This window comes from Thalassophryne amazonica, chromosome 17 (genome assembly GCF_902500255.1).
Source record: "Thalassophryne amazonica chromosome 17, fThaAma1.1, whole genome shotgun sequence".
Lineage (NCBI taxonomy): Eukaryota > Metazoa > Chordata > Actinopteri > Batrachoidiformes > Batrachoididae > Thalassophryne > Thalassophryne amazonica.
The window spans coordinates 27,091,624-27,163,712 of record NC_047119.1 but is presented as its reverse complement, the minus strand read 5'-3'; the positions used below and the strand labels follow the sequence as shown (position 1 = coordinate 27,163,712).

General features: G+C 39.9%; 3 protein-coding genes across 3 annotated transcripts; 1 reads left to right on the top strand and 2 right to left on the bottom strand.

Annotated features, from left to right (window-relative positions):
- Window positions 1-16,173: 16,173 nt before the first annotated feature.
- mtfp1 (mitochondrial fission process 1) lies at window positions 16,174-32,083 on the bottom strand. The gene is made up of 4 exons (XM_034192593.1): window positions 31,945-32,083; window positions 21,627-21,754; window positions 19,042-19,274; window positions 16,174-18,952 (listed from the first exon to the last, which is right to left on the bottom strand). The coding sequence occupies exons 1-4, from the start codon at window positions 32,012-32,014 to the stop codon at window positions 18,901-18,903; spliced, it is 483 nt and encodes a 160-aa protein (XP_034048484.1). The 5' UTR covers window positions 32,015-32,083; the 3' UTR covers window positions 16,174-18,900.
- Window positions 32,084-32,555: 472 nt separating this feature from the next.
- On the top strand, window positions 32,556-41,291 carry lman2la (lectin, mannose-binding 2-like a). The gene is made up of 9 exons (XM_034191631.1): window positions 32,556-32,748; window positions 33,020-33,138; window positions 34,293-34,410; window positions 34,518-34,600; window positions 34,869-34,901; window positions 35,167-35,328; window positions 40,112-40,226; window positions 40,943-41,065; window positions 41,148-41,291. Exons 1-9 carry the CDS (start codon window positions 32,622-32,624, stop codon window positions 41,288-41,290), a joined length of 1,023 nt encoding a protein of 340 aa, XP_034047522.1. The 5' UTR covers window positions 32,556-32,621; the 3' UTR covers window position 41,291.
- Window positions 41,292-47,059: 5,768 nt separating this feature from the next.
- wbp1 (WW domain binding protein 1) lies at window positions 47,060-62,792 on the bottom strand. The gene is made up of 4 exons (XM_034191632.1): window positions 62,581-62,792; window positions 59,322-59,424; window positions 58,586-58,753; window positions 47,060-51,832 (listed from the first exon to the last, which is right to left on the bottom strand). The coding sequence occupies exons 1-4, from the start codon at window positions 62,641-62,643 to the stop codon at window positions 51,312-51,314; spliced, it is 855 nt and encodes a 284-aa protein (XP_034047523.1). The 5' UTR covers window positions 62,644-62,792; the 3' UTR covers window positions 47,060-51,311.
- Window positions 62,793-72,089: the final 9,297 nt, after the last annotated feature.

The window sequence follows — 72,089 nt, the reverse complement described above, 5'->3', positions numbered from 1 at the left end:
TGAAGCAATTGCATCATAAAACAAGCCAGGGTTTCAAAATGTTTGAAACACAAAATGAAACAGTTACGTAAAAAACAAAGGATTCACCGAGAGTAAGTGAATCAATTACTTCATGAGTGACCTGGCACTATAGGAATAAAGTGAACTGAACTAATTGTGTCAGAATATGATTTAACTGCTTCAAAACACCAAATGAAACAATTGTTTCATAAGATAACACACGAAACATGACTTATTGTTTTCAAACACAGAAAAAAAAAATCACACAAGTAGTTCAGAAAAGCATTCACTATTTTGAAGTGCCCAAAATGCTAAATTAATTACGTCAGAATATGATTTACTGTTTCAAAATGTTAGAAACACTAAATGAAAGTGTTCTTTTGATTTACTGCTTTGAAATGCAGTAAACACACCATCCTGTAGTTCATTCAGAAAAGTATTGACTGTTTTGAAGCACTCAAAATGCTCTCTGAATTGCTTCAGAATATGATGTATTGTTTCAAAATTTTAGAAACACTTAACAAAACAGTGTTTTTGTGATTTATTACTTTGAAATGCAGTAAACACAAAATCATGCAGTTAGTTTTGAGAAAGGATTCACTGTTTTGAAGTGCTCAAACTGCTAAGTCAGTTGCTTCAAAATATGATTTACTGTTTCAAAATGTCCGAAACACTAAATGAAACAGTGTTTTGTGATTTACTGCTTTGAAATGCAGTAAACACAAAATCATGCAATAAGTTCAGAAAAATGATTCAGTGTTTTGACAAGCTCAAAGGCTGAATGAATTAATTGTTTCAAAAGATGATGCACTGTTTCAAAATGCTAGAAACACTAAATGAAACAATTACTTCAAAAAAGGATTCACTGTTTTGAAGCGCTCAAATAGTAAGTGAGTCAATTATTTCATGAAATGAATCACCACCTTAAAATGTCATCTTAAATGTAGTTCATTCAGAAAAAGCATCAACTGTTTTGATGCTGTGTCATTTCCTTCAAAAATATGCACTGTTTCAAAATTTTAGATACACTTAACAAAACAGTGCTTTTGTGATTTATTGCTTTGAAATGCAGTAAACACAAAATCATGCAAATATTTCAGAAAAAGGATTCACTATTTTGAAGTGCCCAAACTGCTAAGCCAATTGCTTCAGAATGTGATGTACTGTTTCAAAATGTTAAAAACATGAAAAGAAACAGTGTTATGTGATTTACTGCTTTGAAATGCAGTAAACACAAAAACATGCAATAAGTTCAGAAAAACGATTCACTGTTTTTACAAGCTCAAAGGCTAAATTAATGAATTGTTTCAGAAGATGATGCACTGTTTCAAAATTTTAGATACACTTAACAAAACAGTGCTTTTGTGATTTATTGCTTTGAAATGCAGTAAACACAAAATCATGCAAATATTTCAGAAAAAGGATTCACTATTTTGAAGTGCCCAAACTGCTAAGCCAATTGCTTCAGAATGTGATGTACTGTTTCAAAATGTTAAAAACATGAAAAGAAACAGTGTTATGTGATTTACTGCTTTGAAATGTAGTAAACACAAAAACATGCAATAAGTTCAGAAAAATGATTCACTGTTTTTACAAGCTCAAAGGCTAAATTAATGAATTGTTTCAGAAGATGATTCACTGTTTCAAAATGCTAGAAACACTAAGTGAAACAGTATATTTGTGACTTTAAGGAGTCAGTGTCCCTCGCTCACACTCCTTTCTTCTGCGTTATGAAATTATTCCCAACAGGAAATTAAATTAAAAATAAATTCATTAGCACAGGCCAGAAAGTTTTGTTTTCAGCAGTGTTTGTTGGGTTTTTTATTCACAGGAAGACCCCAAAAACACTCTGCTTGATTACCACAAAACTTGGCGGTTGGCTCAAGGTAACATTTTGATGTTGATCATGAGTCTAGAAACAAAAAAAAGAAACATTTAAAAAAAACTTCAGCAAAAATGTCATGTTTTTAAAGGTTTTGTTCAGCTTCTCAACCACTAATCCACCAATCTCAAAATCCAAGACACACAATGAAGAAATGAAATATAGATTAAAACATATATATATATATATATATATATATTATATATATATATATATATATATATATATATGGACAAACGTGATGTGACATCAGTCATGTTGTAAACCAGCCTTGGTGGATGTGTCAATCATTTTTATGAATATTTGCAATTCTTATTTTGTGTCATCTGACTCTATTTTTAAATCCTTTATTATATTTATTATAAATAAATGGACAAAATGCTGCATAATGTTCCATCTTCAGCCCTTGATTCATGATTCTATCATCAAATTAACATACTGCGTCAGAATTCTGTGTTCTCTGTGTCCTCGTGCTTCAGGAGCGGGTATTTCTTAGTCTAAGATTTAACAACGCCACCTGGGACGTCATTTTTTATCTCCCTTATGTCTTTTGTGGTGTGGATCCGATGTGCTGCGATTGTCTTTTGTTTCTCTTTTGCTCACAGCATAAAATCATTCATGAAAATCAATCTGAACGCAGCCTCCTCTTTGGTTTCTTAAAACGTAGCCTTCTGCTGACCTCAATAAATCCACTAGTGAGCGTTCAGTGAGTGGCCCGAAAGTGGCCTTTCCACAAACATACTTCTTTACTTAAAGAAAGAGAGAGCGAGTGTGTGTGTGTGTGTGTGTGTGTGTGTGTGTGTGTGTGTGTGTGTGTGTGTGTGTGTGTGTGTGTGTGTGTGTTGTGTGTGTGTGTGTGTGTGTGTATTGATGTGCATTCAAATGACATTCATTCATTCATTTTAAAGAGGGGCATATAGCACTGCACTTTTTTTCTTCAACACCAGCAACTCATTTGGGGTTAAAACACTCAAATATTTAAAAATGCATTCATCATTTGCAAGCAAAAGTTATTTTAATCTTAATCCAAATGTGACATATTAAGTAATTTGTGTCAAATACAAGGAGGTTCATTGTCACAACTTGCACAAAGGTCGAAGGAGTGACAATAAATTGTAACAATGAAAACAAAAGGAAGCAAAAATTCAGCCAGCACTTTAAAATTTATATTTATACTTCGATGCATTTTCCATCTTATTATTATGAATGCGCAAAATCATGTATTTTATTGAAATACATAAGAATTAAGAGCTAAATACTAGTTTCACAAAGTATTCTACAGGTTAGTTTTTGGATTCAGTCAGCAATCTGATAATTTAATCGCAGGGGGAAAACATGCATAGAATAAAATTTTATTATCAAGGCTCATCTTCAATTGAGGAGAGAACAGCCACAACAAGGTCACCTGAAAAGTGAAAACCCAAGGTGGATACAAGCAAAAAAATATATAAATAATAAAATAAAGCAAACAGAATAAAATGTGAACAAAATACTGATGAAATAAAAATCACTTACGTTATTTCAACATTCCGCTGCCCAACACAAAGTCCAAATGGTCCAAAAGTCATATATTCCTCAGCTCTGGAAAAGCCTTGACATGTACTCTGTAAACTGCAGAGTCACTGAATACTTCAACATAACCCTTCTTCTCCTTCTTTCCTCCTTCACCACAGGAGATCATCTGTCTCCATCTCACCCTGTCCTCTGTGTCTTCCTCTGTCACACCAACCACTTGCATGTCCTCCCTCAGCACATCCATACACCTCTTTGGCCTCCCTCTTTCTCCTCCTGCCTGGTGGCTCCATCATCAGCATCCTTCTCCCTATATAACCTGGGTCCCTCCTCCTCTACACATGTCCAAACCATTTCAATGTCGCCTCTCTGATTTTTTTTTTTTCTTTAAGCTGTCCTACCTGTGCTGTCCCTCTGATATGTTCATTCCTTGTCATGTTCATCCTCAACACTCCCAAAGAAAACCGCAGCATCTTGAGCTCTGCCTCCTGTCTTTTTGTGTGCGCCACTGCCTCGAAGCTGTGCAACATAGCTGGTCTTGTACTCATTCCCTTTCACTTTTGCAGATACCCTATCATAAATCACTCCTGCCACTTTTCACAACCTACTCCACCCTTCCTGTCCGCTCTTTTTCATCACTCTACCACACTCTCTATCACTTTGGTTCATTGGCCCCAAATATTTAAACTCATCTACCTTAACCACCTTTACTCCTGGTAAATGCACTATTCCAACGGGCTACCTCTCAAAATTACACACACGTACTCAGTCTTGCTTCTACTCACTTTAATTCTCCTTCCCTCCAGAGCATATCTGCACCTCTCCAAGCTCATCTCATCCTGGTCCCTACTCTCACTACAGATCACAACGTCATCTGCAAACACCATAGTCCATGGAGACTCCTGTCTGACCTTGTTCATCAAACTGCTCATCAACATTGCAAATAAGAAAAGGGCGCAGAGCTGATCTTTGATGTAATCCCACCTCTAACTTGAATTATATCTGACCTTTATTATATCTATCATTTCTACTGTGCATCTGTTCACTGTCCTTGATGACATCCTACGCCACGCTCACTCACATACAGTGCATCCAAAAAGTATTCACATCACTTTATTTTTTTTCACATTTTATGTTACAGCCTTATTCCAAAATGGGTGAAATTAATTTCTTCCTCAAAATTCAACACACAATACCCTGTAATGACAATGTAAAAAAAAAAGTTTTGTTTTTTTTTAGATTCTTGCAATTTATTAAAATATATATATTTTTTAAAAATCACACGTACATAAGTATTCACAGCCTTTGCCATGAAGCTCAAAATTGACCTCAGGTGCATCCTTTTTTTCATTAATCATCCTTCACATGTTTCTACAACTTAACTGGAGTCCACCTGCAGTAAATTCAGTTGATTGGACATGATTTGAAAGCGCACACACCTGTCTACATATAAGGTCCCACAGTTGACAGTGCATGTCAGAGCATGAACCAAGCATGAAGTCAAAGGAATTGTCTGTAGACCTCTGAGACAATATTGTCTCGAGGCACAAATCTTGGGAAGGGTACAGAAACATTTCTGCTGCTTTGAAGGTCCCAATGAGCACAGTGGCCTTCATCATCCGTAAATGGAAGAAGTTCAGATCCACCAGGACTCTTCTTAGCTGGATGCCCACCAAACTGAACAATCAGGGGAAGGGCCTTAGTCAGGGAGGTGACCAAGAATCTGATGGTCATCTGTCAGAGCTCCAATATTCTTCTGTGGAGAGAGGAAACCTTACAGAAGGACAACCATTTCTGCAGTAATCCACCAATCAGGCCGTATGTGTAGGTGGCCAGATGGAAGCCACTCTTAGTAAAGGCACATGGCAGCCCACCTGGAGTTTTGCCAAAAGGCACCTGAAGGACTTTTTCAGACCATAAGAACACATTCTGTGGTCTGATGATAGACAAAGATTGAAGTCTTGGTGTGAATGACAGGTGTCATTTTGGAGGAAACCACACACCCTCCCTACAGTGAAGCATGGTGGTGGCAGCATCATGCTGTGGGGATGTTTTGAGCAGCAGAATTCCTGGATTAAATCACATCCTGTATAAAAACCTACTCCAGAGCGCTCTTGACCTCAGACTGGGGCAGCGGTTCATCTTTCAGGTAGGACAGTGACTCTAAGCGCACAGCCAAGATATCAAAGGAGTGGCTTCAGGACAATGCTGTGAATGTCCTTGAGTGGCCCAACCACAGCTCAGACCTGAATCCGACTGAACATCTGTGGAGAGATCTAATAATGGCTATGCACCGATGCTCCCCATCCAACCTGATGGATCTTGAGAGGTGCTGCAAAGAGGAATGGGCAAAACTCCCCAAAGATAGGTGCACCAAGGATGTGCATCATCTCATGCTGTCATTATGGGGTGTTGTGAGTAGAATTAAATCAATTTTGGAATAAGGCTGTAACATAACAAAATGTGGAAAAAGTGAAGTGATGTGAACACTTTCCAGATGCCCTGCACTTCTCTGCTACTCCGGACTTCCTCATACAATACCGCAACTCTTCCATTGGCATCCTGTCACAAGTTTTCTCTAGCAGGACAGATGTGAAACAGCTGTGTGTGTATGTGTGTGTGTGTTTTGTAAAAGCACCAAATTTTGAACAGGCATTATTTGATACACCAAATAACAATTTCAGTTGGAATGGATTCAGTGCATAAAAAAGTGTTATTTTCTGTCTTTTCTTCCACACTGAATAGGGACAAGATACTGTGTGCCTCCAGTGATTTGATGCAGAATTAAAGTTTTATCTTATGTTGTAGTGCAAAAGTCTCATTCAAATAAATACAGCCATTTCAGTGTGCATGAAAGACATTTATATATTCATGAAATCTATAATTCTAGCAAACAAAAATCACTTGGATTACTTTCTTTTTATTAGTCATTTGAGTAAAAATAAGTTATTTCATGCTTGGGGTCACCACAGAAAATCTGATATTGGTCTGCATGTTGATTTGGCACAAGTTTCATGTCAGATGTCCTTCCTGACACAACTCCAGATTACATGGAGAACAGGCACAGGTGTTCTTGAACCAGGTACCTTGGTTGTTTGAAAGCAACTCGGCAACCACACAGCCAAGAGACATCACACAGTTTTGTGTTGTATGATTGACAGTTAATATAATTAGTTCATACTCTGGAAAATAATTTTAAAAAATGAAAATTTTCTATCATTCAATTATGCAATTTTTTTCTAACTGATAGTTACTGTATTTTCTGGTGTGCAAGTCTCACTAACCAACAATGCCTCTTGAAGAGAGAGAGAAAAAAAAGTCACACCTTTTTTTTCCTGTATTACCAGCGCTTTAATTTGGGATTTTTGTGCAGTCGTCATGTAGTTTTGGAAGAGGGTATGAGTACTTTGAGTCCTAGTAAAGCCCTATATAAATTATTAGATTGTCTCTTCCCTGCTCATGTGATTCATCCTAGAGAGCAGAGTCCAAACGATGGGGTCCTGAGATGCTTGTAGACGAGCTGTTAAGACTGTGAGCTGTTATGTGGAGAACAATCTTCCAGACTTCTTGGATGCTGATGTTACCAGGCATCGTCTGTGAATTTTTCCATCCTTTTCTTCATGAACCCTGTGACCACTGGTGGTGTTCCAGTCTTCTTTCATGTCACTCCTGCCCATTCTCCATGTAACGTTGAGTTGCATAAGGAAAGGCCTCAGGCGTAAAAGTTGTGCCAAATCAACATGTAGATCCATATCACATCCATTGTGGTGACCTCAAATAAGAAAATAGGAAGAAGCCAAAATAATTTACACAATTTTTAATTATATACTCGTACTAGTTGCACAGGAGGAGAAATCACAGGACCTCCCAAACTATTACAAAAAAACTTATACTCCAGACAATACTGCCCTAAATTATGTATGCATGCACAGTGGATTTGTGAAAAGCTGGTTTGAAAACACACCATCATTGTTTCACTGCCGTCCTCATGTCCATATAAATCTTGCTGAGTTCTAAACACTTTGCAGAAATGTAATAAAAGAGAGTCAACATTTCAAAACTCCATAAAGTTAAAAATGACATCCATGCTTGTCTTGAGTGAAGGATCTTTTTGCTGCATCTGGCTGCAGTTCATTGTGTTGTGGGGGTGGAAGTGTTTCAATGGCTGGGAATGTTTGGAAAAAAAAGAAGTGAGAGGAATGACAAGGAAAGAGGGAGGTCTTTTGGCCACTTGTGGCCTTCAAAACCCAAGCACAAATCATAGAGGAACATGGCAATCGGAGTGACAGATGAACAATGCTGCTGTTTTCGACTCCCTGTGAACAGGCTCATCCATCACAGGGGGAGAGATTAATTCAATTCATCAGCTTTTTGTTTCCTTGGGCCCCCTAATGCCACCTGATATTGCTCAAGGGAGACTTATAAATGTTTGTGGATTTGATCTGAGCCTGCTTGCTCGACACCAAATTAAAACATTACTCTTTGCTCTGAGCAGCGTGCTGGTTTTGCCAACAGCCTGCCTGCCAATTCTGGCACAATTCTGATGAAGATGAATTCTTATACGATGGACAAATGTTCACCAAAGGCAATGAACAAGTACATAAAGTGCAGTTTTTAAAGTGATGTTAGGCAGGTGGTGTTTACATATTGTTACAAAAAAAGTATTTTGCAGGATTTATTTAAAGGGCAACTTCACTTTTTTAAAACCAACATTGCTGATCATATTAAAACATTGTTGGCAAGTTGTGCTCACCTTTGACAGTTGCATTGTAAGATATTACTTTCCCTACCAGCTACATGAGTATGAAATGGGGCATCTGCAGCAAACCTCGAAAAGAACTCAAACCACATTTTTCCTCAATGTTTGTATAGTGTAGTTATCACAGTCTTACATTTTATTATAACAAAATAGGATGGTTGTGATATTGTTGTGATATTATTTGAGTGCAATGGGAAGAATCTTTACCATTGCATGAATTAAAAAAAAAAATTTGTTTTATATAATGCTGAAAATAGATCTGTTACTTTGACATTTTATTAGTTTGTAAACAAGAGATAAGAGACTTACATTTTGGTGATAGTGGTGTAGTTTAGCTAAAATTTCCATAATTGTTCATTTTGTGATAAAAGTATGGAATTTGGCGCACACATTCTAAATTAACTGTTTATTTTCAGATATGGAGCCATCCTGGAGCTGACTTCTAATGAGCTACAAGGGTCAACAAAGAATTACACAGGGGTCAAAATTAAAAAATGCTCCAATCATGTTGAAAACTATACCACACTATTTGTGTGATAATAGGGATCCCAAAAAGGTATAGTTTGGACCATCTATGACTGAATTTATGGAGTTATGGGGTAAAAACAACAAAAATGGTGACAAAGGTCAGTTTCAGTTTGTACAGGGGTCAAAAGTTAAAGTTGCTCCAATTCTGGTAAAAAAAAAAAAAAATGCAAGTTATTGGTTAATAGCATTCTAAAAATGATAGTTTGCGCCATCTGCTATGCTTAGTTATGTTACGGGGTAACATACGTATGTCATAGAATCCAATGGCCGTCAACCTTGCTTGACCTTTACTTTGGAGACCAAGCATTCAACACAGTTACAACTATTTCATTTATTAATCCTCTTCAGCCCAGGAAAAAAATTCTTTTTTAGCACATTTTACAAACTCATGCCTTGACAGTGGCAAGGCTCCCATTTTGACTTAAGTGGGAATTGGTTGGTAATTCATGCAGATGCAGTTTGTCCACAGTAGGTTCTGTGATCAATGATGTGCGCACAACTTAATCAGTCTTAGACGGTTTGACCGTGTAGAAAAGTACAGAAGAGCTGAGAGGACGAGGATTAATTATTTTAATTCAACCAATAATTTGCATCACTTTTTACTAAAATTGGGGCAACGTTAACTTTTGACCCCTGTACAAATTGATCTTTGTCACCATTTTTACCCCATTACTTCAGAACATATACCTTTTTGGAATTGTTATGACAATGTGCTATAGTTTAATATGATTGGAGCATTTTTAAATTTTGACCCCTGTGTAATTCTTTGACCCCTGTAGCTCAGAGGTCAGCTCCAGGATGGTTCCATATTTGAAAATAAACAATTCATTTAGAAGATGTGTGCCAAATTACATGCTTTTATCACAAAACGAACAATTGTTTTGCTACGCCGCCCCACTATGAGGTTCCAAACAGTCCAATGCAACCTTTAACGAGCAATCCAAAATTGTTCACTCAAGTTGCAAAAACAGATAGTTCAAAAACAATCGTGACGATGTAGTCTGGCGCTGATGTCATGCAGACTTCTTGGTGTACAGACTGCTATCCCCTTTCACCTGTTCAGCAAAGAAATGTTGACAAATTTGTTAAGCTCTTCATCTGACAGCGTTTCCATTTCAGCTAGAGATGTCCCAGCGAATACTGTAAATGCCTCCATACAGCTTAGGGCGTTGTGGATGTTGTGTTAGAATTAGCACCATCAAATTGTCATCTGTCACCAAAACAAACCTCGCCATGTCTGTTTAAGATAAGTGCCGTCACTGCTAGTGTGAGTGCATGGTGGCGTGCAATGGTACAAAACGTATGGATCCAAAAATCGCACAGTAAATGGAACACAATGGCAAATGGGACGAACCATCAATATCACGTGACATACAAACCACAAGGATCTATTTAGCTGTTATATGTTTGTTATTCATCAAATTTCATATGAATGTTTGAGTACAATGGTAGGAATATTTGCCCGAGTTTGCATGCTTAATGCAACATTACATCTTTCACGGAATGCACCAGCATGGCCAGGTGTACGAGTATTTGAACATACCCAGTGAAAAGTCATGTTGAGAACTTGACCAGTTCTTCATTTGACAGCTCTTCTATGGGTGCAAGAGATGTCACGAGAATACTGCATAAGCATTTAATCAGTTTATGATGTACTAGACTGAGCTGCCTCCTGTCATGGACCCATTTTTACAAAGTTAATGAAGTTCAATTGAGCGAAATGTATAGAAAATAAACCATATACGGAACCAAATTACAAAAAAAGTGTAAATAAAAACCACAAGTCATACAGTGGATTATTTTTCTACACACCGAGATGAATAAATGCCACATATATATAATCTACCAGTCAAATGACAAGGATCGGTTTAGGCATTAAAGTTTAGAAAGCAAAGAAAAAGCTGGATGCTGGCTGGTTCAACTAAATCAAGTCAGTACTAGCTCCCTTAACATATTTTACGTTGTACCTGTGTTAGTTATTCTGATTGGTTTTGGTATCATTCAGTTGTTTGCAAAATTGTGTGGCCAATATCCTATTAAAAAAAAACTTCCAAGGCAAGATCAGAGACAGTGGAAAAAAGGGGGAGTATCATTCATCACAATTTGTCATTAATGTAACTAACATTTACATCCACCGAATGTGGTACCCAGCCCCACTCATAGTTCTGCCACCCTAACCCTGTCTTGAAACAACTCTTTTCAAGGAGATTAAAAATCAAACTTTGCATGATACAAGTTTTGTTCCTGGGGTCCCACCACCAATATGTGATTAGTGGTACAACTATTGTACCATTAATCACATAGTAAGCTGCCAGTTATTTTAAGCAGATGGCTGCCCTGTTCACTTCTATTCATTCCTTCCTGAACTAGTAGCATTTTCTGAGTCATCCCCAGTTTTTCCTCAGGGTCACTACATTTAATCTAGCATACACATACCGATTTGGCACCAGTTTGACACAAGATGGCCCATGCTGATGCAACTCCAGTTAAGAGGAGAATGGGGAATGGCGGGCCTTGAACCAGTGACGTTGTGGGACAGTTTTTTTTATTATTATTAATGGGGACTTTGTGATAACTGGTCAATTATATTGGCTGCTGAAGGTGTAAGACTAACAAATTTAATTTGCATTTTGAGATTTAAGTCATGCAACATGCTGCATTTGTGGGGGCATAAAGACCAACATGAATGATTGAATTCAGAGGTCAAGTTCAGCATGTAGTCATCTTGGGGGAAGCATGATTCACAGAAGTATATAAAGCTACAGAGGCTGAGCAGGTTAACTGGTAAAGTGGTGCTGAGGACCTCTAGTGGTATACTTTTTAAAAAAACAATCAAGGTGCTGAAACGTGTTAGACATCTATTTAGAAGTTAAAATTGTATAGAAGGCTTTACATGCAATTCACTGACCAAATTAACAACCACAGAGTGCGCTCAGAGACCACACCCCCCATTTCAAAATATCAGCTGTGGAGAGAAAGTGTTATATGGGCTTTTAAAACAGTCATATCTGGGTGATTCTTAGACTACGGGCACTTATGTCCTTTTATCATACTGTATGAAAAACAGAAAAAAGGGGAAATTTCACACCTTTATAGTTATCTTTACAATGAAAGTGTGTTAAGAAGTTTGTTCTAGTAGTCTGATGACTTTTTCACCTTTTTTCAGCATCATTATATGCAAATATTGCCATTTTGTGCTTGTCCCACACCGACTTTTGATCTTCAATGATAAAAATGAATGATAAAGAAACGTTTTTTCTAATGTTTTAAAATATAAAATATCAGTAATATAATCAAAACATAATTGGGGTATTTAATGTCATACAACTGTTGTGATTTTTTTTAAATAAAATGTAGTTGTCCCACACTATTGCCGTAATTTCCACCACAACACTGTAATGTCCCTTTAAACAGTTTGTATGAAAGATTGTTTGGGTAGTTTCTATGGAGATAAACAGTGACATCAGAGCACATGTATATAGCGCCAAATCACAACAAACAGTTGCCCCAAGGCGCTTTATATTGTAAGGCAATGGTGTGGTGGAAATTACATTTACAAGGCCAATAGTGCCCATAGTCTATTGAAATATATGAACTACCATTCATAAAGTCACCTTTTTTAAAGCATGGGGAAGGATATTTGACCTTTGTCTCAAGAATCAAATTGTTTTTTCCCCCCATTCATAGACCCAATATACCTGACAAGTTAGAGAATAAACCAATCAAAGGAGTGTACACCTGTGATGTCATCAATAGTCACAATACTTTAAAAGCATCAGGTGTGTTACATTCACATTTAAGTTATTCCTTAATACTACCTTTCAAGATTCCAAAACATAAATAAGCACTCAAATTGTGTAATCCCAACTACTACAAGAAAAAAACTGGAGTCTTGACATGTTTAGCACCATTGCTACTGTACAGCCAAATTTAAAAAAAAAAAGAAAAAAGAGCACAAATTTAAGTTATTTTGATGGGCAAAATCCATTCCTTTTTATGTTACATGTTCCCAGAATCCCACAATTCCATGCATCTACAGGGAGGACAATTCTTGATTGAACCAGTGTCTCCAAATTAAACTGCAATCTTACTAAGGTATAGGTGAGATAACGTTGTGTACCAAGTTTGACATTGGCACACAAAGCCTATGCCAAGTTATCGTGTACAGAAATAACGTTAAGACTAACAGCTCATAACAGCTTGTGTCCCGCCTGTGGCAATGCAGGTAAGTCTACTGTAAACCAACTTTACACGTGAGACAGCTCGCTTTAAGATTTCCACCAAGGCTTGTTCTTCAGACACACACGCTGGAACTAATCTGCTGACTGTGGACTAGATACCACGTGGGCGTGACAGACACCCCTTTTTAAAATCCTCGGCACACAAAATAGGCCATTTGTTGGAGACCTGAAAAAGTAAACTTTAAGGATCTACAATTGGCATTTTATTTATTTTAAACATACGAGTGCACAAACTACACAATGACAAATATCCATTAGTTCACTAGTGTGAACTTAAGCTAGCTAAGGCAAACGTTAGAAGCTGCAAACATTAGCAGTCACCTGTAGATATTTGATCAAATCCACCTCAAAACTTCTGAAGGTAAGAATGTAAAGTACGAGACAAGCTGGATAGCTGCTTGTATAAACTTTAAAGAGCCATTACAATGATTACAGTGAGTCAGAGGTCCGGCTCAGGTCAAGAAAGGGTATGGTCCACTTTTAGGGTGTCTAAAGGTATACATGTGCTTTCAAACCTCCAAATTTACTTTTTTCCGGGGGGGGGTCAGAGCCCTCAGGTCCTCCATGACTTGCATTACCTTAGTCAAAAGGTGTATGGGACCTCATCACCTCCACGACATGAGGTAACATACCAACTGTACGGTTTTACTTTGACTATAAACACGAGGCCGATGTCAAACGCTGTTTTATTAACATTTAAGTGTAAACGTCTGTTTGCGGCCGATAGCGAATTCTGCCTCCCCTCTCCACACAGAGGTAATACCCAACACTCAGAAGAGACACTATAGCCACCAGTAACCCCACCGTCACCACGATCGGCTTCCATACCGAGGATCCGCCGCCTGATTCTGTGAAAACAAGAAGTGCATCAAGTTAGTATAGTCCAGAAGGCATAGTTTAACAGACGAGACTGTATCAAGTTGTAGAGGTGCACCAATCTGATATTTTGGATAGTTTGTTCAACAATTGACCAAAATTGCTGGAATTGATGTTGGAAATTCGAATAAATAAATAAACACTGCATCATTTATACACACATTAACAAACATAATCTGAAGTACATGCAGAATCACAATATTTGTTATTGCAACAATACAATGAAGATTAAACCTTATTTAGTGCATAAGAGCAATAAAAATCCATTTAATTTGCTCGTGTGTCTGCTGCAAATACAACATTCAAAATACTCTGCACAGAAGTACCAACACAAACAGCAGTTTGTTGGCAGAGTTTACTTAGATTCTACTGTTAAGCCCGTTACATCTTCACTTCTACTATTTGCAGCGTATTGACCAACAGATGTCAGTTGAAGTTTTCCAGACAGAAACCTCATGTCATAAGTACTACTGTCTGAATTTGCAGCAAACACTTTTAAAAGTTATATTGCTGCAGACTATATTTGCCAGCGTTCTGTTTGCAGTCAAACAATAAAAAGCCCATTGTTGAATTAATGCTTTTTGTGTTTGTGCTCTGTATTTATTAGTAGTGTCTTAGTTTAGGAGTGTTGCAGGCTTTCTTGTTTACTGTTTAAAATGAGAGAGGGCATTGATTGTATCAGCAGATGCTGAAACCTCCAGGCCATCTTTGTTCAAATCTACACTTCCATGCATCTTGCAGTTATAGTAATCATGTGACAAAGTTGGTGCCATCCAGCACCTGATCCAGTTAGGCCCAGGTAGCACAGAAAACATGCAGCACTAACCTTGTACCTCCGTAGTATACAGCTCTGAAGTCGTCATTGGCTGGTCCGAGGGCGTTGGTCTGTTCTCATCTGGTTGAGTGTTGGGGACTGTAGTATCCTCTACTGTTACAAACTGTCCATCAGAATAATCGTACTGTGGCTCATTAGGAAAAATCCACTGACCCCAGCTGTATCGGGAAACATCTGGAAATGTACAACTGCAGTGAGACATGCAGGACTTGGAACATTGCAGGTGAATATTGCTGCCCTTTGTTACCTAATGGACCACCTGTTGTGACCAAACCCATCAAAACCACAACCCTGAGAGCAAACATGACTGTATCCACCGCCACGGTTCCCATTCTGCTGTTTATGTGGGCTAATGCACTTCGGCAGAATTGGCATCAGCTGTGGCCTCCTGACTCAATCAAGATAAATCACTGCAACTGAACTCCCTAAATTGCCTCTTCTAATGCCCTCCTGAGTGCTTCCATTTCATTGGTTAACGCTTGCCGTGAATTCCACCTCTTCATCTGACAGTAATGGTAAGTGCAGGAAGTGGTTTTGAACAAGCAAGTTGTTTTGTTGCCATTTGAAATCACACTGTAGGGAGGTTTTCTTAGGGAGGCTTGTCACGCTGCAGACTAAAAACGCATCCCAGCTCAATATTTTTCCCCCAAATACAGCTGTCAATCACTATTATCCAAAGCTCCTGCGGCGGTTCTGTCTCAATCACTCCAAACGTTCACATCAGCTGCAGTTACTTAGGAATATAAAATGCAACGCAAATACAATTAGGAGACTCACAGTGTGCAATCCTCTGCTGCAGACCCACAGTCCCCTTTAATTAAAGCTCCAAACTAATTTCTAATTCTTGCCCCTACACAAAATAATTTTTTGTGCACCAGCTCTGGATCACTATGTGAATGAAGACCAAATTAAACCTACTGATCAAGCCTGAACACACACCTTTGATTCTGATTAGCCACCTTTTGTTTGTAATGGATCCTGATCTGATCCCTCATCTTTCATCCTGACTCCCATTCCTGATTGCTAAACTAATTGATCCTGATTATTTTTGTTTAATCCCGGTCACTCATCTCTGACCCCTATTGCTGACCTTTAACAACAAACACTGACCCTTGAACACAATTCCTTTAGATCTTGCTTGGTGAACTCTGATCTCCATCACTGGTCACTGACCTTTGATCCTAATTGTGATTGTCTTTGACTCACTAACACAGATTTCTCTTTTAGCTGCCATGTCTATCAAGGGTTGAATCACTGGGAAAAAAAATTTTAATCCCAATTACTGGATCAAAGAACTCTAGTTCATAGCTTTAAGTTCAAATGCATGATCAAGATAAAAGGACAGATCAAAGATCAGAGATCCATTCCTTGAGTTGGATCTGCACCAAAATGTAATCAAATCTTGACTCAGATTCCTACCTAGTTGAACTGAAATCGCTCCATCTTTTGAGGAAACCCTGCTGACAAACAGCAACAAAAACATATTTTGACAATGTGACATTTTATACCATGTTTCAAGGGAAGAAAAAAACATCAGACATTCTTTTACGATACAATTTATTTCACTATGGAGTCAGAAGTGAGTTGGTTTTTCAGTGCTGTAGAAGTAGTTCCAGTGTAAAATATGTGAATAAAAGCTGTCGATTACAATGAACAGAGTTACAGCCGACTTCACATTTGAAAGATATTCTATCTTGGGAACTACAGGAAAGGGAAATGGTTTTGAGGCTTCCAAGTGTGTCAAAAACATCTCACTTCTCAGCCACCTGCCACATCTGAACACGTAAAATATTCATTTAAAAAAATAAAGCTAAACATCTGCCTCAATTTGCAGCATGCATTAATAAAAAATATTTATTTCTCAAGTTGGACATAAAGATGGGACAGGATTTCGTAGGTATGTATTACTGTTGTTTTACCACCAAATGAAAAGGAAAGTTCTGCGTTTTGTAAATACAGTACTGATGTACTTCTGCTTTATTTGTTGGACCATTCAGGCATTTTAACCACTTAAAAAAGTCTTGTAAGCAGTTTTTGTTATGTATTCTTTGAATAGGTACCACTACAACACTTGTATCAGCACTCAGCATGAACAAGCAAAATTGCACATCCACACTGAAAAACTCAGTCACAACCATGTGAATTCAATGTGACATTGACACAGTACTTATACTGCTAAAAAAATTATACAATATGACAGCAAAATTGGCAATAACCAATCACAATACAGTATATTCCACACTGTAGCATGACGGCTCCAAGTTTCAAGCTACACTCCATCACATTTCCCCTTATAGTGAAACTTTTAATATTATGTAACTATGTACCTTAAATGTAAAGTACAATCCCTTTTAATATGGAAGTCCATCATATTTATACAATGACCTTCTTGCATATTTAAAAATGAGCTACAGTTTAATATCGAGCCCCACAAAGTATGAAATACCTGTAAATTTTAAGAGGACAAGTTCACAATTTAAAACCATCGGAGACATCAAAACTATTGACTTTAATCAAGCCTCTGAGTGCTGGACTCGCATTTCACAATTCTAAGAGATGAGAGAAATCACTTTTTGGAAAACTTGCTATAAAACTAAACATATCAATAAGAGACAGACAGTAGGACTCAAATTTCAGTTTACTCAGTGTAGTCCATACATTATCAATATTGCCCACACATTAGGTAGTGATATTATTGAATTTTTAGAGACAATTTTCAATATGCTGCATCAACTATAAAGGAACTGACAAACGCTAACATCTGAAAACAGCACAGGATTGTTATAAATTGGCATATTAGAATAAAACAAAAAAGTATGTTGAGCTGATCATATTTCTACACATTTGTAGAACCGCTGACATGGTGGCGTTTTATTTTTTATTAGTACACCATTAGCGTTACTTTATTGCCAACTTGTAGAGGTTTTTATCCCAAGGGTGTGCCAATCTGATATCTTGGATCAGTATCAGGTCTGATATAGGCCAAAATTATTGGATTTCACTGAGCTATGTACATTTTCCTTTAGGGGAGTATAATTTTTTTATTTGTCAGTTTGAGTGGGCTATGTAGATGGCAAGGTCAGCAAAACCACCCAGACAAAAGCATTAATTAACAGATTATTGTTTTAAGATGCGGAAAATAGTGTTGGGTTGTATAGGTATTCGCAGATACTCAAGGTTCCAGTATCGTACATGTAAAAGTGGCACGCCTCGTTGACTCAATGGACAACTTCCTAAATTTTCAAAGAAGGATTGCTTGCAAACGAACAATTGCCAAAGGTGAGTAGAGCATTGGGGCTTTTTTGGTAACAATGTCTCATATGGCTCGGTTGTTAAAGCATGAACTTATATTTTAGTTACTCTTCAGCTAGAGGTGTCACCGACCTTCAAGTATTGTGCAACAATTTTATGTGAACACCAAAAGTTCCACTAGATAATTGGCTTGAAATAACAGGAAGTATAGCGTCTAGGCAAGTTATCTCTTGATGCTACAAGAATACGATTAAAGAAGTTAATACTTGGCTGCAACCTGAAAATGAACAGATGCTGTGCAATCATCATTTGAGACTGGCTGCTAAATTACGTGATGTTACAATAAGTATTCTGAGTACCTTAACCTAGTGTATAATGTACAGTAAAGGACATCTTTGATTAACAAAATTCTCCAAGTGTAAACCAGAATGACTCCCATCACCAACACTAAGGTAGAATAGAGGAAAAAAAAGTGCAATAGCAAACCCTTTTAAAACATCAGTCCCAAGTAACAGACACATATTTTCAGGATGAAACGACAAACGATTCAAGACAAACTTTAAATAAAACTACAAATAGAGGAACACATAACAAAATTGGCTTTTTTTGCTCATTATTACAGTACCACTGATTATACAAGCACAGCAAGTGTGGATTATGTTGACGCCGTCTCTAGCTGACTGCATGTGAGCTCTGCAAGTCAGAGAAACAGTTCAGGCTCGAACCCTTTAAAGCACAATCAGTATAATGACAGCAGGAAACACACGCATGCCATGTTCCTGCTAAAAAATAAAATAAAAAAATTAAACAGCGGGATATCCCCATTTCACATCAGACATGTTCATATTTTACTACACATCCCTGACTCAAACATTTTTCTGTACTGAACATAAATCTTGCTCCCTGATACACGTCACAGTGGTGTTGAACCAGCACAACTTTATGTAGACTGGACTGGGTTTCTTCACGAGGAGGGTCAACCTGTCCTGCACCAATGCTTCTTATTTGTGCTTCTCTACCTCATCGTAGGCTTCCGAAGGCTTGAATCCAGCAGCAAATCCACTGACCTGTAGGGTAACAGAGGACAATAATGAATGAATTCAGTCAGATGTGTCGAGGGACTGATGATTGGATCAGGACTTAACCAAATGCTAACCTATCTATAGGTGTGATGATGAAGGGGATGGTGGAAAGGCCTATAGCTGTAGTGGTCCACTTGCGTACGGGCAGCGGCCACCTGGTGGCTCTGCCCATCAGGTGGAGTGAAGCAGCACACACACGGTTGATGGTGAAGCCCGGAATGATCACAGAGGCGAGGGCCTGCCACACAAACGTATCCACCACTGCCACAGCCACTCGTGCTGTCCTTCCAGGGTTTTCCCCATGAGCCTTGGGGCAAGAGGTGCAAAAATCAGTAATGGCGTAAAAACAACTAGTTGGATTTCAGGATACAGGGGTGCACAGATCTTGTATTTTAGGTCATATCGGTCCAATATTGGCCACAATTACAGGATCCACCAGTAATTTGTTGGACTCTACTGACTACACTAGTTTTAGACATGAGCATCGGGCTGCACCACTGTCCAAGGTGCTGAAAGAGTCTAGCAAAAACGCCTGCTGTGAGCCTGTGCTGCATTAATATGTGTACATCACCCCAGAGGTCACTCACGTCTGATCACATCTGCTGTCTTTATGAAGAAAACAAACAAACAAACAAAAAAAAAAAAAACATGGTGTCGTCAGTGCTTTCTTCGAGTGTCTCCAGCCTCTTCATCCTTCTGCATTTTGTTTTGAACATGCTCAAAAATTTATGCCGACCATGGCGTCCTGTGTGCTTCCACTGAGTCTTCTTTGTACTACCTAGGCATGTGCAGTGCAATCATTTACTGTCCTGTGGCATCCTTCCTAATATTCTGGTCACACAAGGGATGCAGAAGGTACTCCATCCCTATGTAAGGGGGGGTTTAGGGGAGTACAATATTTGTTTCGTAGCTAGGGTTCATGTCTTGTTCAATAGCACAGTTAGCAAAGTACATTCAGACTATTAACAGATTGGTATCAGCAGATACTGAAGGTTCCAGTATCAGTATTCGGACTATTAACCAATACCATTGCAGCATTACACTGACAATATGAAATATTTATGCACTTCTAACAATGGTTGTACCATTGGTACTAGGGAAACACAATACCACTTTTTCAGGTCTGATACAATACCAATCAGATGCATTTGTATTTTAGGTCATATCGGTCCAATATTGGCCACAATTACAGGATCCACCAGTAATTTGTTGGACTCTACTGACTACACTAGTTTGAGACATGAGCATCGGGCTGCACCACTGTCCAAGGTGCTGAAAGAGTCTAGCAAAAACGCCTGCTGTGAGCCTGTGCTGCATTAATATGTGTACATCACCCCAGAGGTCACTCACGTCTGATCACATCTGCTGTCTTTATGAAGAAAAACAAACAAACAAACAAAAAAAAACATGGTGTCAGTGCTTTCTTCGAGTGCATTTTTCGATTTTTGAGACATATTGCTTTAGTTTTCTGTAAAGATGTTGGTTGTTCACAGTCAGCTGTGTCTAAACTCTGGACCAAATACAAACAACGTGGGAAGGTTGTTAAAGGCAAACATACTGGTAGACCAAGGAAGACATCAAAGCGTCAAGACAGAACTTAAAGCAATATGTCTCAAAAATCGAAAAATGTACAACAAAACAAATGAGGAACGAATGGGAGGAAACTGGAGTCAATGTCTGTGACCAAACTGTAAGAAACCGCCTAAAGGAAATAGGATTTACATACAGAAAAGCTAAACGAAAGGCATCATTAACACCTAAACAGAAAAAAACAAGGTTACAATGGGCTAAGGAAAAGCAACTGTGGACTGTGGATGACTGGATGAAAGTCATATTCAGTGATGAATCTCGAATCTGCATTGGGCAAGGTGATGATGCTGGAACTTTTGTTTGGTGCCTTTCCAATGAGATTTATAAAGATGACTGCCTGAAGAGAACATGTATATTTTCACAGTCATTGATGATATGGGGCTGCATGTCAGGTAAAGGCACTGGGGAGATGGCTGTCATTACATCATCAATAAATGCACAAGTTTATGTTGATATTTTGGACAATTGAAAGGATGTTTGGGGATGATGAAATCATTTTTCAAGATGATAATGCATCTTGCCATAGAGCAAAAACTGCAAAAACATTCCTTGCAAAAAGACACATAGGGTCAATGTCATGGCATAGGGTCAATGTCAATGAGCAGATCTGATTTGATGCAGGTGTTAATTTGGGGGATGAAAATTTACAGGGTGCTTCCATAATTTATTCCTCAGAATTGAGTGAGTCCATATTTTTTTCCTCTGCTTGGTCTAAAAAAGTAACCGTTACTGACTGCCACAATCTCTTTTTCTTGATTTCTTATAGTGTTTCTTAAAGCCAGAAAGTTGCCATTTGAAATGACTTTAGTTTTGTGTCATGTCTGTGATCTGCTTTTTTTCTACAAAATTAAACAACTGAATGAACATCCTCTGAGGCCGGTGATTCCATAATTTTTGCCAGGGGTTGTATTTCAACATCCAATCTCGTAATTTTGGCCAATATTGGGCGGATAATGAACCAAAATATCACACCAGCACACCCCTAATTGTTCCATTCACACACAAACAAAAGATGTGTGCATGCGGGTGGGAAACAGCACAGATAACGTAGCTCTTTGAAGCATCTTACCACAGCTGCTTTCTTCCCTTTGTCCACAGCATCAGCAGTAACATACGTAGTAGCCACAATGTAACTGGTCCATACCAAACTCACCGGCACCAAGGCACGAAAAGCCTCCCCAACCTCATTAGCATAGCCTGTAGACACATGAAAAACACCATGACTTTCATACATTTTTCAACCTAGTTTTTGAATGAGAGGGAGTGCCAAGATGGCGCCGTTGTGTCTGGCTGCTCGTCTGCTGCTCTCCAGTCTGTTATTTTATTGTTTTTAATTTATGCTGTTTTTGAATCAGAGGCATTGAAGGTGTATGATCGCCAAACTCTGCTGGATCTCCCCGGTTCGTGGTGCGGTGTGGTTATCGGCGGGTGGACAGAACTTTCCGCCCCCATTTTTATCGGAGGTGCCGGCTTTTCTGTGCCGTGCTCCTGCGCTGCCTTTCGTCTGAAAGCGCAATCGTCGCCGCGGGAGACGAAGTGGACGTCTGGTGAAGCTGAAGCTCTGTTTGGCCTGCTGTTTGCCTTCTGGACGAGCTGTGCACAGAATTCTGGCAGGATCTGTGCTGCCCTGGCACCTTGTGGATCCGGTTAAAGCCTGTGTGGTGCCACTGGTCGGCTCTGAGGACTATCGGCCCGGACGTCTACGTCTTCACCGTATTGATGTGCGCCAGTGGCGCTCTCTGAACCTGGGCTTGCTTTGCCGGGTTCCGAACAGTGAGACTGTCATCCCCACTGAGGTCCTTACCCTGGGTCTCCTGAACATCAGATCACTGTCCTCAAAATCATTGTTGATTAATGATTTAATCATGGATCATCATTTAGATATGACTGGCTTGTGTGAAACCTGGCTCAAACCCACAACTCTCCTTCCTCTGAATGAGGCCTGTCCACCAGCGTACACATTTAGTCACGTGTCTTGTGGTGTGAAGCAAGGTGGGGGTGTGGCTTTTATTTACAAATCTAGGTTTTCTTTATTAGCTGTTGGGGGTCATAAACATAATTCCTTTGAGCATCTGACTCTCCGTTATGCCCATGATGCTAAGTACTGTCAGGGTCATAAAACTGGAGCTCAGCTATGTTACTTTGTCACTGTTTATACTGTCCCTGGCCCATACTCTGATTTCTTAGATGAATTTGGTGCGTTCATCTCTAGTTTGTCAACTAGTGCAGATAACATTCTGATTATTGGTGACTTTAACATTCATATAAATAAGCCCTCTGATCCCCTTAGCAAATCATTTATGCAAATTGTGGATGCTTTAGGATTCCAGCAATGCATTCAGGACCCAACACACATTAATGGAAATACCCTGGATCTGGTTCTTGCACGTGGGTTTGCTGTCACAAATATTGACATTTTGCCTCTTGCATCTATAGTCTCTGACCATTCACTTATCAGGTTTACATTTACGTTGCCGTGTTTAGTGGAACAACAACCTTGTCTACAACTGCGGCGTCCTATTAAACCCTCAACTATGACTGAACTTGAGGCCAGACTACCTGATATTTTAGCTTTGAATCTGGAGAATGCTAAATCAGTGGACAGCCTCGCGGATAGTATAAATTTAACGCTTAAAACTACACTTGATAAGATTGCACCTCCTCTTTTAAGGTCATGCCCTCCTAAGGCACAGTCACCTTGGTTCAATGATTATTTGCGTGACCTCAGGCAGAAGGCTAGAGGTTTGGAACGGAAATGGCGTTATTCCAAATTAGAGGTGTTCCGCCTTGTGTGGCGGGATGCTATTTTAGATTATAAGCATGCACTACTGGCCACGAAGCGGCCCTATTACTCTGATTTGATCAGTAAAAACAAACATAACTCAAAGTTTTTGTTTGACATGGTCGCATTTCTTATTCACGGGCAGCCAACTGTTAGTCCTTCTCCCTTTTCAGCACCGGATTACTTGGATTATTTTGAGAAGAAAATAGAAGATATTAGGCTGAGCATATCTCAGCACGCCTCAGCCCATTAAAACCTGCTATGGAGGTGGGCACTACCATTGAGGTGTTACCTAGATTGACAGAATTTAATAGTATTTCATTGGGCGTGCTGACGAAACTTGTGGTGTCTACAAAAAGCACAACCTGTTTATTTGATCCCATACCAACAAAACTGTTTAAGGACCTGTGGCCCACTCTTGGGCCGACTGTGCTGGAAATTATTAATCTGTCATTAACCTCTGGATCTGTTCCGAAATGTTTTAAATCAGCAGTGATTAAACCATTACTTAAGAAATCTAATCTTGACCCTAGTGTATTGAAAAATTACAGGCCGATATCAAATCTATCATTCTGTTCCAAAATTTTAGAAAAGGTGGTTTCACAGCAGCTCGTAGACCACCTTACTGAGAATGATCTTTTTGAGAAATATCACTCCACAGAGACAGCGCTCACTAAAGTAGTGATTGATCTTCTGTGAGCAATGGACTCAGACACCACTACGGTTTTGGTGTTGTTAGATCTCAGTGCTACGTTTGATACCGTGGATCATCATATTTTGCTCAATAGGTTGGAGAATTTTTGGGGGATTACTGGAAGTGCCCTTGCCTGGTTGACGTCATATCTGTCCAGTCGTTTTCAATGTGTCTTGTATAATGGCACTACCTCTGACCTTGCTGACATGAGATTTGGGGTTCCACAGGGATCTGTTTTAGGCCCCTTGCTTTTCTCCCTGTATGTGGCACCCCTTGGACGTATACTGTGGAGTTTTGGGATTGCCTTTCATTATTATGCTGATGATACTCAGTTGTACATGCCGATAACTGCGGGAAATCTCACTCCCATAAAATCCCTGGAGGACTGTCTTCTATCAGTGATAAGTTGGATGTCTAGTAACTTCCTACTTTTAAACTTTGATAAGACTGAAATGATGGTTCTTGGTCCAGCAAGACATCGGCATCAGTTTGACCAGCTGGCGCTCAGCCTGGGTTCGTGTGTAATACATCATACGGACAAAATGAGGAACCCTGGGGTAATTTTTGATCCCACGTTGTCTTTTGACCTCCACATCAGGGATGTTACTAGGACTGTTTTTTCCATCTGAGTAATATATTGAGGATCCGCCCATCCTGTCCATGGCTGATTCTGAGACCCTGATTCATGCTTTTGTTTCTTCTAAACTAGATTATTGTAATGTTCTATTTTCAGGATTACCACAGTCCAGCATTAGGGGTCTTCAGCAGGTTCGGAATGCTGCCGCCAGACTTCTGACACGTAGCAGAAGGTCTGAACATATCACACCCATTTTGGCATCTTTGCACTGGCTCCGTCTCTGTGAGAGCAGATTTTAAGGTTTTGCTATTGACTTATAAGGTTGTTCATGGACTGGCGCCATCTTATCTGGCTGATCTGGTGGAACTCTACGTGCTGGCCCGGGCTTTGCGGTCGCAGGATGCGGGACTTCTCTGTGTTCCCAGGGTGAAGAAGTCAGCAGGTCAAAGAGCCTTTTCGTATCATACACCCAACCTGTGGAACAGTCTTCCTGCGACCGTAAGGCAGTCCGAGTCCGTGGACATTTTTAAGTCAAGACTCAAAACCTATTTTTATTCTCTTATTCTCTCTTATTTATGTTTTTGAATTATTTTTTATTCATTTTTAATTATTTATTCAATTTTATGTTGACTTGTTTTATGTAAGGCACCTTGAGGCGGCTTTTGCTGTGATTTGGCGCATTATAAACTAATTAAATTAAACACACACACATATTCAGTAATCTTCAATGCTCAGTAAGAGCATTGAAGATGGGTCATGGCTGGGTCTTCCAGCAGGACAATGACCCCAAACACACAGCCAGGACAACTAAGGAGGGGCTCCGTAAGAAGCATTTCAAGGTCCTGGAGTGGCCTGGTCAGTCTCCAGACCTAAACTCAATAGAAAATCTTTGGAGGGAGCTGAAACTCCAAACCTGAAAGATTTGGAGAAGATCTGTATGGAGGAGTGGACCAAAATCCCTGCTGTAGTGTGTGCAAACCTGGTGAAAAACTACAGGAAACATTTGACCTCTGTAATTGCAAACAAAGGCTAGTGTACCAAACATTAACATTAACAACATTAACATTGATTTTCACAGATGTTCAAATACTTATTTGCAGCAGCAACATACAAATAAATTATTTAAAAAAAAACTCATACATTGTGATTTCCGGATTTTTGTTTTTAGATTATGTCTCTCACAGTGGACGTGCACCAAAGATGAAAATTTCAGACCCCTCCATGATTTCTAAGTGGGAGAACTTGCAAAACCGCAGGGTGTTCAAATACTTATTTTCCTCACTCTGTCTGTGTGTGTGTGTATATATATATATATATATACACACACACACACACACACACACACACATATATATACACACACACTGTTTACAAACAAATCAGTTCACAAACATATTTCACTTTTTGAACAAAGTCTTGGTTCACGAACACCTCTCCACTGAAGCAGGTGCTGGTATTGCACCCTGTTGGGTTGCAATCCACCAATAAATTCGAAAGCAGAAGAAGAAGCAAGAAAGTTTGTCTTTGGGTGTTTATTAAATCACATTTTTGTGGACTGCACAATAGTTCTCCTAATGGTTTACTTTGTTGTAGACATTAAATGTTATGAGCCACATATTTTTCCAGTAATCATACATTAAGTGGAGCTAATGGGGTGAAGCTACTGACAGCTGCTAAAAGTGCTAATGTTGTTAGCATACAACATTAAATCTGACTACAGTTTCACTGCAAGAAGTGCCTGATCCGTTCAGAAGTTCAGTTACCTGATGTTCTAATTGATTCTTCTGTACAGGTATGTTGAAATTAAACTGTCTGTTTTATTATAATTACTGTACAGTATTTTGTATCTGATACTATGCTTTTTCTTTGCATTTTTTTTCTGCCTTTTATGCATGAAATGCTGTTAAAAAGGTAAAATTGGTGTTCTTTTTGGGGCCAGGAACTGATTTATCTATTTTACATTGTTTCTTGTGGGAAAATTGGTTTTGGTTTAAGAAGAACATTTCGGAACCACTTAAGTTATAAAACTGAGCTTCCACCTTGTGTGTGTGTGTGTGTGTGTTGCCTATAGATTTTTCTTTTAATGTTTGGTACTTCATTTGCCATGTTGGGATTTTGTTTAATCAATACTTTTTGTGACTAATAATAATAATACTACAAGGCTGAATGTTATTGGCAGAATTTAGGGCTATGACTTACCAGTACATTTTAACCTAAATTTGATTAATTCAAGTCAATCAAGACAGATTTTTCAATCACAAAAACAACTGTTAGTTTCAGCCCTATTAAACTGATTACAGAGTTATGATGCGACAAAGACAGATGCTAAAAGTAGCCTGCCAGCAGGCCCAGCAGAGTGTTAATCACTGAAATTCTCTTGACCATCACCATATGATAAATTCTGTATGATCTTCTCCAAAATGCTTGAATGACTAAAATGTCCTTGTCTCATTAACATCTGAGTCAAAGAAGCCACATGCCAGTGGTGCATACAAATTACATGTAAAATGCACCCCAGTCACACAGGCACTATTATCTTTGGTTCAGTGGCATCACAACTATCAGCATGAGATGGAGTCAAATTCCGCTGTCGGTGTCGTTCTCTGTCAATGATACTGACAAAACAGACTGGCGTGCAAACACTGCATTTTACTGTCGTACCGTGGGAAAGGAAGCTGTCGCATTAGAGGTACTATGGCTACTGCAGGCTGTCGTCATGGTCAGTTCTTTCAGTATTTAGTCTGTAACATCTGATAGTCATTTCTTTTGGTTTCTCTCATACTGCTTGTGGTTGTCACAACAGATCTGGTGTTGATCTGCATGTTGACTGGCACAAGTCTGATACCAGTCACCTTTTCTGATTTACAAGGACAAAAATTATCCTTATACTGAATTTGCACAATTATTTGTGGGTTCTGGAAAAAAAAAAAGGGGGGGGGGGTGTAATACAAATGTCTGTATCTCCCGAACAGTTGATGCAATGATGATTTTGTGACGCCTCTTGAAGTAAAGCCAAAAGTCGACATTACAAGCACATCTTGATGGTTTGACTACAACTCCACTGAGGTGGTGTACAGACACAAAATTATTAAAGTTGTCACTTTAAACTACTTACAGTCCTGACAATATTCACAGGTCAGATTTACTTAAAGCATCTCCATTTAAAGCACTCAAATCAAGATTTATCTTGGAAATTAATCATATCTACTTAACAATTTTTTATTTGAAAGATTATTTAAAAACAAACGTCTTAGCTGCAATAACCACTTGTTTTGTTTGAATAAAACCTGCATGCACATCATCAATACTAGATCAGTATTTAGTATTCCTAAATATTTTGTATTTCAATTCCCCTCATTGTCTGTTGGAAGCACATACAAGCTGTGATACAATGTGGCTATAACACTGATGTAGCACACAGCCCGTGCAGGACGGCCCCTGTTTAAATTTGACAATAAATGCTTGTATTAATGTCTACTGGTTGCATACCACATGCACATGCCACTCGTGGGTTAATATTTTCATGGTGCAACTAGAAGAATAGTTAAACATTTCACCAGAGTTTGTGATAATCATTTTAGCTATTTTTGAATAAACACTTGCGTTAAAAAATTCAGCCAACAGACAAGGCTGAAAATGTTACCTTCTTGGTAGAGTTCATAATAATGTTTAACTACTGGATCAAGATCCCCAGCAGTGTATGTGAGTTCAAGTCAATAAGACCTTTACTGGTATAATAGAGTGTGATAACATGGAGAACCTTGATAAGATTATCTCCCAGCAAGGCACTCAGTAATACAAATGTATATGCTACATCCTCAGGATAACAGGCTGGGGCCCTATTCTGAACTATGAGAAAGCCTTTAGATTGCACTCTATGATTTACCACCTGCCCTGTACCCAGGAAAGCATGGAGGTGTGTTAGAGTGAAAGAAGTGCAGGAAGAGAAAGTATCAGAAACAGAAGACATTAAAAGCTACAGTGTGTAAGATTTAGGGGAAGAAATTTATTATAGCATTCATAACCATCTGTGCATTAGTTTAGAATTACCTGCAACAATGAACTGATGTTTTCGTTGTTTATTGGAAGGCACATACAGTCACTCTGCTCCTAGAAATTTCTCCTCTATCCCAGTGTTTCAAATGAGTCACAAAAATAAGATATTACATTAGCCATTTAGGAATTACAGACATTTTTGTACATAGTTCCCCACCCCATTTTCAGAGGCCAACATCATAACACAATTTTAAATAATAGTTGGAATCTGACTAGTTATAGTTGGATAAAAAGCCTTTGCAGTCAATGATTGCCTGAATTCTGGAACCGTTAGGCTATGGAAATCAAAGAAACTAACAATGAGCGGCATCAGAGACTGATGTGATCTATAAAACCTGAAACATGGTGCATCCAGAAAGTATTCACAGCGCTTCACTTTTTCCACATTTTGTTATGTTACAGCCTTATTCCAAAATGGAATAAATTTTTTTTTTTCTCTCAAAATTCTACTCACAACACCCCATAATGAAATGAAAAAGTTTTTGAAATTTTTGCAAATGTATTAAAAATAACAAACTAATAAATCACATGTATTAAGCAAAGGTATTCACACCCTTTGCTCAACATCTTGTTGATGTACCTTTGCCAGCAAGTACAGCATCAAATCTTCTTGAAAATGATGCCACAACTTTGGCGCACCTATCGTTGGGCAGTTTTGCCCATTCCTCTATGCAGCACCTCTCAAACTTCACCAGGTTGGATGGGGAGCATCAGTGGACAGCCATCTTCAAATCTCTCCAGAGATGTTTAAATGGATTCTGGTCTGGGCTCTGGCTGGGCCACTCAAGGACATTGACAGAGTTGTCCTGAAGCCACTCCTTTGATATCTTGGCTGCATGCTTAGGGTCACTGTCCTGATGAAAGATGAACTGTCACCACAGGCTAACAACAAGAGCGCTCCAGAGTAGGGCTGCCACAAATGATTATTTTGATAATCGACTTGTTACCTTTTTTTTGCAATTAGTTGACGAATCAGATCACATGTAAATTGCAGCTTAATGCACCAGCATGCAGCTTCTCTTATATACCATCATTTAGCTTCAAGCTCGAAGTGTTTAAGGTATGCGCTAACTAAAAATAAAGACAATTAAGATGATAGTTCATTCAACTTTTACTTAATAACAAAGTCGTTCATTGAAGAGGAATGTATATTTTTAGCACTGTAACGTAGCGTTACTAAACATTAGCATTGTCTTTTTTTTACTGGTTGAAATGCAGATATGAATAAACCATGTACACATTAATTTTCATGCTATTTATTTGTCTAAAAATAAATGTCCATGGTTCCTTATAATGTTGATCAAGAAATAATCTCATCTGAAACAACAGGTAAGTTATGCTTTTAATTTACAGATGAAGAAAGGTTTCAAAAGAATCTTTTAATTTTTACTATTTTAAATACAAATGTTTTAATATAAGAAACTCTTTTTACAGTAATCAGAAATTCTTTGAGGTAAAAAAAAAAAAAAAAATTGCAAGGCTTTTTCTTCAGAAAACTTCTGTGTATAAATTAGCAGTTCTGTGACACATTTCTGCACTGTAGTCTTCAGTGTTTCAGAATGATGCCTTGTTTCTGTTGGACAATGCAAAGCTACGTCACAACGCACAGTGGTAAAAGTTAGATTGGGCTGAACTTTGACTTCACTTTGAAAAAGTGAAGCCATGAAGACTTTCCAGATGCAGTGTAAATGTACAAGGAAATATGTCTGTAATGGTGGTTTTGACTATGTATGGCTTAACCCTATGACTTCTGCTTATTTCAATTATCAAGTCACTCATACCAATCAATCACAAATATTTTGATGATCAATATATGCTTTAGATCATCAATCTATGCTTCTTGGTTGCTGAGCTATACAAAAAAGTGTTTCTGGACCACATTTCTATACCTTTGACCAAACTACTCCAAAATCTAATAGTAAGTCCCTTCGGCTGCTCCCTTGTTTGCACTTGGGGTCGCCACAGCAAATCCAAGGTGGATCTGCATGTTGAACTGGCATAGGTTTTACGCCGGATGCCCTTCCTGATGCAACTCCACATTACATGGAGAAATGTGGCAGGGGTGGGATTTGAACCCGGAACCTTCTGCACTGAAACCAAGCGCATTAACCACTTGGCCAACACCCCTACTACTCCAAAATCTAAGCCACTGTATATATTCATTGAAGTAATATTCCCACTAAAGTTTGAATGAAACCCGTCCTTCACACTCCACTGCACTGGTTTAGAATGAAATAAAAATCTTTATTGCATCACTTCATTCGAAGGCATCATTACACACAAGTCAAAATATAGATATTGAAAGATATAGGCAGGAAACATCACAAAATATCACACAAATAACAAGGAACAACCGCTATCATGAGCATATGTAAAAGCACTAAGAAGTAAATTGTAATCGTTGTGAAACAATACTTCTCTGGCTTTAGTTCATTTCTGCGCATAAACGGTCTGACTGGCTTTCTGACATCGACACAAATCAAGCATGCACTAACCATCCAGCAGGGGCGGACATGTCTATGGGATATTGCATAGGACAAAGATACTTCTCGACTGATTTGGCACGTCAAAGTTGAGAAAATGTGAAACAATCTGTTCTCATTTAATTTGGAAATGTGAGGCGATATTATTTCGCCTTTTTACATCGCAGAAAATTAGAAAGGGATGCAGGAACAGGTTTAAATTTGAAGAATCTCAACGTAGATTTGTCACTTTGTCCATTTTTATTTTTTTCCTCTGCTCAAACTGAAAAATAGATGGAAATAAGATAAAACCATTAGAAGGTTACTTCAGCAATGACCTACACCGCAGTGCACGTGTCCTTAAAACTCTCTGAGCCGTCAGATGAGCAGCACCTTCAGCCTGATCACAGGGGGTCTCTTTAAAAAGAAGAAACTTGTAATCCGCCAGACAGACTCTGTGTTTGGGTTAGATCCTGGTCATGTCTCCGGGCGTTTCTCTATGACTCAGAGTCACTGTCTAAACTTGCCGAACTACCTTTACGGAGAGTCGACACCACTACAATATGCGTTTTAAGTTATGTTAAATACGCCACGAAAACAAGACCTTAACTTTTTTTATCCACTCTTCGATGTCCTTGGTGTTCAAGTGGTAACAAATGACCTTCAACATCCACGGTTTGCTATAAATAGATCTTTAGCAGAGTGGTTAGCCGAACATGCTAACTTTTGGCTAGCGCACGAGCTCCTCAGTCTATCCTTTTGACAGTAAACTCAACGAAACTTCGCAAAATTCCAAATGTGACAAAGTGTACGTACCCAGGAAACGAACCCATGTGTCACGATAAAGGTCGACTTCTTTTCTCGGTTTTTCCTCAGTGGAATCCATGCCTTGTTTCACTCCATCCCACGATGCTGCTGCTGTACCTACAGTCGGCGTAAGTGAGAGGCACCGTGAAGGGGGCGTGTCTTTTAAATATGACAGTCCACAAAGTGACACAAGAGGGCAGCAGAGTATGCTTTATGGAATGGTGACAAGAGAAGCGATTTCACAATGCAAAAACTCTGTGTGTGTGTATATATATATATATATATATATATATATATATATTTGAAATAAATAGTAATGTCTGCCATACAGTTTCTGATGGTATTTTTAAGCAAAAATCTTCGTCTGTTAAAATTGACCATGAGTCTTTTGTAAGTTGCCTTTATAAAAAGTGTCTTTAAAAATCTTACCTTCATAATCACCCTAAATTAAATAAATTCTCATTTTGTTCTTATTTTTCGCAATGGTCTGAAAGTGCAACCTACACTCTAAAAACGTGGATTCTGATAGACCATGAGAAGGACCAATTGGAACCAGCCATGTACCATGCAAAGCCAATGGAAAGCACCCTGTCGAGTTGATGGGTTGGGCTTTTTTTCTCCAATGGCCGTCTTCGGCAACGAGCTTTACGAGGAGCCTGGATTTTAAGCATTCTAGACAAAACGTGATGGTTTTAAAAGCACACTGGGCGTTTATTGTTCTTGTTATTACGTTAGGTCTGTGTTTTGGAGATGATGATGATGAAATGGAGGAGTTCTTGAAGCGGGAGTATTCGCTTTCCAAGCCTTACCAAGGTATGTTAGCGGCTATGAGAAAAAGACGCGGCTAAAAAAGCTAAAATAATACATTTTCAAATCAAATAACAGCTCAGCGTGATACATTCTTCCCTACAATCGCTTCAGTTATCGTTCGCGGTTTTGTAGCGTTATTGTTGTGCTTCATGAAGCACTCTTAAAAAAAAAAAAAAAAAACTTAGTGCCATTGGTTTAAATCGTCACTACTTAACGAATTTCAGTCTGTTTTTGTGCGTTTGTCAAAACCTCGGTTTTGGTGTCATGTACTCAGGTGTGGGATCTTTAGGCTCCTCCCACTGGGAGCTAATGGGGGATGCCATGGTAACGACAGAACAGGTGCGGCTCACGGCGGACATGCAGAGTCGACAGGGGGCAGTATGGAGCAGGATTGTGAGTATTGCTCAGGCACCTCGAACAGTTGCCCATCACATCCTTTTTTATTTCAGTTTCAGTTATGCTGTTTCTTTTTTCCGCCCCCAAAATTCTCCACACGTTCTCTACTAGAGACAGATTAGAAGTGCAGGAATTCCAGTCCAGTATCCGTACCCTCTTCTTTCTCAGTCGTGCCTTTGTAATGTGTGCAGAATGTGGTTTTGCATGTTTTGTTCAAAAATACGTCTTCAAATAAATGGAAGTCAAAGTAAATGCTAGAATCAATGCATACTTTTTTGTGTTTTGTTTTTTTGTACTTCTATATCATCTCAACTTTTTCTGATTTGCAGTTGTAACAATAAAAAAAAATCAATATATAAAGTATAACACCAAAGCCTAGATACATTATGCTTGCTTTTTGTTAAACAAAGTAAAATTCCCTGCCAGTAGCAGAGAAAGCATAGACTTAATGGAGTCAGTCCGTGTGTCCGAAAATCTTCCAGCAGCAATTACATAAAATTACTGTGTATTCGGCTTTGAAATTTTGTACTCTTACTGATACAGGTAAACACAGAGAGCCTTCCATTTTGGGCCATGCTGGCATCTTTTACTATAATAATATGGACTCATTCTTTTTATAGCAGAACAAGTAGCTCAATGGGATAGGAGTTGGACTGTCAATATGTAGACCTGGTTCTCTTCCTGGTCACGTGAACTGTCTGTGTCCTTGGACAAGACACTTCATCTACATTGTTCCAGTTTACTCAACTGTAAATGGGTATCAACCTTGGAAATAACCTGCAATGGACTGGGATCTCATCCAGGAGGAATCGTAGACACTTATTTGCTTCATGTTGTGGTATCCAGGGATGACCACTGGCAACAATGGGCCTAAGAGTAGATTCTGTATAGAATTAACTTTTTTTTTTTAATATATTAAAGCCACATCTACTTGTATATTATGTGTAAAGCATATTTGTTTCACAGAGGTTGTAAAGCCCAGAAGGGGGAGATAGAGTTGTACTAACATATGATGATGGACCGTTTTCATTGTGTAGCCTACCAAAGTACAACATTTTTCAGACTTCTCATGATCCTCAACAATTATTGACCAGTTGTTGGATCCTTAATTGTTATTTCCGGTGGTTTTATTGGACGTGTTTTGTTTTCAGCCATGCCATTTGAAGGACTGGGAGATGCAGGTGCATTTTAAGATTCATGGTCAAGGAAAGAAGAACCTGAATGGGGACGGCCTGGCTATTTGGTACACCAAAGAGCGCATGCAGAAAGGTAAATTTTATGGGCTACGCTGTAACATTTACTTTTCTTCTTAACTCCAAAAACTGCCTCTCATTTATTTTGTGGTATTGAAACTGTCTGCTCGTTTTTGGCTATAGGTCCTGTATTTGGAAATATGGACAACTTCACCGGGTTGGGTGTGTTTGTGGACACGTATCCCAACGAGGAGAAACAAATAGAGGTATGTTGGAATAAGACAAATGTCAAAGGCTGACTGACAAAACGAGGCTTAACAGGCATTACAGAGAAACAGCGTTGATTCAGTGTTTGGTGTCACCTTCTGAAATGGCTCTTATGAACATTTTTTTACAAAGTTATTATAGAGAATAACCAAAATGAGTACCTGTGGACAAGTGCTCTTGCAGCTTTGTGTAAAGGGACTATCTTTGTGTTGTTGTGTGTGTGTTTTTTTTTTTTTTTTGTCTTTTTGTGTAACCACTTGGAGACAGGCGCAGAAGAAGAGGTATACATCTCGCACACAGGTAATCGATCTTTGGATTATACACATTTTGTGTTTTTTATAATGAATGAAGTTTGATAGAATAGATTACAGGTGTTACCTTAACATAATTTTCATAGTTTTTATGTTTGGTGTGTGAATTCAATCAGCCTGCTTCTGCTAGTTATACTTAAGCTCCACTCATGGATATCCTGCAAATCAGTTCCACGTTTGGAGTGTAAACAAAGTGGTTTTGAGAGGACTAAATTCATCGCTTCATCGCTCTCTGTTTGTCCTCGAACCACAAGAGGATCTTCCCCTTTGTGCTGGCCATGGTGGGGAACGGCAGCATCAGCTACGACCATGAGCGGGATGGTCGGCCCACAGAGTTGGGTGGCTGCAACGCCATGGTGCGCAACCTCAAACACGACACATTCCTCTTCATCAGATACCTCCGCCGCAGGCTGACGGTGAGAAACTCACACTTTGATCTCGGTCCTTATTTACAGTAATGACACTGATCAGCTCAAAGAGACTGCGTGACATCTAAAATCTGTAGTGCACACAATCTGAGGTTTGTTTGAGTAGTGCACAGTCAGATCTAGTTTTTTATTATATTTCTAGGAACAATAATATTCCAATGTTTAAAAAATAAATTACCGTCACAGTATTCATATAATATGGAATAATAAACACAATGCAAGCTCAGGTAAAATGCTTGCAGGCCGGTTTTACTGAGGCAGCACTTTTTTTAATTCTACTTTTCTTACCTTTTGATATTCAGTAGTCCATTTCTGTTGAGCCTTTTCAGTCAAAACATCAAATGCATCTTTATGCATTTATTTTGCTTAATGATGGTTGTGCCTGTATGGGCCAAGAGCCCAAATTAAGACTTGTACTGTAGTTCTAATTTTTTTTTTTTTGTATGGTTTTTACATTTTTCTTATCTAATTGTGATTTTTTTTTTTTTTTAATGCATTTTGTGCCTATTTATAGTTCTTCTTAGTCAATTTTGAATTGTTTTATAATATTATGAACCAGCAGAACAGTGCTTAGTGGTTAACACTTGCCTCACAGCATGAAGGTTGTGGGTTTAATTCCCACCTGGGGCCTTTCTGTGTGGAGTTTGCATGTTCTTCCCGTGTTTGTGTGTGTGTTTCTTCCGGGTACTTGTATGTTCTCCTCATGTTTGTGTGGGTTATCTCTGGGTGCTCCGCCTTCCTCCCACATCCAAAGACATTTAAATTGTCCATAGGTGTGCATGCAGGCATGAATGTGTTTATTTGTTTGTTTATATGTGGCCCCGAAATAGACTGACGTCCTGTCCAGGGTTTTATCCCACCTCACGCCCTATGACTGCTGGGATGGGCTCCAGCCCCAACGTGACCCTTGAGTGGTATAACCAGGTACAGCAAATGGATGGATGGATGGATATTAGAAAGTTCTAACCATACAGCTGCCTGACATTTTAGTAACTCCTGCAGAGTAGAACACAAAAGAGGTGTTAATGCACGAACATCCAGGTTTTCATTGACTTTCTGGGCTCAGCCATTAGAAGTGTGTCTGTTTGCGGTAAAAGTAGCAAGCTTGTTGAGAGATTCATTTGCTGTATTTTGGCAGTGACATTTATGTCTGTGGGCCCACAGTCTCTGAGACTGAAAGATGCCTGGAAAGAATTTACGGAGTCATGAAGTTGCTGGGCAGAGGAATTTGGTGAGGCTGATGCTTTTGCACATGAAAGAAGCTCCAAGTCCCTCAAGCCCTAGTTCATGAGACTTGGACGCAAACCAGTGACCGAAGGTGATAATTGTACAACCCCTGGCAAAAATTATGGAATCACCGGCCTCGGAGGATGTTCATTCAGTTGTTTAATTTTGTAGAAAAAAAGCAGATCACAGACATGACTCAAAACTAAAGTCATTTCAAATGGCAACTTTCTGGCTTTAAAGTAGACCTGCATTGAAATAAATGTGGTCAGATTTCAGAAAAGAAATAGCTGATATGTATTTATAAGACCCTTGTGAATGCAGTAAAGTAAATCTGTAAGCCCAAATTTGTAATTCAGCGGATAAATATTCGTTTAAAAATGACAAATTTGCAGCTAACATTTAGCCCTCTGTGAAAACAGTTTGTACATCCGGATCATTTCCATGACGTTGGTGACAAGACGACGCGTTCCCACCTTCAGTCCGATCCCACATTGAAATTGATTTTATCTCTTAGTAATGTTACTGTTATACACATCCTGGTTTCAACATCCAAAAGTAAGCTGCAATGAATGTGAGATACAGCTCTGCTTGCTCAGATCCAGGGATCAGATCAGCGGCAGCATCGACAGCGGGCGACGTTATTCCCCGACGCCTCGCTCTCACTGCCCCCGATACGCTTACCGAGTGCATGCGCTCGTTAAAATCCGCCGTGGCACTCACACCCCCGTGTCTGCTGTGCAGCCAGCACCACCTCTCTGTCTACTGAATGGAGTTGCAGCCAACTTGGCTCAAGTCCAGAGACTACGCTCGCGGTTTTAATGCAGTGCGCGCGGTGACACCTGTTGCTCGCACGGACTTCTTGCTGTAAAATCCGCAGCGCCGCACGTCTTGGTAATCGGAGCCGCAGAGCTCCATGGCCGCTGAGAGAGGTTTATATATTTTTAAAGACTTGAATTCTTTGCGGGTCTCGCCTCCGTAGCCCGCGACGGTACACCGGAGGTGAAAGACAGTAGATTTCAATGCGACACCACTCAATCAAACGGGCGTATGAAAAAGTCCACAAAAATCATTTTCAAGCACAAATAAAAGAAATGTGTACTCACCAAGCGTACCGCAAGACAATATGAAGTTTTAAAAAGTAGATCCTTCCGTATAAAGACAAGAAAAAGGTGCAGATGCAAACTGACGTAAATCCACAAATTACAGTTGGCGCGCGCAATGCATGCTGAGAGAAGGTCTTGTCCGTGACGTCTCGGCAGCGTCCATGATGAGAGGGACAATTTGCAGAGGGCTAAATGTTAGCTGTAAATTTGTCATTTTCAAATGAAGATTTCTCTGTTGAATGACAGATCTGGGCTTGCAGATTTACTTTACTACATTCAGAAGGATCTTATGTGTAAATATGTCATTTTTTGGTCCAAAGATCTGACTGCATTTATTTCAATGCAGGTCTACTTTAAGAAACACTATAAGAAATCAGGAAAAAAAAATTGTGGCAGTCAGTAACAGTTACTTTTTTAGACCAAGCAGAGGGAAGAAAATATGGAATCACTCAATTCTGAGGAAAAAATTATGGAATCATGAAAAACAAAAGAACGCTCCAACACATCACTAGTATTTTGTTGCACCACCTCTGGCTTTTATAACTGCTTGCAGTCTCTGAGGCATGAACTTAATGAGTGACAAACAGTAGTCTTCATCAATCTGGCTCCAACTTTCTCTGATTGCTGTTGCCAGATCAGCTTTGCAGGTTGGAGCCTTGTCATGAACCATTTTCTTCAACTTCCACCAAAGATTTTCAATTGGATTAAGATCCGGACTATTTGCAGGTCATGACATTGACCCTATATGTCTTTTTGCAAGGAATGTTTTCACAGTTTTTGCTCTATGGCAAGATGCATTATCATCCCCAAACATCCTTTCAATTGATGGGATAAGAAAAGTGTCCAAAATATCAATGTAAACTTGTGCATTTATTGATGATGTAATGACAGCCTTCTCCCCAGTGCCTTTACCTGATATGCAGCCCCATATCATCAATGTCTGTGGAAATTTACATGTTCTCTTCAGGCAGTCATCTTTATAAATCTCATTGGAACGGCACCAAACAAAAGTTCCAGCATCATCACCTTGCCCAATGCAGATTCGAGATTCATCACTGAATATGACTCTTATCCAGTCATCCACAGTCCAAGATTGCTTTTCCTTAGCCCACTGTAACCTTGTTTTTTTCTGTTTAGGTGTTAATGATGGCTTTCGTTTAGCTTTTCTGTATGTAAATCCCATTTCCTTTAGGCGGTTTCTTACAGTTCGGTCACAGACGTTACCTCCAGTTTCCTCCCATTCGTTCCTCATTTGTTTTGTTGTGCATTTTCGATTTTTGAGACATATTGCTTTAAGTTTTCTGTCTTGAGGCATTGATGTCTTCCTTGGTCTACCAGTATGTTTGCCTTTAACAACCTTCCCATGTTGTTTGTATTTGGTCCAGAGTTTAGACAAGCTGACTGTGACCAACCAACATCTTTTGCAACACTGCGTGATGATTTACCCTCTTTTAAGAGTTTGATAATTCTCTCCTTTGTTTCAATTGACATCTCTCATGTTGGAGCCATGATTCATGTCAGTCCACTTGGTGCAACAACTCTCCAAGGTGTGATCACTCCTTTTTAGATGCAGACTAACGAGCAGATCTGATTTGATATGCAGGTGTTAGTTTTGGGGATGAAAATTTACAGGGTGATTCCATAATTTATTCCTCAGAATTGAGTGAGTCCATATTTATTTCCCTCTGCTTGGTCTAAAAAGTAACCGTTACTGACTGCCACAATTTTTTTTCTTGATTTCTTATAGTGTTTCTTAAAGCCAGAAAGTTGCCAATTGAAATGACTTTAGTTTTGTGTCATGTCTGTGATCTGCTTTTTTTCTACAAAATTAAACAACTGAATGAACATCCTCCGAGGCCGGTGATACCATAATTTTTGCCAGGGGTTGTCTATCTTAGATGCTAGGTCTCTTTGGAGGATCCTTGAGTATTGCTGGAATGACTTTGTGTCATATTAATGGTTACTTCAGGAGGCTCAAATGAAGAGTACTACTTACATTGTGAGGAAATGTCAGCTATATCATTTTGGCCATGTGGCTAGATTTCTGTGAGGATAATCCAGCATGTAGGCTCCTTGGTGTTGAGGACCCAGCAACTGGAGAAGGCCAAGGGGACATCCACGTATCACTTAACTGCAGCAGATAGATGGTCACTTTGAGTTTTTGTTATTGTTGATTTGTGTGCCGAATAAATCAATTCATTCAAGTGGAGATGGATGAGTTGTCTGCTTGGTTGGTTGCCATCCAGAACCTAGGGCAGGCCCTGTGGTGTGGTGGATGTAGTGCCAGCGCATGCTCCCAGACCCAACCTGGCCAGGTTTAATGAGAAGAGTAGATGTCGATGTCAGAGTACAGATGCTTAATAAGTTCTTGTGACTCGAGATGACATGGTACATGGACTGTCTGATTATCACAAACTCACTGCAGGACCTCTGTCCACCAGGTGATGATTGATATTGATGGACAGCACGAGTGGAGGGACTGCCTGGATTTACCCGGGGTGTGGCTGCCACTAGGCTACTACTTTGGAGCTTCGGCCCTCACTGGAGACCTGTCAGGTAAAACTGCCACAGTGACTGTTGTACTGAAGCTTCACCTGATCTGTTGCCATCCCTGTCTAAATAACAGAAAGCATGCATAAGGACTTCACCCTGATCCAGTACAATCCACATGTAACACACTTTGAGAACAGCATCCTGACAAAAGATACTGGTCTATCTTCTTCTTTTCCAGATACCATCCAAAATCTAAAATGTTTTTTGCACATTTGAATTGGTCCTATACAAGTAGTTTTTGAGCAACTTGCAGGCACATTACATTTGTAATAAGAGTACCGATGACAATCTGAACCAACTCTTAAAACCCAGGTCACAGTGACTGCTGAGAAATGCTCCCCTACCCCAAACCCTTCCTTGAAACTTATCTGGTATAAGCAGAATTAGGAAATGGATGGATGGAAACTTGGCATCTCTGAGTAATTTAGTCCCAAATTCTGCTCTAAATCAGAATTATTTTAATTTTGCTTTTGGCCATTACCATAGTAACACTTTTCTTTCCAGTAGAGCTTGTAGAGACGTGTACTTTGGAAAAAAGGCAATGTTAAAATTAACATCATGAGAAGGACAAGTGGAATATTGAACACCGTTAATTTTCTTTTCTTTTTAAATCCATTCTTCAGTTGCATACAGTAAGTCATGAATTAGTTTGTATGTGTGTTGTGTGATTGTTGTCCTCTACGTTCTTCCGGTATATAATAATCCTTTGCACTCTTCAGATAATCATGATATTATTTCCCTGAAACTTTACCAACTGACGGTGTTACGGGGTCAAAAAGAAGAGGAGGATGAGGAAGAGGAAATAACTATACCCAGTGTGGATAACATTGAGCTTCTCAGAGGTAAGCTAGCAATGCTTTCATCCTTCCCTTTTTTCCTTCTTGTTCCTCTCTTTTGTACTATAAATGCGGCCATCTTTCCCAGGAGGGGGTGATGAGGAAGGAATGAGCGGAATTGCATTATTCTTCACCGTGCTGTTCTCCATGCTGGGCTGCTTTTTCCTCATCATCATCGGGTTGTTGGCCTACAACCACTGGAGTGAGAGCCGACGCAAGCGTTTCTACTGACAGGAGAAGAAAGTGGTGATTGCTGAGGACTAAATCTGCACTGATACAGAGAGACTCTGCTGTGGGTCAGTAGGTGGATACTGATAGATGGAGTGCATCAGATAAACTCTTATCCAGTTTTAGCCATTTGTAGTTATAAAACTGGAGGACGTTAGTTTCATTTCGATTCCTGCTTGACGTGAACCACCTCGGCCTTACCGTGTACAAGTCCATACCCATTACACTGAAGATCTGCAGTGTGTTATGAAGCAGAAAGTCCCTTTGGATTTATGTCTACAGTTTACTTATATTTGTTTTAAAATATATAACTTATTATTTGCTAATTATAATTATTTGCTGTCTGCCTGGGTGGTTGCCAACCAGGACCCAAGGCGATTCCGTGGTGTTGTGGATGCAGCAACTTGACAGACTTGATTATTTGCTAAACAATTGCATTATAACTCTAAGCACGAACAAATTTCTCTATAAACCACTGATGTCTGTATTTTAACTCCTTATATGTGATTTATCTGTAGACCCCGTGCAGCTAACGTCATTAGATCATGTAATCTGCCTGTGGCTGGAATGGTTAGGTTCCATGATGATCCTCTGGGATGTCCTCCCACTCTTTAGTGTCGATATCTTGTATGGAAGGCAGGTTTGACCTAATGATGAGCTCTGCAGCTTTACTCATCTCTATGCCTTTGCTGATAACTATCAGATAAAGATGGAAAGGGGACATAGTATATCTTGTTTTTTTCACCTCAGATGAGTCTATTCCACCGTGTGTGTGTGCATGCTTGATGTTGTGTCTACAGAGGAGAGAGGAAAGACTGTGCTTGTCACATGCTTTCTTCATATGTGATCATCTGTTCTTTCTCTACACAGGAGTTAGGATCAGTGTAATGTCAGACCTGCTGCTGCTCTTCTTTCTTTTTTTTCAATCTTTTTATTGATTTTATTATTTTCAACATTAACAGAAATAAACATAACAGTATCATCATGTAATAACTTGTTCAAGTATTACTCTTTACATTCATAACTGTATACCCGAAAAAAAATAAATAATAAAACAAAAACACCCCCCCCAAAAAGAAAAAAATAAGTCATGTACGTATAAAGAACACTATACCTGCACTAGGTTAACATATCCTAAAAATAAAAAAAACAGGAGGACGCTGGTCACACTTTACTTGTTAAAATGATCCATAAAGGGTTGCCATGTTGAGTGGAACAGCTTGACATCGTCTCTCAGTGAATATCTGATTTTTTTTTTCCAATTGTAAATGGTGCATAACATCTCTCATTAGGGCTGGATGGGTCGGAGGAGCTTTGTTTTTCAAATTCAACAATATAAGACGTCTCGCCAACAACGTCACAAAACTCAAAACATGCATTTCTTTTTTACTTAAATCCTTACACGTAGATACACCAAACAATGCCATTATTGGATCTGGGGGGAGTTTCTTCTTAAAAATTTCAGACAGTGTTTCAAATATTTTAACCCAATAAGTGCCGATATTAATGCATGTCCAGAACATATGTGACAATGAAGCGGGAGCCTGGCCACAACGATCACATGTGGGATTTACTCCTGAAAACATTTTAGACATCTTCAATTTGGACAGGTGTAATCTGTGCACTGCTGCTGCTCTTCTAATCTCTGTTCCTTATTAAGGTGACCCACTTGCATTGTGAGAGAATGTGAGCCATAACATTTTGTCCATGTGGTGTTGGTTTTTTGACATGAAATGTGCATGTACCTGACTGACCAAAGGTTTGTCTACATTACTTGGCAGTGACCGATAGATTGGTGCTGTTAAGGTGGGGTAGCCCTGCGATCTGCTTGGGTGGTTGCCTTGCAGGACCTAAGTAGTGTGGTAAATGTTGTAATGTGTGGCACCAGCACACGCTCCCAGACCCAGGCTGGTTTGTTAAAGAGCAGCATATTGCGTTCCCCATTAAATATTGTCTTATTGTTCCGATGTCATGTCGGTGTAGCCAGTGCAGAGCATACATGTCCAACTGCTGATTTTGATGTTTTGCGCCCAAAGTCGTACCACATGTAGGACTTCTATCTGTAGGGACTGTTCATTTGTGAAATATATAAGCCGACTCAGACCTTACATCAAACCGTACATTTATTTAATCAACACTATCATGACCACAGGTGCTGAAACGTAAATATTAGTGGTGCACATGACCGGATGATCACAATTATTTGGACAATTGAAGTCCTGCCTCATGCTAGTGACATGATGCAAATCAATCTTATTTTAAAGATGGGCCTGCTCTATTTTAGCTGCTGAAATTTCAGTAGATTTTACCTTAATAAGCACAGCAGTGCTGTGATGTCACGGCAGTGCAAAGGATTCTGGGACAACAGTAACAATAAATTACCATGAGTGAAAAGTCATTACTAACGGGTGGAGAGAAAATTACATGTGGCCTTATCATTGTCAGTAAGTGTTACCTCTTCCTGCATTTATTGCTTTTTTTTGTGGTCATACCGCTGCTATGAGCACATACAAGCACCTCGATTTGTTTCAGCCCCCCCCCCCCCCCCAGCTTGTCTTCTTTGCTGTCTGTATTTTTAGAAATTAATATGCTGTTTCAGTTCCAGATAGACACTCTACAGCACAGTTCCAAACTTTTTTTGTTTGTCACTCCTCGGGACAGGTGGTGGCTAGTTGAACCAGTCTTACCTCATCATTGTGTTGTTTATGGAAGAGAGTGTGTTATCTTATCTGATCAGTTTCTGTGAATCCTGCACTGCAACCAGATAATGGAAAATTGCCCACCTGTTGTTCCTCATCCTCAACATTTAATACATTTACGAGGGTAGGCTGAAAGGTTCTAATGCTCCCCATGAAGGAGTAATGCATTAACTGCATTATAGTGAGCCTTAGAACTTGTCAGCCTACCCTCGTATAGTGACGGCTTTGTGTTGTTTAGTTAATCTAAAGGACGAGTGCACGGAGTGTGTGGAACACCGTATGTTTTAATGTCAAACATAGGGTCTAATTATTATTATTAGTACTACTGTATATTCCTCAGATTTCCTAGCTTTCTAATGTGTGACGTGCATGACATTTGATTATTTTTATGAATCACTACACCACGTGAAAACACCGAGCCCATTGATTTTATGTGCTGATGGGAAAGGTTTTGGGTGTTATGTTTAAATCCATTATTATTGAAAGCAACATGTCTGACTGAAATGTTTGATTTTTACTTTACAAAGGTGAGTTTTTAAAGATAAAGATTAACTTATGTTAAAACGTTTGTTCCGCTTAAGAGTTGTGTGCAAACATCGCTTGTGGTTTTCTTTTTAAATGTCATTTGGTGGTGAACTGAGCCACTGACAGTTGAAGACTACACAGATGTTTAGTCTAACCAGACTTTTTTTTTTTAATGTTCTGGGGATGACCTACGATTTTGTAAGCGCATAATTGTAAATTGGTCGTTTTAATGTCCCATACCATTTTTGTCATTTATTTGCTGCCTTTTTGTGTAAAAACTGGTGTGCCTCATATCTAGTCAGTGACCCATTAAAGAACAGATTAAGGTGGGTATTGTGCATCTTGCATGGTGAAAACCCACCAAAAATAAGCATGAAAGTGTTTTTAAAGTTAATAGGATTAGTTGGCACATTTTTAACAAGAAGCACTGAGTGCAACCCTCCGCCAAGGCCATGGGGTCACTGACACCATAACATCTACACGCCGTGGAATCATTGAACCTAAAAAAGTTTGTTTGCTCAGTAGTAAAAAAAAAATCTGCTGTGACTGGATAGTATGTATCCTTAGCGCTTGGCATCAGTTTATTGCAACTTGCACCTTTCCCACAAGCTACTGTCATCTGAGCACTGATATTGATATTGCATGTGCTTATAGACAAAAACAAGAGATAAAGTTCAATTTATTATTCAACTAAACTGCAATTTTTTTTTTTAACGTTTATCTTCTCTAAACAAGGCCATAGGGTCACTGACCCTAAAGAGATTCCCTCCTTGGCACAGTGATGTATTTCTTTTTCTCTCTTTCTCTAAAATTGTATATAATAATCATTAGATTATTAATATATAAACAAAAATAAATTTCAGAAATATTACAATTTGAAAACAAATGCACCCCAACGTGATGACAGCTGCAACTGCTTAATGCTAACTTTTAACATTGAAAATGCCATATATATGCTAACGCGTTAGCATTGGGATCCGGATCACTAAAATTTAATCACTTGTTCCTCTTGTCATTTCCAACCACTCCACAAAATATCAAAATCCGTTCAAACCTTTTTGAGTTATCCTGCAGACAAACACAACCTAAAACATAACCTCCTTGGTGGAGGTATAAGGCAGATAAAAGCTGATTTTAATAATAAAGTGATTTTCTTGTCAAAACAGGTTCATGAAGACATTAAAGCATTGGTTAAGTTTGCTGAAATAATATGAACAGGTTTGCACACCTAGTATCTTGTGCAGCTAAAAATTCCAGTTCAGATTTGTTTCAAGATCAGCAACAGGAAATGTGTAAATCTCAAGTACATTCAACTAGTGGTGGCTACATAAACCCCAGACTTTTGTCATCCTACTTCCTTGAGAACATCTCAATAAAATCTGCATTGCAGTCCTCACTGGGACACAGCAACCTTTGTATTTGTGCACTTCAAAGTTGAGAACATGATCGTGTCCTTCAAACAGATTAAATCTCAGTCAGTAGAATGCCAATATGTTTTATTAAAAAAATAAAATACAAATGATAACCTAAAGAGTACACAGCAAACTTTGACCAAACCAAAGTATTCCATGAACGCATCATTCAGTGCTTCCCTCTTCACTCATTTTGGCTGAATTAAACTGTGCAGAAAAAAGTCCAGTCTGTTTGTAAATGCCTGGTTTTCTCAGTTGAAGACTGCATTAAAACGAGGGGAAAAAAATAAATAAAACCATGGCACCTCGGTTTGGTATTATTAAAGCAAAGATCAAACAAGTTGCTGACAAAGAAATCATAGCAAGAACGGTAATGCTGTTTCTTCTGAATGCAACAAGTCTGTCATCGAGCCTGGACCTGCTGCGAGGCCGCAATCTGGAGATCTAAGGTGAGCTGTGTTCCATGTTGAGGTCTTTCATATGTACATTTACAAAAAAAAAAAGTTAACTAAACATTAAAGGCAACAGTTACATATTCAGTCAGTGGAAAAATTCTTTAACAAGATAACTGTTGTTTATACAGATTAGTGCATTAAAAACAGGGATGGAACAGTAGCAAACATCCACAGCAGGGAGGTAAAAATAAAGCAACATTCAACATTCTCCTGCAACTTGATGTGGTTCTCCCTCAACAAAAAATCTAAAATTACAGTTAGTGGTTAGTGACACGGGCAAAATGGTTTCCACTCATGAAACAAAAACTGGCAATATTTAACTTAAAACCCCTCACCATTACTCTCAGTATTTACACATCAACATACATCACTGGAATAGCAATCCAATATTTTAATCTCAAAACTTATGTTTATTTCAACAAATACATGTAACCAGACATCCTAAAGTACAGTGCCACGAGTAGAGTAATATTGCTTGTACTGGGGCTGACCAAATGACAGGTGAGAAAGGATTTGCAGCATATAACGGTAGGTATATGTTTTGTTTTTTTTGCATAGCCTAGTCGAGTAAAGTAGAACACAGAGGCAGAGATTTATCAGGCCTAGCCAAATAAAACAAACGTGCATGCTCGAATACATATTTTCATATGTAACACCTTAAAAATTCAAACCAAACTTTGTATTTAACATAATACATATCAAAATATGTACAGGCTGTCCCCGAGTAGCATTTCGGAGCTACAACATTCCATCATCTATAAACACTCAAGTTTTCAAATCAGTCAATGTACATCAATTCTTATGTACAAAATTTGAGGATGTTTTTGTGTCTACATCAAAATCCACATACAGGAATACGACCATTTGTAACCCGGGAACCGCCTGTGTTGTACTTCAGTGCACGTGCATTTGTTTTACATTCAGTTAGGCATGATTAGAGATGCAGGACACAAAGTCAAAGTATGACAAGACAATAAAACAGCTTTGGCTTTATGAGACTGGTTGATGTATTAATGGGAAATGCTAGCACTTTTTTTGAGCCCTGAGAGCATGAAACCCAACATGTTAGCGACACAACAACACGGCTCGGTGAAGCACGGACATTTTGGTAGGAACATTCTCTCAACCCATCTGCATGGGTGGCTCCATGCGGAGTGTTTCCAAGAGTCTGCATGTACAGTCAAGCACATATTCCCATAACTGAGAACAACAACCTCAGCAGAGGGCGGGGTCACAGTCAACAAAGGGTCAGGTAGGGGCATCAAGTAACTTTTTAGAGATAGAGTATCGGATATTGTTAAATATTAGCTCAACAGCAACATTAAAGAATGACTGAATCCAAACATAGTGATCTCTGCAATTGTGGCTTAAAACCAAACCAAGTACCAACAACTTGTTGAATGAGATCAATATTTTAATCAATATTTGTCCAAACTTGATGACTGATATAGCCCTTATCAAGGTAAATGTATAAAAACCAGAGGCGTAATAGTTTGGCAATGGGAAAACTATCAACCTCCTATTCAGACACACAGAAAAGAACCCCCTGATCATCACTATCATTAGTATACAAATATGCAAAACTTATACAATTGAATGAAATGCATCACCACCACAAAAAAGAAAAAAAAAAAAATTAAACCCTTCATCTTCTCCCCCCATTCAGTTCATATCAAACCCTAAATGTAACGGCATCAGCACAAACTCCGAATCTGTTCTGAACAAATTCCCGCAGTGCCAACTGACTACATGCAGGAAATTTTAGTTTCTGCGCAGCAACAACTGCTCATAAGCAAATTCAACGTCACCACTGAGTATAATGCTACAGCACATCACACGACATCTACATGTGGTCGCTTACAAACCACATCCTTCTCTACCAAAGCTAGATTACTTTCTCACAATAAACACGGATGAAATAATCTACAAAAAAAAAAAAAAAAAAACTCCCTCATCTGCCATTCTATAACATAAGTCGCTCAATTTAATCAACTGTAATAAGGCATTAATACGTCTGTTTTTGCTCATGTTTGACTGTGCAGCTCTACAGCAAAACATGCTCAGTAAAGTATGCAGAAAGGCAGCTTAAGGTGTCAGTCAAAAATGTCGTGGTCCTCGACCCAACAGGTGTGCAGCCGTGCTCAGTCTCTGGCCAGAACATTCTGTAAACGGGCCAAATTTTCTAAAAGATCAGACACGTACGCTCTCTACTTCAGAGCATCTATATAGGTTGACAAGTATGACACCTCTGGAAATGTTCCTGCCCACCCACCAACTCTGTTCTAGACACTTCATGTAGATTGGCAGCTGTTACCGTTAACTGCATTAGGCCAGTCGCGGGACACAGATGCTAAAATGAAGTGAAGCATCCTTTAAAACATTTTTCTACACTTCAACCAGTATGTGGTTCACCTTGGAAAAGGGTGGAGCCATGGCATCATGCTACCTTCTGTAAGAAGGACCAGATTTTGAATTGCAGATACGAGTTCAAGCCCAATACCCTCTTCCCACCTACTACACAGAAATGAAAATAAATTGAATGTGTTAATATATTCAACTGCTTTTCACTAAAATGATTAAGTTTCACGACTTGGCTGTAGAAAAAGAGAACATCACATTGTTAAAGTACTTTGTGAGCGTGAGGGAGAATCGCAGACCTGAATCTCGACACTGTGCTCATTTTGTCACAGTATAGCAACTCTCACACCTGGTCGAGTTCAGCACCTTAACGGTCTCATTTACATCCAGAGTACTTCGGAAGATTTCTCCAAGCAGCTTTCACCTCGCAGCGTTTAACGCCAAGCTCTGCCAGCCAGCCATGCCACTCAACACAACTTGGCACAAGTCGGAAAAGGTAGTTTTCTACCTTAGCCCAACCTACACTGAACTCAGAACAGCCCAGGACAAGCAAAGTACAAATCTGGGTGAAATCTCGTGTACTTCAGGCAAACACGTTTTCAAACCTAAACAGCCCAAACAAATGTGTACTTGATTCAAAATAGTGCAGGTAAGCAGTTCTGTCGTCAGTGTAAATACTGGACATAATTATGCTGAGCCGACACCTAGGCACTCTGAATCAAACTAAGGAAGCCAAGAGTACAACCAAGCTCCTGAAAGCTGAGCATATTAAGAACTAGTATGAGGTTATCCGACCTTTCTCAACTTGTGCCGAACAGCATGTTGAGCTGTGCCGTTTTAGAAAACTCAAGGTGGGAGCTACGCATCGGGGGGGGGGGAACAAAAAAAAAAACAACTTGTGCATACCCCATCCCCCAACAAAATTTTAACATATATAAAGTTGCAACTTAATGCTTTATTTTCCACAAAACTTACAAACAGAAGACTTCTCTCCTGACGTAACATTTTGTTGCATACTTTACAGGATGCACAAACAACATGCGTCGCAGAGGAGCATGTAGTTATTCACTACTGATTCTGCAGCTGTGCCAGCATGAGTCCGCTGCACAGCAGAGTGCACATCCACCTAAAGCTACCCATGGAAAATATGACAGCAAATCCCTGTTGGGTGCTACTGAAGCCACAGAGAGCTAAAAATGCACCTGCTATCAAGCTATATAGCAAATAGCACAAAGTAGCTCAAAGTAACACCACGTCCAAAATTCAGTAGAAGCCTTTGATGTGTGGATGCTGCTGCACACTGAGGAACAGACAAAAGTATCACTACTGCTTCAACTCAATGAAAGTTGCACAAACATGCCTCATGCTGTCGTGCGATTTTGTTTGTATCATTCCTTGTGCTAAGGAGACGGCACTTTGAAAATAAGAGTCATCAAGCCTTCTAGAAAACATCCACAACCTCTAGCAGCACCTGTTATTGGTAAAACCTGCTGAAGCACAAGCTGCAATGAAACTATTCTTTTGTATTAAACATTTATCTCTAGAATGAGCACAACATTCTTCAAAATGTTTAAAATGAATCACCATGATCCAACATATGTAGGGTCACCGCAAGGCATTTTATTGATTCGTTTTTATAGAAATGGATTAGCCTTACATCCGTTGTAGTTAGTCCTTTAAAATGATGCAGTCAAGAGCCAATGTGCACACACATATACATGAGATCAGATATATTTGATCGTTCCTGCCTCACAGCTACGCCCGATAGCGACTGTGTGGCTGAGTTGCTTTTGTCAACATGATCTGCTTTCTCTCCTCTGCGGTCCCACAGGCTCCAAAAGACAACACCAGGGGTGACATCACTATGCAGCAGTGCCCAGGATTTTAAAGCACATACACACACACACACACACACACACACACACACACACACACACACACACACACACACACACACACACACACACACACACACACACACACACCACTTTTGGGAAACAAACATGTGCTGTTATAGATTTATTCAGTATTGTCCGCAGCGATAAAGAGGTTTGTTTAGCAGTAGTAGTGGGGACAGAGAGAAATGCTGACCGTGCTGGTATGCTCTGGGGTGACCATCCCACCAGAAGAACTGTATCAAATGGAAGGACTGTCACCACTGTTCTGACCAATGAGACCGAGAACAAGAAGGCAGTGCTCAGACAGCAAGTAAACACCATGACTTCCTGTTTCAGCAACAATAACTAGCCAATGAGCTTCCCTCACTAAATGTTAGCATGAACATGCAGTTGCTAGTTTCCCCTTTAAGAAAAGCAAATTAAAAAAAAAAAAAAAAAAGAAAGATATCTGCTAACATTATAGGGTCTTTTAAGTCATCTTTCAGAAACAGAAGCTGAAAAGGATTTGTTACCACCATCATGACATTAGGCCTGAGTGTTAGTTTGAAGAATTAAAAGGACAGACACTCAGAAGACGATGCCAACAGCTGTCCCACCCCCCCCACTTTCTTTTTTTGTCACCGTGTGAATCAGAAAGCAGCACTAGTCGGCTGCTTAGTTGGCTGGTATGCTGCAGATCACACCATGTGGCCTCCGGAGCTGGTGCTGGCGGTCTGGCTGGGCAGCTCAAAAGTGCGCTCCTTCTGGGTGAAGTGCTGCTGCTCACGCCCGGCGCAGCAGCCCCCATCAGCAACCCTGCACAGCCGGTGCTCTTCATCACTTTCCTCAAGCTCAGAGCCCTCATTGGCATCCAGCTGACACACACACACCTCAATCCCAGAGTCGCCCGTTACATGCCGACGCCGGGTGACGAGCTCCTCATCCTCTTCTGCTCCCATTGACGAAGCCTCGGCATTCTGCTCGGTGGGAGACGACGCCTGGATGGGTGTCTGTTCTGCTTCCTGACCCACTGATGAGCCAGAGGCCTCAATGTCCACGTCAATCCGGAAATGTCGAGCCGAGGTGGCGTCTGGCTGGTGCACTTGTGAAGGGAGTGCTGGAGTAGTCTCAGGAGGATTTTCAGAATAAGGTGGCGGTGGTGTCGGAGGGTGGCCTACAACCTCTTCATAGTCAGGAAGCTTGCAGTCATTCCAGAACCCTGGAAATTCAGTGAATGCACAAGCATTAAACTTTCGTACCACAAACCCCACCATTAAAATGCAGCTGTACATCTCACACCCTGGATAAGTTCACTAACAAGAATACAACCCCTGGAAAAAATTATGGAATCACCGGCCTCGGAGGATGTTCATTCAGTTGTTTAATTTTGTAGAAAAAAAAGCAGATCACAGACATGACACAAAACTAAAGTCATTTCAAATGGCAACTTTCTGGCTTTAAGAAACACTAAGAAATCAAGAAAAATAATTGTGGCAGTCAGTAACGGTTACTTTTTTAGACCAAGCAGAGGAAAAAAATATGGAATCACTCAATTCCGAGGAAAACATTATGGAATCATGAAAAACAAAAGAACGCTCCAACACATCACTAGTATTTTGTTGCACCACCTCTGGCTTTTATAACAGCTTGCAGTCTCTGAGGCATGGACTTAATGAGTGACAAACAGTACTCTTCATCAATCTGGCTCCAACTTTCTCTGATTGCTGTTGCCAGATCAGCTTTGCAGGCTGGAGCCTTGTCATGGACCATTTTCTTCAACTTCCACCAAAGATTTTCAATTGGATTAAGATCCGGACTATTTGCAGGCCATGACACTGACCGTGTGTTTTTTTGCAAGGAATGTTTTCACAGTTTTTGCTCTATGGCAAGATGCATTATCATCTTGAAAAATGATATCATCCTCAAACATCCTTTCAATTGATGGGATAAGAAAAGTGTCCAAAATATCAACGTAAACTTGTGCATTTATTGATGATGTAATGACAGCTATCTCCCCAGTGCCTTTACCTGACATGCAGCCCCATATCATCAATGACTGTCGAAATTTACGTTCTCTTCACGCAGTCATCTTTATAAATCTCACTGGAACGGCAAAAACCAAACAAAAGTTCCAGCATCATCACCTTGCCCAATGCAGATTTGAGATTCATCACTGAATATGACTTTCATCCAGTCATCCACAGTCCACGATTGCTTTTCCTTAGCCCGTTGTAACCTTGTTTTTTTCTGTTTAGGTGTTAATGATGGCTTTCGTTTAGCTTTTCTGTATGTAAATCCCATTTCCTTTAGGTGGTTTCTTACAGTTCGGTCACAGATGTTGACTCCAGTTTCCTCATTTGTTTTGTTGTGCATTTTTGATTTTTGAGACATATTGCTTTAAGTTTTCTGTCTTGACGCTTTGATGTCTTCCTTGGTCTACCAGTATGTTTGCCTTTAACAACCTTCCCATGTTGTTTGTATTTGGTCCAGAGTTTAGACACAGCTGACTGTGAACAACCAGCATCTTTTGCAACACTGCGTGATGATTTATCCTCTTAAGAGTTTGATAATCCTCTCCTTTGTTTCAATTGACATCTCTCGTGTTGGAGCCATGATTCATATCAGTCCACTTGGTGCAACAGCTCTCCAAGGTGTGATCACTCCTTTTTAGATGCAGACTAACGAGCAGATCTGATTTGTTGCAGGTGTTAGTTTTGGGGATGAAAATTTACAGGGTGATTCCATAATTTATTCCTCAGAATTGAGTGAGTCCATATTTTTTCCCTCTGCTTGGTCTAAAAAAGTAACCGTTACTGACTGCCACAATTATTTTTCCTGATTTCTTATAGTATTTCTTAAAGCCAGAAAGTTGCCATTTGAAATTACTTTAGTTTTGTGTCATGTCTGTGATCTGCTTTTTTTTCTACAAAATTAAACAACTGAATGAACATCCTCCGAGGCCGGTGATTCCATAATTATTGCCAGGGGTTGTATAACAACTCCCAAAATGCAAAAGTTACAACTACAATATTGTGGGTTTAATCAACTGCTAAACCTTCAGAACGTTAGCGCTGAATTAGTGACTCACCTTGTAAACAGAGTAATCAAACAAACTGCTCAGTAAAAATCTTTCAATTTGCTTACTTAGTAACATTAAGACTGTTATGTTTCTGAAGCTGTGTTATGTGAAGAATCTGATTCAGGTTATGTTGATTTTAAAACAATGAATCGAGCCAATTGCAGTAGAGCCTGACCAATATGAATTTTTAGTGGCAGATACAATACCTGTATGAGGACGTAAACCACATAATACACATAAAAACAGGTGCAATTATTCCTAGAATTTCAGGGGTGATGGGGATTCTAGCCATGCTTGACAGCACTGTAGAAAGTAGCCAGAGGGCATTCTACTGAATAAACTACATAATGACACCATTTCCAGCATTCAAAGTGTTTTTCCACTTTTTTTTTAGTAAAATAAACGTTTTCATATCTGCAAAAATAATGCTGATAGCGATGTTGGTAAAAGGCTCATATCACGCCATATTAATGCCCAAATGGTGTATCAGTCAGGTTCTAGACTGTAGTTTCTCACAGCCATAATGCCAGCTAAATTTTCTTCTTTGCTACACGTTAGCATGTGACATCATTAACGTCAGAGGTCTAATGCATTTGTTAGCCCCACGAGAGCAGACCTCTACGCAGAAAACCACATTTCGATATCTTTGCCACTTCTTGGAATATGGTCATTAATGCATTTTAAATAATGACCTCTGATTTGACCTTGACATGGCCTGTGCTGCAAGAAAATGTCCACTGAGTTTATTCTCCAAGTATGGTGGAATAGTGTGGTTACAAGGAGTTGAGGTGATGACGGTAGAATTTAAATACTTAATGTCAACTATCCAGAGTAATGGAGAGCATAATAGAGAGGTGAAGAGAGTGCAGTTTCCCCTAAACAAGGTTTACCTATATTACTAACAAGGAGTTAAAACAAGTGTGATGAAATTCCTCCCAAAAAAATGTGGGAGCAGTTGATTTCAGAATGCTTATACCCTTGGACGGACCGACCGACATAATCACCCTTCGGGCCTTCGGCCAGCGAAAGTGGCAGAGCTGAAGATGCTGCAACTGTCTTTGGGAATCATGAGGATGGACAGGATTCGGAATGAACATATCGCACAGATGGGACAGCTTGGACACAAAGTCAAAGAGGCAAGACTGAGATGGTTTGGATATGTGCAGAGTAGAGACCCGGAGTATATAGAGAGAAGGATGCTGAGGATGAAGACACCAGGGAGGACAAAGAGGAGGTTTATGGATGTCATGAGAGGGAGGACATGATAGTTGTTGGTGTGATAGATAAAGATGCAGAGGACAGGGTGAGATTTAAAGGAATATCTGCTGTAGCGAACCATGATGGTAGCAGTCACAAGAAACTCACATAATTAATTGTGTTAAACTAAATAAAATGACAACTACAAACTGAATAGTCTGTGAAGACCAATTTAAAACAAGCTTAACACTTCATGGACAAAACCGGTTTCAGCTTTAATGTCAAAGTGCAGTGTTGGAAGATGTACCTAAAATAAACACACCCACTCAGAATTTGATAAAAATAAAAAAAACTTGAACACTGTGTTATGCAAAGTATCTTGAGGGAAAGGCCGCAAGGTACATGTGCTCTTGTTAGTCACTTGCAGCTGAGTTACGATCTGGACGCATATGCAACTTGTTCCTCTCCTGTTTGTGAAATGAGGAGACAACATATTAAGTTTCATTTGATGTCTGGAGTAACCACTGACATTCACAAGGTATCTTTGCTGTCTGCAGATAATGTCCCAGCAACACCAAGACTGCCACACACATACACAACTTGTAGCCAAGTACTGACAAGAACTGACACTGAAGAGAAAAAACCCAAATAAAGACACTGTCCCAAGGAGCATTTAAGTGTTGTGGAGTATATGACAAAAGGTGGTGCGCACTACAACAACTTGAAATTTTTTATCTTTTTTGTGCAGAAAGAAGTTTTTTACCCAACACTCGGCTGTGGGCAATAGCTTTGGATAAATAAAACATGCCAAGAGATGGTTACTATCAAAGCATAGGCACTTAACGCCACTGCATAATTCAACAGACTGCAGGGCTTCCACTACATCAATATAGGCTGCCATGTCATCGTGGACATGGCAGCCTAACTAGAATTTTATTTTTAAGTAATGCCAACAAAATAATGTAAAACACCACCATATAACCATTAATTTAAAATCATTCATTATCATTTCAGCACATCTGCAGCACTTGTGTCAACAGTGTAGCACCAGGTGAGGCAGTTCTAAAACCAGTATCGCACTAGATGCGTTGTGGTCACTGAGCTGCTGAACTACTACAGTTCAGGCACATACATGTATTTCCACCTGCATTTCTGCTGACTTTTTGTTGAACATTGGTACAGCCAGCTCCATCTTTCCACATTATTTGTCTTTGATTATGGCTTTTTAAATAATGTAAAATAATTTTTTTTTATTATTATTATTCTTTTACAAGGCAGTAAGCAACTTTTTTTTTTGTTGTTTTTTTTTTGTTTTGTTTTGTTGTTTTTTTTTTAAATCAGCATATGCAGCTGATCTTATCAACTGTCAGCCAACAGCATCACCCTGAAAGTACACATCAGGTTGTCATCTGAACAAACAGCTTTTTTTTGTTTGTGTTCTTAGACTGTCTTTATAATCCAGACCTGGTGGGTCAAACAACTCTTTGTACATTTCATTAAGAACTATTTGGAAAAGTTAAGACCAGAAAACTGACTTGCTCTAACCAGATAACATGAGACTTAAAAGCTGAAATACTTAAAATACGAGGTCTGTGAGAAAAGTAAGAGACCTTATTATTTTTTTCAAAAACTATATGGATTTGAATCACGTGTGATTACATCAGACATGCTTGAACCCTCGTGGGCATGCAAGAGTTTTTTCACGCCTGTCGGTTACGTCATTCGCCTGTGGGCAGTCTTTGAGTGAGGAGTGGCCCACCCTCTCGTCGAGTTTTTCATTGTTTAGGAATGGCTCAGAGACTGCTGCTTTGTTTGATAAAAATTTTTTCAAAACCTGTAAGACACAACTGAGTGGACACCATTCGAGAAATTCAGCTGGTTTTTGGTGAAAATTTTAACGGCTGATGAGAGATTTTGGAGTTTTACTGTCGCCGTAAGGACGGCCCACGGTGCCTGACGGCGATGTGCGCTCCGAGGCGGTGTCGTCTCGCTGTTTCAAGCTGAAAACTTCCTAATTTCAGGCTCTGTGGACCCAAGACATCGTGAGATAACAGAGAACTTTCAGAAGAATTCGGGATCAGAAGTTTATCCAGACATTCCACTGTTAAAGAAGATTTTGTAATGAAAGAACGTGCGGGCAGATTCGCATGTCGGGAGGTGTTTTTCATGTCGCGGCGCAGACGGATTTGCGGCGTCATCACGGATCCGACTCTGCAAATTCGTCCGCACGTTCTTTCATTACAAAATCTCCTTTAACAGTGGAATGACCGGGTAAACTCCTGATGCCAGCTTCTTCTGAAACTTCTCTGTTCTCTGACGACGTCCTGGGTGAACAGAGCTTTAAATTAGGATGTTTTCAGCTCGAAAACAGCCAGACGGACGCCACCTCCGACCGCGCCACGCCGATCCGCTTTGTGGGCTGTGCTTAAAGCGAAAGAAACTCCACAATCTCTCATCAGCCATTAAACTTTACACCGAAAACCAGCTGAATTTCTCGAATAGTGTCCACACAGATATCCCTCACCAGTCCTGAAAAAAAATTGATAAAGCAACGTGCGTCGCAGCGTCCCTGCAGCGTCTCAGATAAAGAGATTCCGACGGGAGGGGGAGTCCACACCTCACTCAAAGCCTGCCCACAGGCGAATGACGTCACCGACAGGCATGACAAAACTCACGCATGCGCACGAGGGTTCAAGCTTGTCTGACGTAAAAACATATGAATCAAATCCATTTATTTTTTGAAAAAAATAAAATGGACCGCTTTTTTGAAATCACAGACCTCAAATACGTATAAATTTTTTTTCCAGGTCTATGGCCTCTTCATACATGAAAACCAACTTTCAGATACTGAAACTAAATTAAAACTATGAATGCTTTTAATAGGAATACAAATCTATTTGTTTGTTTAAGAGTTTGCTCAAAGGCAAATCATTTTTGGTAGGACAAAACTGATCTCAGAAACAGGCTGCAAGCAGATCACTTGGCAGGCTGCATGAAGATTTTGATAAATGGGCCTCCTGTGGAAAATATCCACATCATGAAGACAAGATTAAATTCTTCTCCAAGCCAAGGACGATTAAGAGCAACAATGAACTGTGTCCATTATGTGCCATTTTATAAGTTAATTACATTTAGTTACAGGTTGCAGTTCATTTGTATACAATAAAATAATTCTATAATTGTTTTCAAATTAATGTTTGCATTTTCTGAGCACCTCGCAATTGAGTGTTTTTTTTTTTTTCTTTCTTTCTTTTGTGTGATTACCATCTGGCTTGGGGGAAAAAAAAAATATTCGGGAAAAACTCTTGATTGTGCCAAGGAGAGTGCCAGTCTAGTTAATGTTGTCTACTTTATTTGTAATCAGCAAAAAAGTCCCTTCGAATGCTCCCTTGTTTTTCAATCAGGGGGTCACCACAGCAGATCTGAAGTGGATCTACATGTTGATTTGGCCCAAGTTTTACGTACACCGGATGCCCTTCTTGATGCAACTCCACATTAATCAGCAATTACAAATAATGTTATTGAATGAAATGTGTGAAAAACCAAGGCTCACATTTACTATTTGAAAACAAAGTCAAGCAATTAACAGTCAGAAGTAGGAAGTAAAATTCTGAATACATAAAGTGTACACAATAACTACATAACAAATGCTGCCAAAAACTGGACGTTTTAAACTTAAAGGCTGAGACGACTTACTTGGATTGAGTGGAGGAGGAGAAATGAAGGAGGTGGAGGCTCCTTGGTAGGCCATGAGGCTGATTTCCCGTTGACGCTGCTCCTGTTGGAGACGCATTTTAACCCTCCGGTGTCTGTAGGCACAGCAGCAGCTCAGCATGATGATCAAGGTCCATACCAACCAGAACCCTGTGGGAGGACAACAGCTTTGTTGTCTATTAGTTATCCTTGATGCTATTTTTGTTAGGCGTCATCTGACAAATAATATACATTACAGATATAATTTTAGTGGCAGAGTGGGCTAAATTATTAAGATGTATCACGATACATCAAGGTAATTGTATCTTGGGGCCTGTATTGAATGATATTTTTTTAAATGAGTGTCACGATACCATGAAAAGTAAACTACTGCATGGAAGAAATAATGACCTCTTGTGTAAGAATGATAAATGGTTTCTAAAGATATAAAACAGGAAACAGATAAGATCAAGCAATGCAATTTCTACTTCAGGATAATTTCTTCTATATAGTTAAACATTCATTACTTTCTACATAATTAGGGTGAACAGGGATGTAATTACACATCGAGGTATGTATCAAATGGCAATAGATGTATCATGATATGTACTGTTTCATGGAGTTAGTATATGTTTCACCACTAGAATTTTCCCTACATCTGTATAAACCCGGCAACATGCCGGGCCCACAGCTTTAGAAAGCATATATATTATAGAGATGGCAATTAAAAGGTACTTACACCAGAGTTCATAGTAGTATGTGCAACACTCCGTCTCTCCACAGCAGTAACCCATATCACAGCGGTACCGCTCATTGTTTACACCAAAGCAGAACTCCTTTCCCTTATACACAAAAAAAATAAAAGGTCTGTCAATACTTGCTCAAGCAGAAACATGAAAACGCCCCTTATAGCCGGACGGCAGACTACACTTTCAATTTAGCCATCATCTTATATCATCTGTATATAACTGCCAACTACAACTTGTGCTCCTGTTCACTAACTGAAGTGATTGGGTGCTTTTATTTTATATGATCAAAACTTGAATCAAATAAATCTTGATGCCATTTTTTTATTGCTTTCTGAAATTTGCAAAAATTCCTTGATGACGTAGGGCGAGTCAGGTCAACTAGGCTTGTTTAATTCCTTCTGTCCCCTTTACTATTGCAACTAGTATGGATGAAGTGTTTCTGGATGAAGAGCAAACAGAATTAAAGCAAATAACCTGACTCAACCTACTTGGATACCATGACCTAGATGACTAAGACTTTCCACAGACATCTTTCTTATCGAGTAATGTTTATTAAGCAATAATTTTGTTTTCAAATTAAACTTCATAAATATGGCTGCAGCTAAATATTAGGCCTCATGTAAGAATGTTTTTGTAACCTTCTCTCAAATTTATCTTACCTTGTTTTAGTATGATGGCCTTGTAGGACTATGGCACACCAGATTCAGGAAACACTTGTAACTTCAGAAAATTGCATAGAAGACATGCGTAAACAGGCGAAATGCTACCTATGTCTAAATCCTGAGTGCATTCACGAGGATAGTGAATTAAAATGTAACACCAAAATAATACCATGCAAGGCTAAACACCCTGCCTATATACGACAGAAGTGTCCATTTACAACACTGGCATCTGAGATGGAAAAGAGGAACTTTCTGAATTCATAGATCAACATCCTGCTATCAGAATTAAGCAGTCCAACACAAAACCCAGAGGCCCAATGGGCTGGTGCTTATCTCTGGACGCCATAGTATGAAATGGATAAGAGTCTACAACTCTTCCTTGACACAACACCAGCCCATTGCAGGTTATATCCCCAGCCGAAGTTGATACCCATTTACAGCTGGGAAACATAGGACAACGCAGATGACATGTCTGCACTTCATTGTTCACAATGGTTAATTAGATAAGCTGCAACCTCAAACTGTAAAACTTTGTTTTCTACCACTGCCTTTTAAACTTTTGCTTATTTGCTATCAAGCCAATATTTTGAGATAATTAAATTCATAGGTGGGTGTCTTGATTCCAGTCACAAAACTACCAATAAGGTTGGTGGAGTGAATGAAATTTGCTTCCGAGAACAGAAACGACTGAAAAGTTAGCCAATGTTGAGCTGTTTTACACCTACATTTCATAATTCTGAATGCTTGCAAATAGCATCACTGGACAGAAATTAGTTGTAAATGGTCCCGTCTTTCACAGATTTAATGTTAAAATATGTTACCGATTTCATATCATGTTACATTTCATGTCTCAGGAAGAGGTAAATCAGTGTGCAACATTATTTGTTTTCCATAATTTTCCCCCATAGATGTCTTACACTTTGTTTTTGTTGTCTTTGTTTGTGTAGTTTTTTTTTTTTTTTTTTTGAGTGTTGGGAAAGTTAGTTCTGATGAGAAAATGCTTGAATAAAATAGGTTAATAAAATGTTCAAAGACTACCAGTGAAAATTATTGTCATTACTATTTGTAAATTACCAAAGGATTCATCAGCTGGTCAAAAAATGATAAATGATAGTGGATGTGGTGGCTTGAAGTTTAGAGTAGGGGTTTTCACTAAACTGCCCTTCAGCAGGGGCATTAATCCCTAAATTGCACCTGGTGTGCATGCCTTGCATGGCAGCTTCATGACATCAGTGAGTGAATGGGTGAATGTGAAGAGCATTTTGCCCATCTACATCAGAAGCAAAGGAATTATTTAGAAAAATACTGTAAAAGATAATTGTTAGCTGAAGCCTTAACATGCTTCTGCCAAGGTTAATAAACAACCTTGGAAATTTGCAAGGTTATTAACAACACTGTTGCATGTTTGTACCAAATACATCAGTTACGCCTGATTAAATGAATATTTCACCATTATGGATGTAGATCCTTATCTGGACCTACATGAAATTTCACTTTGTTCTGTCCTATGTGCCTTTTTAAGAAACGTACAAAAATGCAGAAGACTGCTCCATCTTGCTATACTAAAGAGTGATTTAAATATCAAGAATTCACTTCCAACTCTTGACTGATACGAACATTCAGCACTTTGGCTCCAAGTTTTGTAGAGAGGAGATGAAAACTTAAGAATAGGATCAACTTGATTTATCCCAAAATAAAATATTTTGCCAGAGTAACATGATTTTTTTTCTTTTTTTTTTGCAAGATATTTACACAAGATGCTTGACAATACTGCACATAACTCTGTTCATTATGTATTCATCTTGCAGAGGGGGGAGGAATTATAGAGTCTGATTGCCACAGGTAGGAAAGACCTCCTGTGTCGTTCTGTGGTGCACCTGAGACCACTGAGTAACCAAATTTTGAGTAATCTGACATCAGGACAACAGCGAATGCCAACATCCTCGGTGGCTGCAATGATGTAAAATTCAAACTGTTGATTTTAAAGCTGGGACATGTAAATAATCTTAGGTGTAATCGCAATAAAAACATTTTGATTGAGTCCAGTCGTTAACTATAACAGATCGAACTTACTGACATTTTCATGATAATCGAGAAAAAAAGCATAACGAGACACTATCAGAATTCTTAATTTGGTTTTACCAAATTAATAAACACCGCGGAGATGAACAAACTCAGTAGGTTAAGAAAAGCTATAAATATTCTGGTAATAGAAACGGTTTCAATTCATGAGGTTATAGACTCGTTTTAACAACACTTTTGCTCGTCTGTGTTTGCTCACAAACCCCCCTTTGTCGCGTAAGTTAGCAATAGCTAATCCCAACGCCCTTGAGTCGAAAAAACGGGTTCATGAAACACATTTAACGTGACTGTCATCTCTTCTAACGATAACTGACTGTTGAAATATAACTTCTTAAGTCCCCCCCCCCCCTGTGGAGACACACGTCGTCAAGTCAAACGGTAGTGAAATGTCCGGTTTCCTTTGTAGAGGAGACAAAAAAGACCGACAGTGGGCCTTCACACAACTCGGAGCCGGGGCCTCGCCTAACAGCGGCTGCTGACTTCGGGAACGCTTTAGGCGGCTTACCTGCACCAAACAAGTTCCGGAGTAGAACAGAGCTACAATGGATCCCAGTGTTTTCTGCGCCATCTTTCTGGGTTGTTGGCCGCTAACACGACGGAAATCATATAGCAGTCGGAGTGATTTTTATGTCTAACAACCGACGCACTTTAAACCATCAAACTCGTTCTGCTAAACCTTTACAGAAGCTTTGTTACGTCCCGTAATCCACGTGACTGATGACGTACTCACCATCAGTCGTTCAGCGGTTTGTTTGACGTTCAAAACACTATTAAAAAAAAAGTCCTTTGCGGTTTACATTTTACAGTCAACTACATAATTAGTTTGACATGGAGAGTGACATAAGTTTTGTAATTCTGACGTAATTAATTGAACAAAGTAAATAGAATGTTCGTTTTTAATATAAAGTATAATATTTACTGCAAGTTTTCTAGACAGATCAGTGGATGGTCATGTCATGGGCGCAATTTGGTGGGGGATAGGGGGACATGACCCCCCAACCTTTTCAACCAGGGGGGACAGAATATGGTATGTCCCCCCCGCCACCTTCTGACATATATGTGTGTCCTTGACATGCTATGCCAGTCTGGTGTGCAAACCTTGTCAGTCTTATGTGGAAAACCATGTCAGAATAGTATCTTTGTTTCTGCAAGTTTGTATTTTTAGCAGCATTGACTTGTTTGTGCGGGAGGTTGAGAGATACCGACTAGAGATAGTCAGGCTCACCTCCACGCACAGCTTGGGCTCTGGTACCCAACTCCTGGAGAGGGACTGGACGCTTCATTTTTCTGGCGTTGCCCACGGGGAGAGGTGGAGAGCTGGGGTCGCATTGTTTATTGCTCCCCAGCTCAGTCGCCATGTGTTGGAGTTCACTCCGGTCGGGGACAGGTCTCTCACCGTTGTCTCGGCCTACGGGCCGAGCAGCAGTGCAAAGTACCCGACCTTCCTGGAGTCCCTGGGAGGGGTACTAGGTAGCGCTCCGACTGGGGACTCCATTGTTCTCCTGGGGGATTTCAACGCCAACGTGGGCGGCGACAGTGAGACCTGGAGGGGGTGATCGGGAAGCACGGCCTCCCCGATCTGAACCCGAGTGGTGTTCAGTTGTTGGACTTCTGTGCTAGTCACAGTTTGTCCATCACGAACACCATGTTCGAGCACAAGGGTGTCCATAAGTGCACGTGGCACCAGGACACCCTGAGCCGGAGGTCGATGATTGACTTTGTAGTCGTATCATCTGACCTTCGGCCACGTGTCTCGGACACTCGAGTGAAGAGAGGGGCAGAGCTGTCGACTGATCACCACCTGGTGGTGAGTTGGATCCGCTGGGAGGGGAGGAAGCCGGTCAGACCTGGCAGGCCCAAACGTATCGTGAGGGTCTGCTGGGAACGACTGGCGGAACCTTCTGTCAGCGAGGTCTTCAACTCCCACCTCCGGGAGAGCTTCTCCCAGATCCCGGGGGAGGTTAGAGACATGGAGTCTGAGTGGAACATGTTCTCCACCTCCATTGTCGATGCGGCCGCTCGTAGCTGTGGTCACAAGGTCTCTGGTGCCTGTCACGGCGGCAATCCCCGAACCCGGTGGTGGACACCGGAAGTAAGGGATGCCGTCAAGCTGAAGAAGGAGTCCTACTTATCTTTGTTGGTAGGTGGGACCCCAGAGGCAGCTGACAGGTACTGGCAGGCCAAGCGTGCCGCAGCCCGTGCAGTCACAGAGGCAAAAACTCGGGTCTGGGAGGAGTTCGGGGAGGCCATGGAGGAGGACTATCGGTCGGCCTCGAAGAGATTCTGGCAAACCGTCCGACGCCTCAGGAGGCCGAAGCAGCTCTCCACCAGCACTGTTTACGGTGTGGGTGGGGAGCTGTTGACCCTGACTGGGGATGTTCTCGGGTGGTGGAAGGAGTACTTCGAGGATCTCCTCAATCCCATCCTCACATCTTCCGAAGAGGAAGCAGAGACTGGGGACTCAGAGGCGGACTCATCCATTACCCAGGCCGAGATCACCAAGGTGGTTAGAAAGCTCCTCGGTGGCAAGGCTCCTGGGGTGGATGAAATCCGTTCTGAGTACCTTAAGTCTCTGGATGTTGTGGGGCTGTCTTGGCTAACACGCCTCTGCAACATTGCATGGCGATCGGGAACAGTGCCTCTGGATTGGCAGACCGGGGTGGTGGTCCCTCTGTTTAAGAAGGGGGACCGGAGGGTGTGTTCCAACTATAGGGGGATCACACTCCTCAGCCTCCCCAGTAAGGTCTATTCCAGAGTACTGGAGAGGAGAATTCGACCGATGGTCAAACCTCGGATTCAGGAGGAGCAGTGTGGTTTTCGTCCTGGTCGCGGCACACTGGACCAGCTCTACACGCTCCATCGGGTGCTCGAGGGTTCATGGGAGTTCGCCCAACCAGTCCACATGTGTTTTGTGGATTTGGAGAAGGCGTTCGACCGTGTCCCTCGGGGAACCTTGTGGGGAGTGCTCCGGGAGTACGGGGTCCGGGGTCCTTTGCTAAGGGCTATCCGGTCCCTGTACGACCGCAGCAGGAGCTTGGTTCGCGTTGCCTAGGTAGTAAGTCAAACCTGTTTCCAGTGCACGTTGGCCTCCGCCAGGGCTGCCCTTTGTCACCGGTTCTGTTCATTATTTTTATGGACAGAATTTCTAGGCGCAGCCAGGGTGTAGAGGGGGTCTGGTTTGGGAACCACAGAATCTCCTCTCTGCTGTTTGCGGACAATGTGGTTCTGTTGGCTTCGTCAAATCAGGACCTTCAGTGTGCACTGGGGCGGTTTGCAGCCGAGTGTGAAGTGTTCGGGATGAAGATCAGCACCTCCAAATCTGAGGCCATGGTTCTCGACCGGAAAAAGGTGCTTTGCCCTCTTCAGGTCGGTGGAGTGTCCTTGCCTCAAGTGGAGGAGTTTAAGTATCTCGGGGTCTTGTTCACAAGTGAGGGACTGATGGAGCGTGAGATCGATAGACGGATCGATGCAGCATCTGCAGTGATGCGGTCGCTGTATCTGACTGTCGTGATGAAGAGAGAGCTGAGTAGGGGGGCAAAGCTCTCAATTTACCGATCGATCTACGTTCCAATCCTCACCTATGGTCATGAGATTTGGCTCATGACCGAAAGAACGAGATCGAGAGTACAAGCAGCCAAGATGAGTTTCCTTCGCAGAGTGGCTGGGCGCTCCCTTAGAGATAGGTTGAGGAGCTCTGTCACTCGGGAGGGGCTCTGAGTCGAGCCACTGCTCCTCCACGTCGAAAGGAGTCAGTTGAGGTGGCTCGGGCATCTTTTCTGGATGCCCCCTGGACGCCTCGCTGGAGAGGTGTTCCGGGCACGTCCCATTGGGAGGAGGCCCCGGGGAAGACCCAGGACATGCTGGAGGGACTACATCTCTCGGCTGGCTTGGGAACGCCTTGGGGTTCCCCCGGAGGAGCTGGGGGAGGTGTGTGTGGATCGGGAGGTCTGGGTGGCTTTGCTTGAGCTGCTGCCCCCGCGACCCGACTCCGGATAAAGCGGAAGAAAATGGATGGATGGATGGACTTGTTTACAACACCTGTTTCTTGTTTGTCACATTCGGAATTTTCTGGCACTATTTGCCCAGATTTGAAAGCAAAAATAGTTGCCTCTAGGGACTAGTGTCTACACATAAGTATCAATGGACCATATGCTAATTTACTAAATTCTGAAAGTTAGAAAAGGAAATCAGAAAAGCTATCTGGGACCTCAGAAAGCAAATCAGTCTATGCAAGCAAAATTATGTTCAGTATGAGTGATGTCATTAGTGCCACTTCAAAAATTAAATTCATGATAAGTAATTTATCCTAAACTTATGATCTGTTGTTTTTTCAAACTTATGCAAAAACAAATCTTGAGAAAAAAAATACAGTATGTCATAGTTAATAATTATTAAGTATCTGTTCTTTCATATTTATGAATACATTTTACCACATTGCAGTTGTTTTTTAAAATGAAAACTCAACCTATCATTCTTTTTTATTTCTACACATGTGGTGATACCTTATTTACACCAGGATGTTAATAAAATCAATGCTGGTTATTCTCAGAATAAAGTACTTATATCCACAGTTTTAAATTGCATAAATCAAATGGTGTCCACTTTATGGTCTTCTCAAAACATTAAAATTACTGTTCTGGATGCTCAGAATGCATCTGAGCTTATCTAGAAACCGTTGGCTTCTGGGGGCCTAAAGCGGCCCCCAGACCCCTGGCCTATGGGCTTCGGCCCTGCAAGCCTCGCACTTTGTCCCCCCCAATTTCTAGTTCGAAATTGCACCCTTGGTCATGGTCCTGTATGATAAAGCCATCTGGAGAAACCACTTCTCATAAACTAATAAACTGTGCAAGAAGAAGATTAGTGAGGGAAGCCACCAAAACACCCATGACACCAGCTCTGTAGGAATTTTAGGCTTCTGTCACTGTAAGTAACGCCCTTCGGCTGCTCCATTGCTTTCTACTCAGGGTCACCCCAGCAAATCCAAGGTGGATCTGCATGTTGAATTGGCACAAAGTTTACACCAGATACCCTTCCTGATGCAACTCCACATTACATGGAGAAATGTGGTAGGGGTGGGATTCGAACCGGGAACCTTCCGCACTGAAACCAAGTGCATTAACCACTTGGCCACCACCCCTACAGGCTTCTGTCACTGTGCTTGGAGAAAATGTGCAGCTTTTGTCTGTTGCTTCACCAGTTCATAGTGGAGAGGCACAGCTGGATTTTCTGAAAAAAAAAAAGACGTGAAATTTCAGCTAAAGTTTGCCAGAAGGCACATGAGATACTAAATTTGAACTGTTTTTTTCTCATACAAAAATAGTTTGTTCTAGTCCACCATGGAGCTGTGACTGGTATCATAACAGACAAAAGTTGTTCTATGCCCAATGTCTCTAATCACAGCTGCAAAAACCCAGAGTTGTCATCAGAATCAGAATCAAATTTATTGCCAATTAAGTTCTCGCATACAAGGAATTTGATCTGGTGTCATTGGTGCATAAACAACAATAAATGAAAAGGAAAAAGAAAAAAAATACTTCTGTAAGAAGTAATTAGTGCATTAACAACAATAAACGAAAAAGAGCAATATTTCTGTAAGAAGTAAAGGAGTCAAATAGACAAATGGGCCAAGCTATGTTTACTGTCAAATAATTATATTGGAATGGGTCTGTGCAGGCATGCAGATGTACAGTACCTTTTAGACTGTACTTTGTGGGCGTGGGGGAGCGGGGTAAATTGGGGGGTCTCTTGCATTATTTATAAGACTAGCTGCGGATGGAAAGAAGCTGTTTTGTGTCTTGAGGTTTTAGTCCTGATGGCCCCCAGTTGTCTGCCAGAGGGGAGGGTGACAAAAAGTTTGCGTCCTGGGTGAGAGGGATCAGTCACTATCTTCCTTGCTCGCCTCAGGGCCCTGGAGATGTAAAGGTCCTGTAGGGATGGCAGATTGTAGTCGATCACCCATGCAGTCATGAGTATCTTGTTGGCTTACCCTCACTAGTCTCAGTCACTCAGTTTTGTGTTGTTTTTATTATTATTGTTGTTTTTTATTACTGTTTGTTTTTTGTTGGTGTTTTTTTGGGGGGAGGGGGGGGAGTTATTAATTTAAGACCAGCCTAGTCTATAGCAGGTAGCTCAGTAGGATAGGAGTTGTGCTACTAGTATTCAAGCATTTTTAACTGTCATTCCAATTCCAATTGTCATTCCAGTGTATAGACCTGGGTTCAATCACTGCCAGTCACACTGCCTGCCTGTGACAGACAAGACACTTTACCTGCATTGTCCACCCAGCTGCAAATTTGTACCAGCCTTGATTGGGGAAGTAACCTGAGAGCCAGGCAGGTTATGCTCTTTCAGCAACAAGGAATAAGAAAAGACAGTGTCAAAAATGCAAAAAAGTTAGGAAACCATAATACCATATCTCAAGGTAACCAGCTGCAATAAATTTTGAGTTTACTCAAATTAAAAACACTTTAAAACACTAAGTTATTGTACCTGTACATATGAAGTCACTAAGGCAGCTCGGTAGGGCAAGTATAGCATCATTAAGGATGTGGAACCTTTGTTTAGGATCTAATTTCCAAATAAACAACATAATTCATTGCCTAGTGGAAATCTGACCTTTTGCCCTAATGATCTTAGCCTTCACCCAAATGATTGACCTATGGCTGATCTTGGCAGAGCAATTCCAGACCCCAACAACAAGAGTAGGTCATCAAGTAGACATGAACTTAGCCTTAACTCCAAAGACTGACCTTTGTAAAATTCAACCAAGCCTTGGAAATTCTAGAACTACGCCCCCTTATATGTGTGTCAAATTTAATGCAAAATGGAGTTTAAAATAAGTTATGACCGCTGTCCGCAGTGACTTCGACTTTTGCTGATACAACCCCTGTAAGGGCAATTCCAGTGCTGATCTTTTCTCACATACCAAGTTTGGTGGAAACTGGACAAATCACCTGTGCAGAGTAGAGGAACAAACAGATGGACTAATGCTCAGTTTATATATGATCAGTTAGACATGTAGATGCTGTTTATAGGTTCAAAAAGATTTATGCAACTGGTTTCCTTAAATTTTTTCCATTTTCTCAACTTTTTGTTTTTGTTTGTTTTTTTGTTGTTGTTGTCCAACAGTTTAGGAGGCAATGTTTTTTTTTAATACAAAACAGATAATTAACATCTGATTTGTAGCATATTATTTTAAAAATGCAGTTGAGATTATCTTGAAATTAAATAAAGAACATTGATCAGTAGTATTCTGAAAGAGGATTTTAATATTGGCTAAAAGCTATATATACTCTATAGCAAACTTATTGCTTAGGGTGGTGTTATAAGTTTCACAGAAATGTAAAGTTTTGGGGGATAATAATTTTGGAAGCAAAAGGAGAATAGAGATATTGCGGCAGCACTTTGCAAGTTTAATTTGTGAAATATTTTACATATAATGATCAAAAATATAGTTAATAAGCATGCTGTTATTTCTGTTATTGAATATCTTTAAATGTACTTACTGGGCAGTTTTGTGGTAAACAAATATTTTGGTGATTGTTGAGTGGTAGATTTCCACTAGAGGGCGGCCTTGTTCTATTATTACCTTCCCTCTAGGCCTGTACTTTCCATGTGAACCCCCCAGTCATACTGGATTCACTGAAATGTTCCTCATTTACCATTAAATACTACTCAGTAGCCAAACAAAAATATATATATTTGAAATTTGTCACAGACATTTACAGCCAGTAAACAAGATAGGAATCATAAGTAACACCAGTTGAGATCCAGGTAATTTTATCAGTGCGCTCCTGGTGGGTATTAACTCAGTTTCTTGATATTTCAGATAAATGCAAGATGAACAAGAAGACTAAGTTTTCTAAAATGTCAGAAAAATCAGTTCATTTCTCCCCAAACCACACTGAATCTTAGCTGCATGATCTCAACGTATCTACTAACGAACAAACCGATTTCAAACTTTTCTCAGCTGGAAGTGATCCTCAAGTTTTTGCTCATTTGCATTTTTCTGGCAGAAGTGTTCAGACACAGAAAAGATCTGCAAAAAGTGTGGATTTTCTATCTGCAAAACCTGAACTTTCTCATCTTTTATGCATCAGTTTGTAGGTATTTTGTACAATGCGCCCACTGGCAGTAACTTTAATACAGGTTTCTAGAGTATCTATGAACACTGTGGCCTTTCATTCGACAAGTTTTAACCTTGTTCACTGTGGCTTAACACAAGGCAAATGTCTTTTCTGTCTGCTTTTCTATTTTGTCTTTTGCAGCACACGTTGCAACAAACACCACTAATCTGAATTGGCCGAGTGCTCCTAAAGGGCATTTACATACAAACCTTTTTCCAGGACTAATAGCTCTCCAGTACAATTTGCATTTATATAGCCCCCTTCATACCAACATGATTTGGTGCCTTTGCCCAATGATAAAAATAAACCACCTCCTTTGGCCTTGACTTACTGCCCTGCTGCCGTGGTGGCTGCCGCCGCCACTGCCGCCACTGCCGCCACTGAATGCACGTGTGTGTCCCTCTCCATATACAAGGTTGGCTGATTTTAATATGTCAGAGATGCTTGGTCCTCTGATGGAGGCTGGAGCAAGAAATCTCAAAATGAATATGGATAATATGGATGATACAGCAGTGTGAGACCCCTGCAAGGAGTCACAAGTAAATACTTAGCCTCAACTGATCTTCATGGGACAACTGAAAACAAGTAATGTACATGCTAGTGCATGTACACACCCTTTGTTGACTGCAGACTTGAATGCAATGAGGTCCCATTTAACACTGCGCACAATGTCTTGCTTTTCATCCAGAATCCAGAAAAAAATGTTCAGAAAAATAGGTGTTGCAAAGGTCTTAAATTGTTCCGGAACAGCATTTTGAGTTTGCCATCACTAATTTGCAGCACAGATGAAAAGTTTTGGTATCACCAGCCACATACTTCATCCACTGTTCAATTAAGGCTTTGCTTTCCTGTTCTCTTGTATATTTTGGTTGCTAGCTTAAATTGTTTATTGCAGACAAACTGCAAGTAAAGGCTCAGTTATGCTACACATTAAATATGGATATGGACGGAGCATTCTGTCCACAGCCTATATACATTTCATCTGTATTTGTACCCATTTTCTGAAAACTTGCAAATATGGAAGAAACAGAACAATATCACCGGCAATCATAGGGGCATTATAGCCATAAACAAGACACAACCTTGAAGCAAAAATTCACCAAGATGACCGTTAACAGTGGTGGAGTATTTTAACAAAAGTTTCATATATATATATTTATATATACAATTTTGTTGGGAAGTATTTAATGGCTGCACAGACCGCCACCATCTACAATGCTGTCTAGTTTTTTGTTTAATAAATGTTTTATTTTAGACTCACCATTTATATATATATATATGAACACAACAAAACAACAGGCATTATGAAAAGTTTGTATATAGGCAAAAGGTTTCTTTTCTCAAAGAACAAAGTATCATCACAATTTCTTTGACTGTCCCCATATTTGATGTTGCCAGAAACTGGTCAATGGTGCTCACCATTTGAAATGCATGGATAGATTTACATGCATTAATGTGCCCTAGATTCTACCACAGTTGTTCCTAACTGTCCATAGTCCAATCAGCAGGTGGAGGACACACCTATGGGATTACATAGGTAAAAAAATTTGCTTTTTGATTGATTTGACACTTGAGTGTCTACCAACATCCAGTCACTTCATCTCCATTATGTAGTCTTTTTTTTAGACTGTCTTATCATTCATTTTTTAATCTGCTTGTGTTTGCTTTGTAATTTCTTTTTATTCTAATGTGTTTTATCTTTTAACTGTGCTTTTCTTGCTTTTAATTTTGAATTTAGATTAATTTGTGTTGTGAATTATGTGAAGCGCCTTGGTGCGACTTTGTCATGATTTGGCGCTATATAAATTAATAAAATATTATTATTATTATTAGTATTATAGTCTTTTAATTTGGGGAGTTATAAAATGACAGCATTTATAGTTTATGA

What these genes read in the sequence shown, in the direction of transcription:
- mtfp1 (XM_034192593.1), bottom strand. Translation starts at nt 32,014, where the DNA reads ATGGATTCCACTGAGGAAAAACCGAGAAAAGAAGTCGACCTTTATCGT. An exon ending in CACATGGGTTCGTTTCCTGG is followed by an intron (nt 21,755 to 31,944) that starts GTACGTACACTT and finishes ATGTGTCTACAG; the next exon opens with GCTATGCTAATGAGGTTGGG. An exon ending in ATCATCACACCTATAGATAG is followed by an intron (nt 18,953 to 19,041) that starts GTTAGCATTTGG and finishes GTTACCCTACAG; the next exon opens with GTCAGTGGATTTGCTGCTGG.
- wbp1 (XM_034191632.1), bottom strand. Translation starts at nt 62,643, where the DNA reads ATGGCGCAGAAAACACTGGGATCCATTGTAGCTCTGTTCTACTCCGGA. An exon ending in CCGGAACTTGTTTGGTGCAG is followed by an intron (nt 59,425 to 62,580) that starts GTAAGCCGCCTA and finishes TTTGTGTATAAG; the next exon opens with GGAAAGGAGTTCTGCTTTGG. An exon ending in TCCTCCTCCACTCAATCCAA is followed by an intron (nt 51,833 to 58,585) that starts GTAAGTCGTCTC and finishes CTGAATTTCCAG; the next exon opens with GGTTCTGGAATGACTGCAAG.
- lman2la (XM_034191631.1), top strand. Translation starts at nt 32,622, where the DNA reads ATGGTTTTAAAAGCACACTGGGCGTTTATTGTTCTTGTTATTACGTTA. An exon ending in GCTTTCCAAGCCTTACCAAG is followed by an intron (nt 32,749 to 33,019) that starts GTATGTTAGCGG and finishes TCATGTACTCAG; the next exon opens with GTGTGGGATCTTTAGGCTCC. An exon ending in ACCTCCGCCGCAGGCTGACG is followed by an intron (nt 35,329 to 40,111) that starts GTGAGAAACTCA and finishes TCTGTCCACCAG; the next exon opens with GTGATGATTGATATTGATGG.